The 72,089-nt window shown below is 42.9% G+C and overlaps 1 long non-coding RNA gene across 1 annotated transcript; it reads right to left on the bottom strand.

Annotated features, from left to right (window-relative positions):
* Positions 1–9,149: 9,149 nt before the first annotated feature.
* LOC119293994 lies at positions 9,150–21,204 on the bottom strand. The gene is made up of 3 exons (XR_005143286.1): positions 21,060–21,204; positions 9,797–9,870; positions 9,150–9,503 (listed from the first exon to the last, which is right to left on the bottom strand). It is a non-coding gene; the product is annotated as an uncharacterized LOC119293994 (long non-coding RNA).
* Positions 21,205–72,089: the final 50,885 nt, after the last annotated feature.

A 72,089-nucleotide genomic window follows, 5' to 3' on the forward strand; every position in this document is an offset into this window, starting at 1 on the left:
ATAGATCTTTACGTCTCGACCATTTCGAGACTCCTCGTCATGTCCCCGATCTCATCCGGGACTCCGAACTATCTTTGGTACATCAAAACACATAACTCATAATATAAATCGTCACAGAACGTTAAGCGTGCGGACCCTACGGGTTCAAGAATTATGTAGACATGACCGAGACACGTCTCCGGTCAATAACCAATAGCAGAACCTGGATGCTCATGTTGGCTCCTACATATTCTACGAAGATCTTTATCGGTCAAACCGCATAACAACATACGTTGTTCCCTTTGTCATCTGTATGTTACTTGCCCGAGATTCGATCGTCGGTATCTCAATACCTAGTTCAATCTCGTTACCGGCAAGTCTGTTTACTCATTACGTAATGCATCATCCTGCAACTAACTCATTAGTCATATTGCTTGCAAGGCTTATAGTGATGTGCATTACCGAGAGGGCCCAGAGATACCTCTCCGACAATCGGAGTGACAAATCCTAACCTCGAAATACGCCAACTCAACAAGTACCTTCGGAGACACCCGTGGAGCACCTCTATAATAACCCAATTACATTGTGACGTTTGGTAGCACACAAAGTGTTCCTTCGGTAAACGGGAGTTGCATAATCTCATAGTCATAGGAATATGTATAAGTCATGAAGAAAGCAATGACAACATACTAAATGATCAAGTGCTAAGCTAACGGAATGTGTCAAGTCAATCACATGATTCTCCTAATGATGTGATCCCGTTAATCAAATGACAACTCATGTCTATGGCTAGGAAACTTAATCATCTTTGATTCAACGAGCTAGTCAAGTAGAGGCATACTAGCGACACTCTGTTTGTCTATGTATTCACACATGTACTAAGTTTCCACTTAATACAATTCTAGCATGAATAATCACTACAAGAAATATGTCAACTTGTGACCACCACTATTGGTCACTGAAAGGTCATTGTTTTCCATTTGCGACCTTTTTGTTACCAAAACAGAAGGTCAAAAGCTGGCCGTCGTAAACTGACATTCACTGTGAGAAGGTCGTAGACGTTTACGGCCAAAATATACCTACTGTTTTGTTTTGGTCACTAGCAGCCTCCCCAGGCCACGTAGGCATCCGACGTGGCAATCTGATGTGGCACAAGAGTCAGCCTGGTCCTATTCGGTGTTTATATGGGCCGAGCCCATTAATTCAGCCCATTTATATTTTTTCCTATGAATTTTTTGTCAGCTTCATGGACCAAGCCCAACATTGCAGCCTTTTTGTTTTTGGCCCATGGCCTTTTTGTCTCAACAATTTCTTTTTTTCTTTTTTTTGTCAGGGTCACATTCTTCATTTTCCAATTTAACGTAAATAAATACACAATATTTAAATTGGCACACAGAAAACACACAAAGTACTTCAAATATTACCAGCCATATATGTTGGAGCCGGGCCCACTAGTCAGACAAGCCCCACATTTCATAATCTCATACATAGTGCTCAAAAAAATCATAATCTCATATATTGGTCCCACACATCAGATATTTCAACATCGCTCAGATTATTTTGGTAAGTGGATCCCACTAATCAGGTTTCCATTTGATAAATTTTTAAATCACTATTTCAAACAAAACAAAACAAACATAATTTATCAAATAACACTAAATCTGTTACAATGTCACAATCTCTACAGCCTATTACAGTCAAACAGAAAACCAAATCTCTGGCATCACGGCTTTGCACTTGGCTTCATAGCTTTGCACTTCAAATTTGTCCTGGCGCTCCTATAAAAGAGTGAACACAAAGACTTCCAGCATTACTGTACTGCTACTGGTCAGAACCAAACAAATGCAATGGCAACAGTAATGTAAGCAGGAAAGTACTAGAAAGGGCAAATAAAACAACAGACTTGCATAGTGAAATGTGTGGCTTCAGCAGCACCATGCATGTCCACAAACAATATGTGCCTAATAGATATCAGCTCATCTCAATTTACTTTCTTAAGTTTCTAATATTTGACGATAAAAAGAGACCAATAAATCATGTTTTTTCTTGACTAGGCCACAAATAGAACTCACAAGCAATATGTATAATTCCAGGCAATGGTGTTTCTGTAGACTTTCACTTGTCACTATATTGTTGAATGGGAATCAAAAGCATCCATTTTAGTAAACACAAGTTTAAGTTGCCGCATGATCATGGACAAGTTTAAGTAAACACAAGTTTAATTTGCTGCATAATCATGGACAAGTCACACAAATTTCAGTAAACTGTAGATGCTCAAAATTTCAGTGAACTTTGCATAATTTTGCATAAATATTACTGTTGCTGGTCAGTGATTGTTTCTTAAAAGTGAAAAATAAATAGAATTTCATGGCAAACTGCTTGTAGTTTACACTATGCAAAAAATGGCATTCAACATCGAATTCAAATTCAATCAAGTTTAAATCAATGTACAGTTTCACCATAGACCAGTTTATACAACCCCAAGGTCAGAAGTTTACCTTAAATACAACCCCAAATGAACCAGTTCCAACAGTGACCTACCAGCATAGGAGTTGACAATAAGATTTCTCATTTCGAAATATGGAAGAAGTACAAATTAAGTTCAGTTTGCAAGGAAGAAAATTCAGTTCAGTTTGCTTGCTTGCAACCAAACTGTACAATTTTGGTGTACTACTTCTTGCAAGCAAACATACTGTACATTAGAGCAAGCAAGAATTTAAGTTGCAAGGAGTAGAGCAAAGATTCTGTAAGCAACTAGAACAACAAGAAGGTAATGAGCATCGTGGGAGTCATCCAGCCCATGTAGACGCCAAGCAAACAGATTACATGAATGGCATAAAGAAAGGAACATGCCAATGCACCCAGGTTTTGCAGTAAGTTCTACTTAAAATATTCACTTTTGACAATCCATGAATATGTATTATGTTAGCAAACAAGAACAGAAGGCAACCTTGCTTATATAGAAATGTTAGCAAATGCAAACTCCCAAGTCTAACCATGAAGGAACAGACGCCGATGCATAACATTGCTCACTCCTTTGCACACACTACCGCTCCAAAATTTAGAACATCATAGATTTAGCATCAAGGTGACAATCTCATCCAGCATAATCAGCATAACTCGTACCAATTCGACAAACTCCCCTTCCGATCAAGTATAAGCGAATCGCTTGCAGTCACCAAAGACAACATTCACAAACCCTTAATTGTGACAAGATTCCAGTGAAGCAGAACAGGCGCATAAGCATAGCAACCCGCCAAATTCATATCCCCCTAACGAATCATGTGCAACTACCAACCAAGCACGGACCGATCTACACGAGAGCAACCCAAACATCCCCAAACCTAGAACTACAGGGGCAGATCACTGATCCGGGCGACGAATCGGGAGCGCAAGCAAAGGGAGAACGAAACATACCTCGTCGTAGTCCTTCTCAGCGACTTTGGCCTGCTTGAGCGGCTTGGCCTTCCCTCCTGCAAAACAGCCCCGAAACCGGAAGAGACGTCAGGACTCCGGAGGACCAAATCGGTCGGTGACAAACAACGACGGGATCGATCTCGAGTTGATCGGTGGGGAGCAAGCAGACAAATCTTGCTTCGACATGGCGTACGGGGCCGACTGTGGGGCGGGAGGGCGGAGGCAAGAAACCCCACCGTGGATCTCACCGTGGGAGTCATCCAGCCCATGTAGACGCCGAGCGCAGAGAGCCCCAGGAGCAGCGGCAGCGAGAGCAGACCTGCACATGCGTGCGCGCGCCGGTTAGAGTCGGCTGAGCAGACAGAAAGACGGCGGAAGAAGAGAAACGCTTTGCGGCTCAGAGATAGAGAGAGAGAGATGAGGGGCACCATTGCAATGGTAGTGGAGACGGGAGGAGTCGGGGAGGACGGCGACGAGCTTGCCGGGGAGGAGGGTGCCGGCGGTGGCAAGGTACGCGAGGTAGGAGGCCAGCACCACCGCTGCCCTCCAGGAGGGCGCCAGCGCGGAGAGCAGGTCGGTAGTGGTCGTCGCCGCGTCCATCCCCGTCGTCGCGACCAAAGGGGATCTCACAAGCCAATGATGGGTGGTGCGGCGGTGAGGGGAGAGGGAGGTGGGTGGCGGATCTGGATCTGGAGCGGGGAGACGGCTGCAAGGGAGAGGGTCAGGGAGAGTGCTAGCATTCGTGTGCGGGGCTGTGGGCCGGGTGAGAGGGTGAGGGTGCGGGGCTGTGGGCCAGGTGAGAGGGGGTGAGGGAGAAAGGGCTGCCGTCGGATCCGGGAGCATCCGACGGTGTTGGAGGCACGATCCGCGTGACATGCCCATGGACCAATCAGAATCCAGTACACGTTATGACCATTTAAATTGGTCGTAATCGACTAAAAATAACGTGTTGAATCATATAAACAGTTTTATGATATGAGAAATTCAAAAAAATAAAAACTTTCTCATTGTGTCAGCAAAGGTGACCTAATTTTTAGAAAAACTAACAAACTTCGAATCACAAGACAAATATCTTTAAAAAGTGTTATGAGAATGAGTTTTTAGGAAAAAAATCATTTTCCATTTTTCGAGTGACAAAATGAGTTTTTTTGTGAAGGACCTACCAAATATTTGTTGCAAAATTGTACCAAATCAATTTTCTAAAATACTAGGCCATATTTAATGCACAGTTGATCAAATGGTTGGGTGTGAAAAGCTTTTATCCACCTCTAATGAAAAAGACAAATTCCCGCCGATTCAGAAGGAAGCAGGTCAAATTTGAACTGCAGCTGCCTCATAGTTTGCTCTTTATTTTTTCCAAAAATCATTTCTAGGTACATAAGTATCTATTTAATCAAAGAAACATCAAAAGTTTTCCAAGATTCAACCACTAGCTAGGAACGGTCAAGCCCGCCGTTTTGACCGCATTTTGAAACGGGCATAAAAAATTCAAAAAAATCAAAAAAGTGGAAAAACTTCGCATTGTGTCATTACTTGTGACCAAGTTTCCAGGAAAAATAATAAACTTGTAATACGGAAATTATTTTTAAAAAGTGTTCTCAGAAATGAGCTATCATGCGTGAAGATTCATGGCTTTCAAGCCAAATGATCAATCTTATGGCCACATTCATGGCATAGTTTGTTCAAATGATCTCATATTATGCACAAGGGTGCATCTTGGAATTCCAAACAATGTTGCCTAAGGGAGTTTTCACTTTCATTGCACAAAAGAGCCATTTTCCATTTTTCGAGTGCCCCAAATGAGGTTTTTTTGTGAAGGACCTACCAAATAATTATTGCAAAATTGTACCAAATAATTTTCCTAAAATACTAGGCCATATTTAGTGCACAATTGACCAAATGGTTTGGTGTAAAAAGTTTTTATCCACCTCTGGTGAAAAAGACAAATTTCCGCCGATTCAGTTGGAAGCGGGTCAAATTTGAACTGCAGCTGCCTCATAGTTTGCTCTTTATTTTTTCCAAAAATCATTTCTAGTTACATAAGTACCTATTTAATCAGAGAAACATCAAAAGTTTTCCAAGATTCAACCACTTGCTAGGAACGGTCAAGCCCACCGTTTTGACGACATTTTGAAACGGGCATAAAAAATTCAAAAATCAAAAAATTGGAAACCTTCGCATTGTGTCATTATATGTGACCAAGTTTCCAGGAAAAATAATAAACTTATCATACGAAAATTATTTTAAAAAAGTGTTCTCAGAAATGAGCTATCATGCGTGAAAATTCATGGCTTTCAAGCCAAATGATCAATCTTATGGCCACATTCATGGCATAGTTTGTCCAAATGATCTCATATTGTGCACAAGGGTGCATCTTGGAATGGCAAACAATGTTGCCTAAGGAAGTTTTCATTTTCTTTGCACCGAAAATTCATTTTCCATTTTCTGAGTGCCCGAAATGAGTTTTTTTATGAAGGACCTACCATATATTTGTTGCAAAATTGGACCAAATCAATTTTATAAAACACTAGGCCATATTTAATGCACAATTGACAAAATGGTTGGGTGTCAAAAGTTTTGATCCACCTCTGGTGAAAAAGACAAATTCCTGTCGATTTAGTTGGAAGCGGGTCAAATTTGAACTACAGCTGCCTCATAGTTTGCTCTTTATATTTTACAAAGATCATTTCTAGGTAAATAAGTATCTATTTAATCAGAGAAAAACCAAAAAAATTCCAATATTCAACCACTAGCTAGGAACGGTCAAGCCCGCCGTTTTGACCGCATTTTGAAACAGGCATAAAAAATTCAAAAAAAAACAAAAAATTGGAAAACCTTCGCATTGTGTCATTATATGTGACCAAGTTTCCAGGAAAAATAAATACTTGTAATACGGTAATTATTTTAAAAAAAGTGTTCTCAGAAATGCGCTATCATGTGTGAAGATTCATGGCTTATGGCTTTCAAGCCAAATGACCAATCTTATGGCCACATTCATGGCATAGTTTGTTCAAATGATATCATATTGTGCACAAGGGTGCATCTTGGAATTCCAAACAATGTTGCCTAAGGGAGTTTTCATTTTCTTTTGACGGAAAATACATTTTCCATTTTCCGAGTGCCCGAAATGAGTTTTTTTGTGTGAAGGACCTACCATATATTTGTTGCAAAATTGGACCTAATCAATTTTATAAAATACTAGGCCATATTTAATGCACAATTGACAAAATGGTTGGGTGTCAAAAGTTTTGATCCACCTCTGGTGAAAAAGACAAATTCCCGTCGATTCAGTTGGAAGCGGGTCAAATTTGAACTGCAGCTGCCTCATAGTTTGCTCTTTATTTTTTCCAAAATCATTTCTAGGTAAATAAGTATCTATTTAATTAGAAATACATGGTTTGATGGTGATACATCGAGGTTTGGACGGTGGCCGAGGGCCCCAACTATAGAGCGCATAAGCACGCATGCCCGCCACATGGTCACCACGTGACCGTGGCGTTGCCATGCATTTTGGGAGGCCTAGGCATGTCTAGTGGGTTGGGCACTCCCCAGGTAGGTTCTAGGAAGAAAATTATAACATAAGATTCTCATGAGGAGACCGAACTATGCTCAAACATGAATTAGCAGCCAAGTGTTTGATTAGCGGTACGGGAAATGCACATGGCCAATGGGCGTGAGTTTTGGCTGAGGATGATCATATACTAAGAATAATGTCTTCACAAATTTTTAGGGAAATCAAGAATATATAAATAACACTTCCTTCACAAAGTGCTTCTCTGAATAGAATAGGAAAATGAATATTGTTGAGTTATTTTTGAACTAGGCAAGGAATGTTTTTGACATATTTGATGAAGGTATGATCCAAACGATTTATGAGAATTTTTTGGGAATTTTTGGAATAATAGAAATATAGGTTGCTTCACAACCTAGGGCAAAAATTGACACATGGACATGACACATAGGCAAAACTGATGAGATGGCGCCTAGTCATCACAACCCACCACAATCTACAAGGCTATGACCATCTATATTGGTCGTTAACAACTAGAAATAAGGCAGCAGACCAGCACTGTTTGCTTTATGACCATTTCGTGTAAGGAAATTATGACCTTTCTGACCAAAATGGTCGCAATGGTTTAGGGTTTGGAGCCCCCCGAATAGCTTTTGACCAATTGGTCTCAAATGGTCATAGATCTATGACCAATTCTTCCAGCGTCACTAACAGAAGGTCACTAGTTGACATATTTCATGTAGTGAATAAACATTTATCATGAAATAAGGAAATATATAATAACTTTATTATTGCCTCTAGGGCATATTTCCTTCAGTCTCCCACTTGCACTAGAGTCAATAATCTAGTTCACATCACCATGTGATGTAACACAAATATTCATATCTGTATGTGATTAACACCCATAGCTCACATCGTCATGTGACCAACACCCAAAGGCTTTACTAGAGTCAATAATCTAGTTCACATCACTTTGTGATTAACACCCAAAGAGTACTAAGGTGTGATCATGTTTTGCTCGTGAGAGAAGTTTAGTTAACGGGTCTGTCAAGATTCAGAGTCGTATGTATTTTGCACATATTCTATGTCTAACAATGCTCTGCATGGAGCTACTCTAGCTTATTGCTCCCACTTTCAATATGTATCCAGATTGAGATTTAGATTCATCTTGATCGGTGTAAAAGCTTGCATCGACGTAACTCTTTATGATGAGCTCTTTTATCACTTCCATAATCGAGAAATATTTCCTTAGTCCTCACTAAGGATAATTCTGACCGATGTCCATTGATCTACTCTTAGATCACTATTGTACCCCTTGCCAAACTTATGACAAGGTACACAATAGGACTGGTACACAACACAACATACTTTATAGAACCTATGACTGAGGCATAGGGAATTACTTTTCATTCTCTTTCTATTTTCTGCCATGGTCGGTTTTTGAGTCTTACTCAACTTCACACCTTGCAACATAGGCAAGAACTCCTTTTTGACTGTTCCATTTTGAACTACTTCAAATCTTATCAAGGTATGTACTCATTGAAAAATCTTATCAAGCGTCTTGATCTATCGCTATAGATCTTGATGCTTAATGTGTAAGCAGCTTTACCGAGGTCTTTCTTTGAAAAACTCCTTTCAAAAAACTCCTTTATGCTTTCCAGAAAATTCTACGTCATTTTAGATCAACAATATGTCATTCACATATACTTATCATAAAGGTTGTAGTGCTCCCACTCACTTTCCTGTAAATACATGCCTTTCCAAAAGTCTATATAAAACCATATGCTTTCATCAACTCATCAAAGCGTATATTCTAACTCCGGGATGCTTGCACCAGTCCATTGATGGATCGCTGGAGTTTGCACATTTTGTTAGCACCTTTAGGATTGACAAAACCTTCTGGTTACACTACTAGGAAAAACACTACCAGTAGCGTTGGTTTTTTGCATACCAGTAGCATGGGTTCCCGCGCTACTGCTACGACGCTACAGCTAACTTTTAGCAGTAGCGCGTTTTTTACCCCACGCTACAACTAAAAAAGTTAGTAGTAGCGCAGTATCACCATGCTACACTATTCCAGACCTACGCTACTACTATCTAATTGCTCGTAGCGCCCCATTTACACCTACGCTACTACTAGCCAAGTACTACTAGCACCACATTCTTCACCCATGCTACAGCTAACTAACTAGAAACTAAAAAAAAGTCAGATGCAGTATTCATGGATGGTAATCAAGACATGTCCAGTGCAAATAAACTAAGTTCACAGAACCATCTTAGCACTTGCAGCATTCATGGATACAACATTGAACATCTCAACTCGAGATCTCGAGATCCCATTTAACATCAGATGCAAACAACTAGACCACTTCTCTAGAAGTATCTACCAAGGCTCGGAGTTCAAACGTCAGTGGATCCAAGCACCCCTCCCGCCGAACGGTGGCATCGAGGTCCTCTACGTCAGCGACCTCCGGCATTGCAATGACTTGGACGATCATCTGTGTGGCGCGGTTGCCGGGCTTCACGATGAAGTTTGCCTCCGAGTGGTTGAATAGCACGACGCCCACCAGGCCGCAGTAGTCCACGTTGATCACCCCTGCGCCCATGTCAAAAAGTAAACTTGTTAGTTAGCGTCCGCATCCAAATCAAGTAGGGTATTTTCTTTCTTTTTAGCACATGCACATGAATCAATAGTAATGCATAGTAACAAGAAAAATAACCATGAATCCTATAGAAAATGATCATTCTTTTGGGCCAGGTTGATAGTTTCAAGGCACGGGAAAGGATAATATTGGTAAAAGTCTTCGTTACCAAGAACAATGGACCGAGATTTCTCAAATGACATTTGTTTCACCAACAATAATTAACGACGAGGCATGTAAGATTTACCTGAGCAGCATCAGCATACCCTCTGATCCTTGCAAGAACTTAAAGGCCAGTGTTCTTAGCTTTCTCCCCTTTGACTAGCACAAGTCCAGCAGCACCATCGATGTACATTGAATAATAAAAATGGTAATAGAGTTACACTCAAAGTAAACATTGCTTTGCATAATTTATATTAACCATGGAGATTTACTACCCAACTGTTGGAAATATACCCTAGAGGCAATAATAAAATGGTTATTATTGTATTTCCTTGTTCATGATAATTGTTTATTGTTCATGCTATAATTGTATTGACCGGAAACCGCAATACATGTGTGAATACATAGACCACAACATGTCCCTAGTGAGCCTCTAGTTGACTAGCTCGTTGATCAACATATGGTCATGGTTTCCTGACCATGGACATTGGATGTCATTGATAACGGGATCACCTCATTAGGAGAATGATGTGATGGACAAGACCCAATCCTAAGCATAGCACAAGATCGTGTAGTTCGTTTGCTAGAGCTTTTCCAATGTCAAGTATCATTTCCTTAGACCATGAGATCGTGTAACTCCCGGATACCGTAGGAGTGCTTTGGGTGTACCAAACGTCACAACGTAACTGGGTGACTATAAAGGTATACTACAGGTATCCCCAAAAGTATCTGTTGGGTTGACACGGATCGAGACTGGGATTTGTCACTCCGTATGACGGAGAGGTATCTCTGGGCCCACTCGGTAATGCATCATCATAATGAGCTCAATGTGACTAAGTAGTTAGTCACAGGATCATGCATTACGGAACAAGTAAAGTGACTTGCCGGTAACAAGATTGAACGAGGTATTGGGATACCGACGATCGAATCTCGGGCAAGTAACATACCGATTAACAAAGGGACTTGCATACGGGATTGCTTGAATCCTTGACATCGTGGTTCATCCGATGAGATCATCGTGGAACATGTGGGAGCCAACATGGGTATCCAAATCCCGCTGTTGGTTATTGACCGGAGAACGTCTCGGTCATGTCTGCATGGTTCCCGAACCCGTAGGGTCTACACACTTAAGGTTCGGTGACGCTAGAGTTGTTATGGGAAATAGTATGTGGTTACCGAAGGTTGTTCGGAGTCTCGGACGAGATCCCGGACATGACGAGGAGCTTCGGAATGGTCCGGAGGTGAAGATGGGTATATTGGACGAAGGGTATTGGAGTCCGGAATTGTTCCGGGGGTACCAGGTGATGACCAGCATGTCCGAAAGGGGTTTCGGAGGCCTCGGCAAGCGCTGGGGGGCCTTATGGGCCAAGGGGAGGGGGCACATCAGCCCACTAAGGGGCTGAGCGCCCCTCCCACCCGATCTCACGTAACCTGGAGAGGTGGGGGCGCCACCCCTAGGGCAGCCACCGCTCCCGGCTTTGGGGGCAAGTTTCCTAGGGGTGGGGGCGCCCAAACCCATCTAGGGTTTCCCCTGTGGCCGCCGCCCCTCCCCTAGGGAAACCCTAGGGTGCCTCCCCCTCTTCCCTTCCCCCTATATATAGTGAGGAGGTGGGAGGGCAGCCGTGACCTCTTCCCTGGCGCAGCCCCTCCCTCCTCCAACTCTTTCTCCTCCTCCGTAGTGCTTGGCGAAGCCCTGCAGGAATACCACGAGCTCCACCACCACCATGTCGTCGTGCTGTCAGAGTTCTCCCTGAACTTCTCCTCTCCCCTTTCTGGATCAAGAAGGAGGAGACGTCCCCGGGATGCACGTGTGTTGAACACAGAGGCACCGTTGTTCGGTGCTTAGATCGGATTCGGCCGCGATCTGAATCACTTCGTGAACGACTCCACCGACCGTGTTCTAGTAACGCTTCCGCTTAGCGATCTTCAAAGGTATGAAGATGCTCATCCTCTACCTCTCTTGTTGCTAGAATCTCCATAGATTGATCTTGGTGATGCGTAGAAAATTTCGATTTTCTGCTACGTTCCCCAACAGTGGCATCATGAGCTAGGTCTATTGCGTAGATTCTATGCACGAGTAGAACACAAGTTGTTGTGGGCGCTGATTTTGTTCAATATGCTTAACGTTACTAGTCCTATCTTGTTTCTACGGTATTGTGGGATGAAGCAGCCCGGACCGACCTTACACGTACACTTACGTGAGACAGGTTCCACCGATTGACATGCACTTGTTGCATAAGGTGGCTAGCGGGTGCCAGTCTCTCCCACTTTAGTCGGATCGGATTCGATGAAAAGGGTCCTTATGAAGGGTAAATAGCAATTGGCATATCACATTGTGGTTTTGGCGTAGGTAAGAAACGTTCTTGCTAGAAACCTATAGCAGCCACGTAAAAACTTGCAACAACAATTAGAGGACGTCTAACTTGTTTTTGCAGCATATGCCGTGTGATGTGATATGGCCAAGAATGATGTGATAAATGAAATATATATGATGTATGAGATTGATCATATTCTTGTAATAGGAATCACGACTTGCATGTCGATGAGTATGACAGCCGGCAGGAGCCATAGGGGTTGTCTTTAATTTATTGTATGACCTGCGTGTCATTGAACAACGCCATGTAATTACTTTACTTTATTGCTAACCGTTAGCCATAGTAGTAGAAGTAATAGTTGGCGAGACAACTTCATGGAGACACGATGATGAAGATCATGGTGTCATGCCCGTGACGAAGGTGATCATGCCACGCTTCAAAGATGGAGATCAAAGGCGCAAGATGATAATGGCCATATCATGTCACTTTATGATTTGCATGTGATGTTTATCGTGTTTACATCTTATTTGCTTAGAACGACGGTAGCATAAATAAGATGATCCCTCACTAAAATTTCAAGAAAGTGTTCCCCCTAACTGTGCACCGTTGCGAAAGTTCGTTGTTTCGAAGCACCACGTGATGATCGGGTGTGATAGATTCTAACGTTCACATACAACGGGTGTAAGCCAGATTTACACATGGGAAACACTTAGGTTGACTTGACGAGCCTAGCATGTACAGACATGGCCTCGGAACACAAGATACCGAAAGGTCGAACATGAGTCATATAGTAGATACGATCAACATGAAGATGTTCACCGATGATGACTAGTCCGTCTCACGTGATGATCGGACATGGCCTAGTTGACTCGGATCATGTATCACTTAGATGACTAGAGGGATGTCCATCTGACTGGGAGTTCATTCAATTAGATGAACTTAATTATCATGAACATAGTCAAAAGGTCTTTGCAAATTATGTCGTAACTTGCGCTTTAGTTCTACTGTTTTAGATATGTTCCTAGAGAAAATATAGTTGAAAGTTGATAGTAGAAATTATGCGGACTAGGTCTGTAAACTGAGGATTGTCCTCATTGCTGCGTAGAAGGCTTATGTCCTTAATGCACCGCTCGGTGTGCTGAACCTCGAACGTCGTCTGTGGATGTTGCGAACATCTGACATACACGTTTTGATGACTACATGATAGTTCAGTAATGTTAAATGGTTTAGAATTGTGGCGCTAAAGACGTTTTTAAAACGTCGCAGAACATATGAGATGTTCCAAGGGCTGAAATTGGGATTTCAGGCTAGTGCCCACGTCAAGAGGTATGAGACCTCCGATGAGTTTCTTAGCCTACAAACTAAGGGAGAAAAGCTCAATCGTTTAGCATGTGCTCAGATTGTCTGAGTACTACAATCACTTGAATCGAGTGGGAGTTAGTCTTCCGGATGAGATAGTGATGTTTCTCCAAAGTCACTGCCACCAAGCTACTAGAGCTTCATGATGAACTATAACATATCAGGGATAGATATGATGATCCTTGAGCTATTCGCAATGTTTGACACGCGAAAGTAGAAATCAAGAAGGAGCATCAATTGTTGATGGTTAGTGAAACCACTAGTTTCAAGAAGGGCAAGGGCAAGAAGGGATACTTCATGAAATGACAAATCAGTTGCTGCTCTAGTGAAGAAACCCAAGGTTGAACCCAAACCCGAGACTAAGTGCTTCTGTAATGAGGGGAACGGTCACTTAAGTAGAACTACCCTAGATACTTGGTAGATGAGAAGGCTGGCAAGGTCGACAGAAGTATATTGGATATACATTATATTAATGTGTACTTTACTAGTACTCCTAGTAGCACCATGGTAATAGATACCGGTTTTGTTGCTAAGTGTTAGTAACTCGAAATAAAAGGCTACGGAATAAACGAAGACTAGCTAAAGGCGAGGTGACGATATGTGTTAGAAGTATTTCCAAGGTTGATGTGATCAAACATCGCACGCTCCCTCTACCATCGGGATCGGTGTTAAACCTAAATAATTGTTATTTGGTGTTTGCGTTGAGCATAGACATGATTGGATTATGTCTATCGCAATATAGTTATTCATTTAAGGAGAATAATGGTTACTCTATTTATTTGAATAATACCTTCAATGGTCTTGCACCTAAAAAGAATGGTTTATTGAATCTCGATCATAGTGATACACATGTTCATGCCAAAAGATATAAGATAGTAATGATAGTACCACCTACTTGTGGCACTGCCATTTGAGTCATATTGGTATAAAACGCATGAAGAAGATCCATATTGATGGATCTTTGGACTTACTCGTTTTCTGAAAAGTTTGAGACATGCGAACCATGTCTATTGGTATGTACGCATGAAGAAACTCCATGCAGATGGATCGTTTGGACTCACTTGATTTTGAATCACTTGAGACATGCAAATCATACCACAAGGGCAAGATGACTGAAAAGCCTCGTTTTCAATAAGATGGAACAAGAAAGCAACTTGTTGGAAGTAATACATTTGATGTGTGAAGTCCAATTAATGCTGAGGCACGTAGTTGATATCGTTATGTTCTTACTTCATAGATGACTTGAAGTAGATACTGAGTATATTTACTTGATGAAACACAAGTCTGAATTATTGAAAGGTTCAAGTAATTTCAGAGTGAAGTTGAAGATCGTCGTGACAATAGGATAAAATGTCTATGATATGATCATAGAGATGAATATCCGAGTTGCGAGTTTGGTACACAATTAAGACATTGTGGAAATTGTTTCACAACAAATACCGCCTGGAACACCATAGTGTGATGGTGTGTCCGAACATCATAGCTGCACCCTATTGGATATGGTGCATACCATGATGTCTCTTATCGAATTACCACTATCGTTTATGGGTTAGGCATTAGAGACAACCGCATTCACTTCAAATAGGGCACCACGTAATTCCGGTTAGATGACAGCGTATGAACTATGGTTTAGAGAAACCTAAGCTGTCGTTTCTTGAAAGTTTGGGGCTGCGACGCTTATGTGAAAAAAGTTTCATCCTGATAAGCTCGAACACAAAGCGGATAAATACATCTTCATAGGACACCCAAAACAGTTGGGTATACCTCCTAATTCAGACCCGGAAGCAAAAGTGATTGTTTCTAGAAGTGGGTCCTTTCTCGAGGAAAAGTTTCTCTCAAAATAATTGAGTGGGAGGATGGTGGAGACTTGATGAGGTTATTGAACCATCACTTCAACCAGTGTGTAGCAGGGCACATGAAGTTGTTCCTGTGGCACCTACACCAATTGAAGTGGAAGCTGATGATAATGATCATGAAACTTCGGATCAAGTCACTACCGAACCTCGTAGGTCGACAAGGACGCGTACTGCTTCGGAGTGGTACGGTAATCCTGTCTTGGAGGTCATGTTGCTAGACAACAATGAACATACGAGCTATGGATAAGCCATGGTGGGCCCGGATTCCAACGAATGGCTCGAGGCCATAAAATCCGAGAGAGGATCCATGTATGAAGACAAAGTGTAGACTTCGGCAGAACTATTTAATGGTCATAAGGCTGTTGGGTACAAATGGATTTTAAAAGGAAGGCGGACAATGATGGTAAGTGTCACCATTAAGAAAGCTCGACTTGTCGTTAAGATGTTTTCCGACAAGTTCAGGGAGTTGACTGCGATGAGACTTTCTCACTCGTAGCGATGCTAAAGAGTATGTTGGAATTATATTAGCAGTTACTACATGATTTATGAAATCTTGCAGATAGGATGTCAAAACATTGTTTCCTCGATGATATTCTTGAGGAAAGGTTTGTATGTGATACAACCAAATGGTTTTGTCAATCCTAAAAGATGCTAACAAGTATGCAAAGCTCCAGCAATCCTTGTAAGGACTGGAGTAAGCATCTCGGAGTTGGAATATACGCTTTGATGAGATAATCAAAGATTTTGGCTTTATACAAAGTTTATGAGAAACTTGTATTTCCAAATAAGTGAGTGGGAGCACTATAGAATTTCTGATGAGTATATGTTATTAACATATTGTTGATCAGAAATGATGTAGAATTTCTGGACATCATATAGCAATATTTGAAAAGTGTTTTTCAATGGAAAACCTGGATTAAGCTACTTGAACATTGAGCATCAAGATCTATAAGGATAGATCAAAAACGCTTAATAGCACTTTCAAATAAATACATACCGTGACAAGATTTTGAAGGAGTTCAAAATAGATCGGCAAAGAAGGAGTTCTTGGCTGTGTTATAAGGTGTGAATATTGAGTAAGACTCAAGACATGACCACGACAGAAGAGAGAGAAAGGACGAAGGTCGTCCCCTATGCTTCAGACGTAGGCTCTATAATATGCTATGCTGTGTACCGCACCTGAAGTGTGCCTTGCCATGAGTCAGTCAAGGGGTACAAGAGTGATCCGGGAATATATCACAGGACAGCGGTCAAACTTATCCTTAGTAACTAGTGGACTAAGGAATTTTCTCGATTATGGAGGTGGTAAAAGAGTTCGTCGTAAAGGGTTACACCGATGCAAACTTTGACACTAATCCGGATTATTCTGAGTAGTAAACCGGATTCGTATAGTAGAACAGTTATTTGGGATAGCTCCAAATAAAGCGTGGTAGCTACATCTAGGAGATGACATAGAGATTTGCAAAGCACACATGGATCTGAAAGGTTCAGATCCGTTGATTAATAACCTCTCTCACAAGCGAGAGATGATCAAACCCCATGGGTGTTGATTCATTACAATCACATAGTGATGTGAACTAGATTATTGACTCTAGTGCAAGTGGGAGACTGTTGGAAATATGCCCTAGAGGCAATAATAAAATGGTTATTATTGTATTTCCTTGTTCATGATAATTGTCTATTGTTCATGCTATAATTGTATTGACCAAAAATCGCAATACATGTGTGAATACATAGACCACAACATGTCCCTAGTGAGCGTCTAGTTGACTAGCTCGTTGATCAACAGATGGTCATGGTTTCCTGACCATGGACATTGGATGTCATTGATAACGGGATCACATCATTAGGAGAATGATGTGATGGACAAGACCCAATCCTAAGCATATCACAAGATCGTGTAGTTCGTTTGCTAAAGCTTTTCTAATGTCAAGTATCATTTCCTTAGACCATGAGATTGTGTAACTCCCTGATACCGTAGGAGTGCTTTGGGTGTACAAACGTCACAACGTAACTGGCTGACTATAAAGGTGCACTACAGGTATCTCCGAAAGTGTTTGTTGGGTTGACACGAATCAAGACTGGGATTTGTCACTCCGTATGACGGAGAGGTATCTCTGGGCCCACTCGGTAATGCATCATCATAATGAGCTCAATGTGACTAAGTAGTTAGTCACGGGATCATGCATTAGGGAACGAGTAAAGTGACTTGACGGTAACGAGATTGAAGGAGGTATTGGGATACCGACGATCGAATCTCGGGCAAGTAACATACCGATTGGCAAAGGGAATTGCATACGTGATTGCTTGAATCCTTGGCATCGTGGTTCATCCGATGAGATCATCGTGGAACATGTGGGAACCAACATAGGTGTCCAGATCCCGCTGTTGGTTATTGACCGGAGAACGTCTCAGTCATGTCTGCATGGTTCCCGAACCCGTAGGGTCTACACACTTAAGGTTCAGTGACGCTAGAGTTGTTATGGGAAATAGTATGTGGTTACCGAAGGTTGTTCGGAGTCCCGGATGAGATCCCGAACATGACGAGGATTTCCAGAATGGTCTGGAGGTGAAGATCGATATATTGGACGAAGGGTATTGGAGTCCGGAATTGTTCCGGGGGTACCAGGTGATGACCAGCATGTCCGAAAGGGGTTTCGGAGGCCCCAGCAAGCGTTGGGGGGCCTTATGGGCCAAGGGGAGGGGGCACATCAGCCCACTAAGGATTTGTTCGGTTAATCCTCTCCCCAAGAGGATTGGAGGGGATTGGCAGGGATTGGTTCATATTTTGACTTAGAAGAGGTTTAAATCCCCCTCAAACCCCTTCAATCCACTCGGATTCACACGCAACCGAACAAGGCCTAAGGGGGTGAGCGCCCCTCCCACCCCATATCACGTAACCTGGAGAGGTGGGGGCGCCACCCCTAGGGCAGCCACCCCTCCCGGCTTGGGGAGCAAGTTTCCTAGGGGTGGGGGCGCCCAAACCCATCTAGGGTTTCCCCTGTGGCCGCCGCCCCTCCCCTAGGGAAACCCTAGGGCGCCTCCCCCTCTTCCCTTCCCCCTATATATAGTGAGGAGGTGGGAGGGCAGCCGTGACCTCTTCCCTGGCGCAGCCCGTCCCTCCTCCAACTCTTTCTCCTCCTCCATAGTGCTTGGCGAAGCCCTGCAGGAATACCACGAGCTCCACCACCACCATGCCGTCGTGCTGTCGGAGTTCTCCCTGAACTTCTCCTCTCCCCTTACTGGATAAAGAAGGAGGAGACGTCCCCGGGCTGCACGTGTGTTGAACGCGGAGGAACCGTTGTTCGGTGCTTAGATCAGATTCGGCCGTGATCTGAATCGCTTCGTGAACGACTCCACCGAGCGCGTTCTAGTAATGCTTCCGCTTAGCGATCTTCAAAGGTATGAAGATGCTCATCCTCTCCCTCTCTTGTTGCTAGAATCTCCATAGATTGATCTTGGTGATGCGTAGAAAATTTCGAATTTCTGCTATGTTCCCCAGCACCAACAACAATGATTTACTCTAAGCAAGAAACAACAAAATTGAATTCAAAAGGCCTACACTATGAATTCAGAAGTTTGCTCCAAATTCGACGCACAAAAATTCAGAGTGCCGACGATTGTAAGAAGATAATATGGTATGGAGGTTTATTCAGGTAACTCGACCGCAGTTATAGAGACAGTGACATTAGTGGCATGATTTGATTGATTATATTACAATAGCAGTAGGGAGAAGAGAACCGAACACAGGGGTGTAGGCTGGCTCCTTATTCCCTGGTGACTATACATGAAAGTTTTTCTGACAGAATTATTTGTATTTTGGTGTGCCTAGAGTTACTTGAATTATGTGCAAGCAAGCATGCCAAGCTGTGTAGACCAACCATGAACAGGCAGTAAGGCAGCGCAGAAGAACAAAGGCACCAAGTTGCTAAAGTAGAATGGAACAAAATTTCACCACTCTTGGACAAACTAATTAACCGACATATTTTTGACCTTTAAAGGGTACCAACCTAAGCCAAATATGTGGAGTTGGATGCTTTGTGACGAATGACGCACAAATTTGTTCCCTCGATATGTCAAGCACTATCATGCCTAGGTGTGACTCACCGAATGCTGCTACAGTTGGTTTACGATAGCATAAAAAAGATGATCATTTGTTCATTCACAAGATTTGGGATACCAGGGGCCGTATAGTTGATTAATGATAGTATAATAAATAATAAATAAGTAATTAGGAGGTCATGATTGACAGGGAGATTTCAGCTGGGATCGCGATCTGGAGGATGCAAGGGATGACAGGGAGATTTCAGCTAAGATCCATGAGCTTACTGACAATGTATAATGTACTTCTGCAATTTAACATCAGTTTTAAGCTGAAGAAAATTACTTCAGGTTTCACGATGGTCTGAAATATTGCGGCTAGTGTGGTCATACAGTGAACTTATATATGTAGATTAAGCCTTTGATTCATATATCTAGCTATGCATAATCTTAGATTTTGGTTCCTGAACAATCTTGTGATGTTATGTACCCGACCTTGAAATCAAACATTATTTATTTCCTTTGCCACATTCTTGCCAAGTTGTTGCTTTTTAGATCAGCTACATGCGTAGTGTTTTTGTGCTAAACTATATATAACAAGCAAAGAATAGGATGTGGTCTGAAAAATCACATATGGAAGAGACTAGTCGACCTGTAGTCCTGTACTAGCCCTATGAAAATTAATCCCATTCAAGTTTGTCCCTTCTGTACCAAGCCATTGAGCCAAGATATATTTTTCTATCAAGCTTATCAGGTTTGATCATAGGAAAAATATTCTGGTAGTATGTTATCCTCTAATTGGTATTTTCTGGTACTACATATATGAATTTTTTTGTCCTATGTCGTGCTTAACTGCAAACTCCACTACTCCCTCCGTTCCTAAATATTTGTCTTTCTAGACATTTTAAATGACGACTACATACGGATGTATGTAGACATATTTTAGAGTGTAGATTCACTCATTTTGCTCCGTATGTAGTCACTTGTTAAAATGCCTAGAAAGACAAGTATTTAGGAACGGAGGGAGTAGATATTATGCTATTTTAGTATATCATTGACTGCATAATTACCAACATCAATTCACTTGGGAATTCAGGTGTGCTACAGAAGCTGGTTGTTTCTCCGACAGAAAGAAGAATGAAAGTACTAGTGATGGGAACTGTTTGCAAATTGTAGAGGCCCTAGTGGAGAACTGGAGTCCACCAGATCAAGGAGTGGTCAAAATAAACACTGACGCTGCCTTTTTTAGCTGAGACTGGGGATAGTGCAGCAGGTGTGGTCACACGAGATTACAGAGGGCGAGTGTTGGTGTCAATATGCAAAAAGCTACCTCTGTCTCATAGCGTGGAAGAGGCTGAAGCACGAGCTTCCCTCATCGGCCTTCAGACAATGGCCAAGTACTTCACTGGAGAGGTGGCTCTTGAGATGGATAACAAAAATATCACAACAGAATTGTCCGCTCAAGCCCCAACTCGATCCCCATGCTATGGCCGAATTATGGACATTAAGAAGGCAATGACTGCTTTCGCTGTCTGCAGTGTTCGATGTGTGAAGAGGCAGAGCAATGTCTTGGCGCATGGTTTGGCTGCCCTGACCAGGATGACATGCGACCAAGAGATGATCTGAGATGTCCTCATAGCTTACGACCTCTGATGATATCTGAATGTAATGCGCTCTCTGAGTAGAAAGTTTCTACTCTGATCTAAAAAAAGAATATTTGGGCAGATGACGAGGGAGAGGGAGGGGGCAGATCTGGGGACAGTGGGAGCATGCATACCAGAACTTGAACTCCAGAAGCCTCCTGATGAAGTGCTTGAACTCACCGGATCCACGGTTGGGGAGGGCGTGCCCGTCGTCGGCAGCGGAGGGGTCGAGCTCGGGGTCGACCATAGGGGAGAGGAAGACGATGAGGAGGTAGATCCCGAGACGACGGCGGCGATGACGAGCGTGCCGGCGTGGGCCATGGCAGCGACAACGAGCGTGCCAGCATGGGCGGCGGCGAGGATATCGTGGGGGAGAGTAGCTCGACCGAGGGGTGGGGGTGAGATTGGTGAGAGAGTTTTCTTTAGGTTTCGTGAGAGAGAGTTTGATGGGGTGGGAGTGGACGGGGGTGGATGATGTGGCGGACACACTCAGTAGTAGCGTGGGTCTTTCACCTGCGCTTTATCTATTTATTAGTAGTAGCGTTTGTTTTATAACCTACGCTACTACTATGTTTTTTCTACTAGAGATAAATACTAATAGCGTGTGTTTTTTTGGCGAGCGCTACTAGTAATTAGTAGTAGCGTAGGTTAATAAAGCTCGCTACTAGTAAGCGTCTATCTATAAGCTATTTCCTAGTAGTGTTATATCATATACAACACTTCTTTAAGAAATATCCATTTAAGGAATGCAGTTTTGACATCCATTTGCCAGATTTCATAAAATGTGGCAATTGCTAACATGATTCGGACAGACTTAAGCATCGTTACGAGTGAGAAAATCTCATCGTATTCAACACCTTGAACTTGTCGAAAACCTTTCGCAACAAGTCGAGCTTTGTAGATAGTAACACTACTATCAGTGTCCGTCTTCCTCTTGAAGATCCATTTATTTCACTTGGCTTGCTGATCATCGAGCAAGTCAACCAAAGTCCATACTTTGTTCTCATACATGGATCCTATCTCAGATTTTATAGCCTCAAGCCATTTCACGGAATCTGGGCTCATCATCGCTTCCTCATAGTTTGTAGGTTCATTATGGTCTAGTAACATGACTTCTAGAACAGGATTACCGTACCACTCTGGTGTGGATCTTACTCTGGAAGACCTACGAGGTTCGGTAGCAACTTGATCTGAAGTTTCATGATCATCGTCATTAACTTCCTCACTAATTGGTGTAGGAATCACTGGAACTGATTTATGTGATGAACTACTTTCCAATAAGGGAGAAGGTACAATTTCCTCATCAAGTTCTACTTTCCTCCCACTCACTTCTTTCGAGAGAAACTTCTTCTCTAGAAAGGATCCATTCTTAGCAATGAATATCTTGCCTTCGGATCTGTGATAGAAGGTGTACCCAACATTTTCCTTTGGGTATCCTATGAAGACGCACTTCTCCGATTTGGGTTCGAGCTTATCAGGTTGAAACTTTTCACATAAGCATCGTAGCCCCAAACTATTAAGAAACGACAACTTTGGTTTCTTGCCAAACCACAGTTCATAAGGCGTCGTCTCAACGGATTTCGATGGCGCCCTATTTAATGTGAATGCAACTGTCTCTAATGCATAACCCCAAAACGATAGTGGTAAACCGATAAGAGACATCATAGATCGCACAATATCCAATAAAGTGCGGTTACGATGTTCGGACACACCATAACACTGTGGTGTTCCAGGTGGTGTGAACTATGAAACTATTCCATATTGTTTTATATGAAGGCCAAACTCGTAACTCAAATATTCTCCTCCACGATCAGATTGTAGAAACTTTATTTTCTTGTTACGATGATTCTCCACTTCACTTTGTAATTCTTTGAACTTTTCAAATGTTTTAGACTTGTGTTTCATTAAGTAGATATACTCATATATGCTCAAATCATCTTGTGAAGGTCAGAAAACAACGATACCCGCCACGAGCGTCAACACCCATTGGACCGCATACATCAGCATGTATTATTTCCAATAAGTCACTAGCTCGTTCCATTGTTCCGAAGAACGGGTTTTTAGTCATCTTGCCCAAAAGGCATGGTTCACAAACATCAAACTATTCATAATCAAGTGATTCCAAAAGTCCATCTTTATGGAGTTTCTTCATGCGCTTTATACCGATATGACCCAAACGGCAGTGCCACAAATAAGTTGCACTATCATTATCAACTTTGCATCTTTTGGCATCAATATTATGAATATGTGTATTACTACAATCAAGATTCAATAAACCATCAACATTGGGTGTATGACCATAGAAGGTTTTATTCATGTAAATAGAATAACAATTATTCTCTGTCTTTAAATGAATAACCATATTGCAATAAACATGATCTAATCATATTAATGCTCTACGCAAACACAGAACATTTATTTAGGTTCAACACTAATCTCGAAAATATAGGGAGTGTGCGATGATGATCATATCAATCTTGGAACCACTTCCGACACACATCGTCACTACACCCTCAATTAGTCTCTGTTTATTCTGTAACTCCTCTTTCGAGTTACTAATATTAGCAACCAAACAAGTATCAAATACTCAGGGGCTACTATAAACACTAGTAAGGTACACATCAATAACTTGTATATCAAATATACCATTGTTCACTTTGCCATCCTTCTTATCCACCAAATATTCAGGGCATTTCCGCTTCCAGTGACTATTTCCTTTGCAGTAGAAGCACTTAGTTTCAGGCTTTGGTCCAGCTGTGGGCTTCTTCACGGGAGTGACAACTTGATTGCCATTCTACTTGAAGTTCCCTTCCTTTTCCTTTGCCCTTTTCTTGAAACAACTGATCTTGTTTAATCTTCAATACTTGATGCTTTTTCTTGATTTTTACCATCGTTGATTTCAGCATCACGAAGAGCTCAGGAATCGTTTTCGTCATCCCTTGCATACTATAGTTCATCACGAAGTTCCAGTAACTTGGTGATGGTGACTAGAGAACTCTGTCAATCACTATCTTATCTGTAAGATTAACTCCCACTTGATTCAAGCGATTGTAGTACTCAGACAATCTAAGCACTTTCTCACTAGTTGAGCAATTCTCCTCCATCTTTTAGGCGAAGTATTTGTCAGAGGTCTCATACATCTTGACACGGGCATGAGTCTGAAATACCAATTTCATCTCTTGAAACATCTCATATGTTCCGTGACATTTCAAAAACGTTTTTGAAGTCCCAGTTCTAAGCCGTAAAGCATGGTGCACAAAACTATCAAGTAGTCATCATATTGAGCTAGCCAAACGTTCATAACGTCTGCATCTGCTCTCACCTAGTGGTGCATCAAGGACATAATTCTTCTGTGCAGCAATGAGGATACACCTCAGATCACGGACCTAGTCCGCATCTTTGCTACTAACATCTTTCAACTTAGTTTTTCTCCAGGAACACATATAAAAAACATAGGGAAGCAACAACGCGAGCTATTGATCTACAACATTATTTGCCTAATACTATCAGGACTAAGTTCATGATAAATTAAAGTTCAATTAGTCATATTACTTAAGAACTCCCACTTAGATATACATCCCTCTAATCATCTAAGTGATCACGTGATCCAAATCAACTAAACCATGTCCGATCATCATGTGAGATGCAGTAGTTTTCAATGGTGAACATCACTATGTTGATCATATCTACTATATGATTCACGCTCGACCTTTCGGTCTTAGTGTTTCGAGGCCATATCTGCATATGCTAGGCTCGTCAAGTTTAACCTGAGTATTCTGCGTGTGCAAAACTGTCTTACACTAGTTGTATTTGAACGTAGAGCTTATCACACCCAATCATCACGTGGTGTCTCAGCACGAAGAACTTTCTCAATGGTGCATACTCAGGGAGAACACTTATACCTTGAAATTTAGTGAGAGATCATCTTATAATGCTACTGTCAATCAAAACAAAATAAGATGCATAAAGGATTAGCATCACATGCAATCAATATAAGTGATATGATATGGCCATCATCATCTTGTGCTTGTGATCTCCATCTCCGAAGCACCGCCATGATCACCATCGTCACCGGCGCGACACCTTGATCTCCATCGTAGCATCGTTGTCGTCTCGCCAACAATTGCTTCTACGACTATCACTACCGCTTAGTGATAAAGTAAAGCAATTACAGGGCGATTACATTGCATACAATAAAGCGACAACCATATGGGTCCCGCCAGTTGCCGATAACTCGGTTACAAAACATGATCATCTCATACAACAATTTATATCTCATCACGTCTTGACCATATCACATCAAAACATGCCCTGCAAAAACAAGTTAGACATCCTCTACTTTGGTGTTGCAAGTTTTACGTGCCTGCTACGGGCTGAGCAAGAACCGTTCTTACCTACGCATCAAAACCACAACAATATTTCGTCAAGTTAGTGCTGTTTTAACCTTTAACAAGGACCGGGCGTAGCCACACTCAATTCAACTATAGTTGGAGAAACTGACACCCGCCAGCCACCTATGTGCGAAGCACGTCGGTAGAACCAGTCTCGCGTAAGCGTATGCATAATGTCGGTCCGGGCCGCTTCATCCAACAATACCGCCGAATCAAAGTATGACAATCTGGTAAGCAGTATGACTTGTATCGCCCACAACTCACTTGTGTTCTACTCGTGCATATAACATCCACGCATAAACCTGACTCGGATGCCACTGTTGGGGAACGTATTAATTTCAAAAAAATTCCTGCGCACACGCAAGATCATGGTGATGCATGGCAATGAGAGGGAAGAGTGTCGTCCGCATACCCTCGTAGATCGTAAGCGGAAGCGTTAGCACAACGCGGTTGATATAGTTGTATGTCTTCACGATCCGACCAATTCAAGTATCGAACGTACGTCACCTCCGAGTTCAGCACACGTTCAGCTCGATGACGTCCCGCGAACTCCGATCCAGCAGAGCTTCACGGGAGAGTTTCGTTAGCATGACGGCGTGGTGACGGTGATGATATTTCTACCGACGCAGGGCTTCGCCTAAGCATTGCTACAATATGATCAAGGTGGAATATGGTGGAGGGGGGCACCGCACACGGCCGGAATAGATCAATAGATCAACTTGTGTGTCTATGGGGTGCCCCCTGCCCCCGTATATAAAGGAGCTAGGGGGAGGCGGCCGACCAAGGAGGAGGGCGCGCCAAGGGGGGAGTCCTACTCCCACTAGGAGTAGGAGTCCTCCTTTCCTAGTAGGAGTAGGAGAGAAGGAAGGGGAAGAGAGAAGGGAAGGAAGGAGGGGGCGCAGCCCCTCCCCCTAGTCCAATTCGGACTAGGCCTTGGGGGCGTGCGGCCTGCCCTAGGCAGCCCCTCTCTCTTTCTCGTATGGCCCAATAAGGCCCAATACTTCTCCCCGGCGAATTCCCGTAACTCTCCGGTACTCCGATAAATACCCGAATCACTCGGAGCCTTTCTGATGTCCGAATATAGTCGTCCAATATATGATCTTTATGTCTCGACCATTTCGAGACTCCTCGTCATGTCCCCGATCTCATCCGGGACTCTGAACTACCTTCGGTACATCAAAACACATAACTCATAATATAAATCGCCACAGAATGTTAAGCGTGCGGACCCTATGGGTTCGAGAATTATGTAGACATGACCGAGACACGTCTCCGGTCAATAACCAATAGCGTAACCTGGATGCTCATATTGGCTCCTACATATTCTACGAAGATCTTTATCGGTCAAACCGCATAACAACATACGTTGTTCCCTTTGTCATCGGTATGTTACTTGCCCGATATTCGATCGTCGGTATCTCAATACCTAGTTCAATCTCGTTACCGGCAAGTCTCTTTACTCACTACGTAATGCATCATCCCGCAACTAACTCATTAGTCACATTGCTTGCAAGGCTTATAGTGATGTGCGTTACCGAGAGGGCCCAGAGATACCTCTCCGACAATCGGAGTGACTAATCCTAATCTCGAAATACGCCAACTCAACAAGTACCTTCGGAGACACCTGTAGAGCACCTTTATAATCACCCAGTTACATTGTGACGCTTGGTAGCACACAAAGTGTTCCTCCGGTAAACGGGAGTTGCATAATCTCATAGTCATAGGAACATGTATAAGTCATGAAGAAAGCAATATCAACATACTAAACGATCAAGTGATAAGCTAACGGAATGGGTCAAGTCAATCACATCGTTCTCCTAATGATGTGATCCCGTTAATTAGATGACAACTCATGTCCATGGCTAGGAAACTTAACCATCTTTGATTCAACGAGCTAGTCAAGTAGAGGCATACTAGTGACACTCTGTTTGTCTATGTATTCACACATGTACTAAGTTTCCAGTTAATACAATTCTAGCATGAATAATACACATTTATCATGAAATAAGGAAATATATAATAACTTTATTATTGCCTCTAGGGCATATTTCCTTCAGGCCACCCCATAGACACACAAGTTGATCTTTAGCCGTGTGCGGTGCCCCCCTCCACAGTTTTCCATCTCGATCATATCATCGTAGTGCTTAGGCGAAGCCCTGCGCCGGTAACTTCATCATCACGGTCACCACACCGTCGTGTTGACAGAACTCTCCCTCGGCCTCAGCTGGATCTAGAGTTTGAGGGACGACACGGAGCTGAACGTGTGCAGATCGCGGAGGTGCCATGCGTTCGGTACTTGACCGGTTGGATCGTGAAGACGTTCGACTACATCAACCGCATTACATAACACTTCCACTTTCGGTCTATGACGGTACGTGGACACACTCTCCCCCTTGTTGCTATGCATCTCCTAGATAGATCTTGTGTGATCATAGAATTTTTTTTTAAATTACCGCGTTCCCCAACAGTGGCATCCGAGCCAGGTCTATGCGTAGATGTGATATGCACAAGTAGAACACAAGTGAGTTGTGGGTGATAATAGTCATACTGCTTACATCATGTCATACTTTGATTCCGCGGTATTGTTGGATGAAGCTGCCCGGACCGACATTACATGACATCATTCATGAGACTGGTTCTACCGATGTGCTTATGCACATAGGTGGCTGGCGGGTGTGTGTTTCTCCAACTTTAGTTGAATCGAGTGTGGCTACGCCCGGTCCTTGTTGAAGGTTAAAACATCACATTTGAAAAAAAATCGTTGTGGTTTTGATGCGTAGGTAAGAACGGTTCTTGCTAGAAGCCCGTAGCAGCCACGTAAAATTTTCAACAACATAGTAGAGGACGTCTAACTTGTTTTTGTAGGGCTTGCTGTGGTGTGATATGGTCAAGACATGATGTGATATAAACTGTTGTTTGAGATGATCATTTTTTGTAAACAAAGTTATCAGCAACTGGCAGGAGCCATATGGTTGTCGCTTTATTGTATGCAATGCAATCGCCATGTAATTGTTTTACTTTATCACTAAGCGGTAGCGATAGTCGTAGTAACAATAGTTGGCGAGATGACAACGATGCGACTATGGAGATCAAGGTGTCGCGCCGATGATGATGGAGATCATGACAATGCTTCGGTGATGGAGATCATGAGCACAAGATGATGATGGCCATATCATGTCACATATTTTGATTGCATGTGATGTTTATCTTTTGTGCATCTTATTTTCCTTAGTACGGCGATAGCATTATAAGATGATCCCTTACTAAATTTCAAGGTATAAGTGTTCTCCCTGAGTATGCACCATTGCTACAGTTCGTCGTGCCAACACACAACGTGATGATCGGGTGTGATAAGCTCTACGTTCACATACAACGGGTGCAAGCCAGTTTTGCAGACACATAATACTTGGGTTAAACTTGATGAGCCTAGCATATGCAGATATGGACTCGGAACAATGAGATCGAAAGGTCGAGCGTGAATCATATAGTAGATATGATCAACATAGCGATGTTCACCATTGAAAATTACTCCGTCTCATGTGATAATCGGACATGGTTTAGTTGATTTAGATCACATGATCATTTATATGACTAGAGGGGTGTCTACCTAAGTGGGAGTTCTTAAGTAATATGATTAATTGAACTTTAATTTATCATGAACTTAGTCCTGATAGTTATTTTGCATGTCTATGTTATTGTAGATCAATGGCCCGTGCTACCGTTCCTTTGAATTTTAACGTGTTCCTAGAGAAATCTTAGTTCAAAGATGATCGCAACAACTACACAGACTGGTGATACGTCCATTTTGTATCATGCTTTTATATCAATATTTATTGCATTATGGGATGTTATTACACATTATATATCAATACTTATGGCTATTCTCTCTCATTTTGTAGGGTTTACCATGAAGAGGGGGAATACCGGCAGCTGGAATTCTGGCTGAAAAGGGAGTAAACGTTGGAAACCTATTCTGCACTGCTCCAAAAGACCTGAGACTCCACAAAACTTATTTTTGGCATTAATAAGAATTATTGAGTCGAAGAAATACACCAGGGGCCCCACACCGAGTCCAAGAGGGTGGGTGGCGCGCCCACCCCTACTGGGCGTGCCCCCTGTCTCCTGGGCCCCCTGGTGGCCTCCCGGTGTCCTTCTTCTGCTATATGAAGGGTTTTATCCTGGAAAAAAAAATCATGGGCAAGCTTATGCGTTGAAACTCTGCCGCCACGAGGTGGAACCTTGGCGGAACCAATCCAGGGGTCTGGCAGAGCTGTTCTACCGGGGACACTTCCCTCCGGGAGGGGGAAATCATCACCAACATCATCACCAACGATCCTTTCATCGGGAGAGTGTCAATCTCCATCAACATCTTCACCAGCACCATCTCCTCTCAAACCCTAGTTCATCTCTTGTATCCAATCTTGTATCCAAAACCACAAATTGGTACCTGTGGGTTGCTAGTAGTGTTGATTACTCCTTGTAGTTGACACTTATTGGTTTACTTGGTGGAAGATCATATGTTCAGATCCTTAATTCATATTATTACACCTCTGATTATGAACATGAATATGCTTTGTGAGTAGTTACGTTTGTTCCTGAGGACATGGGTGAAGTCTTGCTATTAGTAGTCATGTGAATTTGGTATTCGTTTGATATTTTGATAAGATGTATGTTGTCTTTCCTCTAGTGGTGTCATGTGAACGTCGAATACATGACACTTCACCATTATTAGGGCCTAGAGGAAGGCATTGGGAAGTAATAAGTAGATGATGGGTTGCTAGAGTGACAGAAGCTTAAACCCTAATTTATGCGTTGCTTCGTTAGGGGCTGATTTGGATCCATATGTTTCATGCTATGGTTAGGTTTACCTTAATACTCTTGTTGTAGTTGCGGATGCTTGTAGTAGGGGTTAATCATAAGTGGGATGCTTGTCCAAGTAAGGGCAGTACCCAAGCACCGGTCCACCCACATATCAAATTATCAAAGTAACGAACACGAACCATATGAGTGTGATGAAACTAGCTTGACGATAATTCCCATGTGTCCTCGGGAGCGCTTTTCTCTTTATAAGACATTGTCCAGGCTTGTCCTTTGTTACAAAAAGGATTGGGCCACCTTGCTGCACCTCATTTACTTTTATTGTTTGTTACTCTTTACAATTTATCTTATCACAAAACTATCTATCACCTACAATTTCAGTGTTTGTAGAGAAAACCTTACTGAAAACCGCTTATCATTTTTCTTCTGCTCCTCGTTGGGTTCGACACTTACTTATCGAAAGGACTACGATAGATCCCCTACACTTGTGGGTCATCAAGACTCTTTTCTGGCGCCGTTGCCAGGGAGTGTAGCGCTTTTGGTGAGTGGAACTTGGTAAGGAAACATTTATTTAGTGTGCTGAAATTTTCTGTTACTTGTCACTATGGAAACTAATCCTTTGAGAGGCTTGTTCGGGGTATCTTTACCCCAACCAGAAGAGCAAAGAGTTGCTCCTCAACCTACTAAACTTTATGGAAATATTTATTTTGAGATTCCTTCGGGTATGATAGAGAAACTGCTAGCTAATCCATTTACAGGATACGGAACATTGCATCCCGATTTACACCTTATCTTTGTGGATGAAGTTTGTGGATTATTTAAGCTTGCAGGTATTCCCGATGATGTTGTCAAAAGGAAGGTCTTCCTTTTATCTTTGAAGGGAGATGCATTGACATGGTATAGGCTATGTGATGATACGAGATCTTGGAATTATAAACGATTGAAGTTGGAATTTCACCAGAAGTTCTATCCTATGCATCTTGTTCATCGTGATCGGAATTACATATATAATTTCTGGCCTCGCGAAGGAGAAAGCATCGCTCAAGCTTGGGGAGGCTTAAGTCAATGTTATATTCATGCCCCAATCATGAGCTTTCCAGAGAAATGATTATTCAAAATTTTTATGCTCAGCTTTCTCTCAATAATCGCACCATGCTCGATACTTCCTGTGCTGGTTCTTATATGCTGAAGACTATTGAATTCAAATGGGACTTATTGGAAAGAATTAAATGCAACTCTGAAGATTGGGGTTCCGATGATGGTAAGGATTCAGGTATGACACCTAAGTTTGATTGTGTTAAATCTTTTATTGATACCGATGTTTTTCGTGGATTTAGTGCTAAATATGGACTTGACTCTGAGATAGTAGCTACTTTTTGTGAATCTTTCGCTACTCACGTTGATCTCCCTAAGGAGAAGTGGTTTAAATATAATCCTCCTGTTGAAGTAAAAGTAGTTGCACCTATAAATTGAAGAAAAGACTATTACTTATAGTGATCCTATTATTCCTACTACTTATATTGAGAAACCACCTTTTCCTATTAGGATAAAGGATGATGCTAAAACTTCAACTATTGTTCGTAAGAGTAATACTAGAACTTATACACCTCCTGAGCAAATTAAAGTTGAACCTAGTATTGTTATGGTTAAAGATCTCTTGGATGATAATTTAGATGGGCATGTTATTTATTTCTGCGATGAAACTGCTAATATTTCTAGACCAGATACTAAGAAACATAGACCTGTTATAGGCATGCATGTTATTTCTGTCAAAATAGGAGGTCATTGTTATCATGGCTTATGTGATATGGGTGCTAGCGCTAGTGCAATACCCTATGATTTATATAAAGAAATTATGCATGACATCGCACATGGTGAGTTAGAAGATATTGATGTTACTATCAAGCTTGCTAATAGAGACACTATTTCACCAATTGGGATTGTTAGAGATGTTGAAGTCTTGTGTGGGAAGGTTAAATACCCTGCTGATTTTCTTGTTCTTACTTCCCCTCAAGATGACTTTTGTCCCATTATATTTGGTAGACCCTTCTTGAACACTGTTAAAGCTAAGATTGATTGCGAAAAGGATGTTGTTACGATTGGCTTAGATGATATGACTCATGAGTTTAATTTTGCTAAATTTCATAGACAACCCCGTGATAAAGAATTATCTAGTAAAGATGAAATAATTGGTCTTGCTTCTATTGCCGTGCCTCCTACTGATCCGTTAGAACAATATTTGCTAGACCATGAAAATGATTTGTGTATGAAAGAAAGAAGGGAAATAGATGAGGTGTTCCTTAAACAGGAACCTATTCTGAAACATAACTTACCTGTTGAAATCTTAGGGGATCCTCCTCCACCCAAGGGTGATCCTGTGTTTGAGCTAAAACCATTACCAGATAATCTTAAATATGCTTATCTTGATGAAAAGGAGATATATCCTGTTATTATTAGTGCTGACCTTTCAGAGCAGGAAGAGGAAAGATTATTGAAAACTCTGAAGAAGCACCGGGCTGCTATTGGGTATACTCTGGATTATCTTAAGGGCATTAGTCCCACTCTATGTCAACACAAAATTAAAGTGGAAAAAGATGCTAAACCAGTTAGAGATCCTCAACGAAGATTAAATCCTAAGATGAAAGAAGTGGTAAGAAATGATATATTAAAGCTCCTTGAGGCAGGTATAATTTATCCCGTTGCTGATAGTGAATGGGTAAGCCATGTCCATTGTGTTCCTAAAAGGGAGGTATTACTGTTGTTCCTAATGATAAAGATGAATTGATTCCGCAAAGAATTATTACAGGTTATAGGATGGTAATTGATTTTCGTAAACTAAATAAAGCTACTAAGAAAGATCATTATCCTTTACCTTTTAATTGATCAAATGCTAGAAAGACTATCTAAACATACACATTTCTGCTTTCTAGATGGTTATTCTGGTTTATCTCAAATACATGTATCAGCGGAGGATCAATCAAAAACTACTCTTACTTGCCCTTTCGGTACTTTTGCTTATAGACGTATGCCTTTTGGTTTATGTAATGCACCTGCTACCTTTCAAAGATGTATGATGGCTATATTCTCTGACTTTTGTGAAAAGATTTGTGAAGTATTCATGGATGATTTTCCCGTTTATGGATCTTCTTTTGATGATTGCTTGAGCAACCTAGATTGAGTTTTGCAGAGATGCGAAGACACTAGTCTTGTCTTGAATTGGGAAAAGTGCCGCTTTATGGTTAATGAAGGCATTGTCTTGGGGCACAAGATCTCCGAGAGAGGTATTGAAGTTGATAAAGCTAAAGTTGATGCTATTGAAAAGATGCCATGTCCCAAGGACATAAAAGGTATAAGAAGTTTCCTTGGTCATGCCGGTTTTTACAGGAGGTTCATTAAGGACTTTTCTAAAATCTCTAGGCCTCTGACTAATTTATTGCAAAAAGATATTCCTTTTGTCTTTGATGACAATTGTGTAGAAGCATTTGAAATACTTAAGAAAGCTTTGATCACTGCACCTATTGTTCAGCCACCTGATTGGAATTTACCTTTTGAAATTATCTGTGATGCTAGTGATTATGCTGTAGGTGCTGTTCTAGGGCAAAGAGTTGATAGGAAATTAAATGTTATCCAGTATGCTAGTAAAACTCTTGATACTGCCCAGAGAAATTATGCTACTACTGAAAAGGAATTCTTAGCAGTTGTGTTTGCATGTGATAAGTTTAGACCTTATATTGTTGATTCCAAAGTTACTATTCACACTGATCATGCTGCTATTAAATATCTTATGGAAAACAAAGATGCTAAGCCTAGACTCATTAGATGGGTTCTCTTGCTCCAAGAATTTGACTTGCATATTATTGATAGAAAGGGAGCTGAGAACCCCGTTGTAGACAACTTGTCTAGGTTAGAGAATGTTCTTGATGACCCAATACCTATTGATGATAGCTTTCCTGATGAACAATTAGCGGTCGTTAATGCTTCTCGTACTGCTCCCTGGTATGCTGATTCTGCTAATTACATTGTTGCTAAATTTATACCACCGAGTTTCACATACCAGCAAAAGAAAAAGTTCTTTTATGATTTAAGACATTACTTTTGGGATGACCCACACATTTATAAATAAGGAGTAGATGGTGTTATTAGACGTTGTGTACCTGAGCATGAACATGAACAGATCCTACATAAGTGTCACTCTGAATCATATGGAGAACACCACACTGGAGACAGAACTGCACATAAGGTATTGCAATTTGGTTTTTATTGGCCTACTCTCTTCAAAGATGCTCGTAAGTTTGTCTTGTCTTGTGATGAATGTCAAAGAATTGGTAATATTAGTAGACGTCAAGAAATGCCTATGAATTATTCTCTTGTTATTGAACCATTTAATGTTTGGGGCTTTGATTATATGGGACCTTTTCCTGCCTCTAATGGTTATACACATATTTTAGTTGTTGTTGACTACGTTACTAAGTGGGTAGAAGCTATTCCAACTAGTAGTACTGATCATAACACTTCTATTAAAATGCTTAAAGAAGTTATTTTTCGGAGGTTTGGAGTCCCTAGATATCTTATGACTGATGGTGGTTCACATTTTATTCATGGTGCTTTCCGTAAGATGCTTGCTAAGTATGATGTCAATCATAGAATCGCATCTCCTTATCACCCACAGTCTAGTGGTCAAGTAGAGTTGAGCAATAGAGAGCTCAAGTTAATTTTGCAAAAGACTGTTAACAGATCTAGAAAGAATTGGTCCAAAAAAGTTGATAATGCATTATGGGCCTATAGAACTGCATACAAAAATCCTATGGGTATGTCTCCATATAAGATGGTTTATGGAAAAGCTTGTCATTTACCTCTAGAACTTGAACATAAAGCATATTGGGCTATTAAAGAGCTCGACTATGACTTCAAACTTGCCGGTGAGAAGAGGTTGTTTGATATTAGCTCACTGGATGAATGAAGAACCCAAGCCTACGAGAATGCCAAGTTATTTAAAGAAAAAGTCAAACATTGGCATGACAAAAAAATAAAAAAGTGTGAGTTTAACGTAGGTGATTATGTGCTATTATTCAACTCTATTTTAAATTTTTTTGCAGGAAAACATCTCTCTAAATGGGAAGGTCCTTATGTTATCGAGGAGGTCTATCGTTCCGGTGCCATAAAAATCAACAACTTTGAAGGCACAAGTCCAAGGGTGGTAAACAGTCAAAGAATTAAACATTATATTTCACATAATCCTATTAATGTTGAAACTAATATTATTGAAAACGTAACCCCGGAGGAATACATAAGGGGCACTTTCCAGAATGTCCCATACTCCGAAAAGGAATAGGTATGTAGTACGGTAAGTAAACCGAATCCAAAACAACTCCAATGGCAATTTTTATTAGTTTTGGATTATTTAAGAATTTTAGGAAGAAAGAAGTAGTCCGAAAGGGACACGAGGCCCCCACGAGAGTGGAGGGCGCGCCCACCCTTACTAGGTGTTGGGGATATAACTATTTGTGTAAGCCGCCCAGGAGGGGCCGGGTTACGCAAAGAGGACTCACCAGAGAGAAGCCCAAGACCAAAGTGTGAAGATGGCGGTTCATAGAGAGCTTAAGGCCCGCAGGCGACTTAAGGCCCGTTGTAGTAACCGCTGTAATAATATTACTTGTATCATAAGGTAGATTTAACTAGTCACCGAGCTGGACATTGTTTATAAGCCGGCCGGGACTCTGTAAGCCGCAGGGCGTCGACCCGTGTATATAAGGGGACGACCCGCTGGCGGCTTAGGGCAGGGAACAACTCATCGAGAGCCAGGCATAGCGTATCTCGCTCCCTGGTCATCGAAACATCAATACCAACCCAAGTAGACGTAGGCCTTACCTTCACCATAAGGGGCCAAACTAGTATAAAACCTCTCGTGTCCTTTGTCCCGATTAACCCCTTCAAGCTTCCTAGTTGCGATGGCTCCACTATTAAGTCCTTTCACGAGGACGTCTGACGTGTTAATTCCAGGACAGTTGGCGCCCACCGTGGGGCCAGCGCATGGTGGATTTGAGTTCTTGAAGGGAAACTTCGAAGGGCTCAAGGGATACGTACTAGGCCGGATGACCAAAAGTCATCCCGGCAAGATCTACATCGACGACGAAGGCTGGGGCCCCAACGCCGGCTCAATTGAGTATGGGTACCGGGTTCCCTTTGGAGGAATCCACGTCTTCATTGGCCAGATTGGTGAGCCGGGGCCTGAGCCGGACAACTGCACAGACCTCGTCGAGACGGCTCAGCGTGCGAAACCCGCCCGAGTTCAAACCGGCATGAAGCGTGTCTTTGTGGGTTGCATCCACGGAGAAGAACTTTCTGAAGGTCCTGAAGATGGTGGTGAGACGGCCATCCCCTCAGACGGTGATTCGACCACCGGTTCAACGGACTCTTTGTATCAAGTTCAAGACGGTGCGCTCGGGGGCTATTCCGATGGCCTTAGTATTCCGGGCCTCTATGAGTCGCCAAATTGGGCAGGAGTCTTTATGGCTGGGGCTCAACCCGGATAACACTCTACAGCCGCGGCTGCAATTACTTCCAGGTTAGGAGTAGCCGGGGCAGGAGGCTCTACGCGCCTGCCGGCTCAAGTGCTGATGGACCTCATGGACAAGCTTACGACCCTGTTAACCACCACGGTTATCCCTGCAAACAAAGATGAGCATGACACGGAGGTAGCACGGGTACGTGAGGAGATAGCTCAGGCCAAGGAGGCCTTAGCAGCTGAGGACACTAGGCTAGCTACGGAGCGGGCGGCTCTTGACGCCCGGGCACAGCGGTTGCAGTCAGAGGCTTATCAGCTCACGATGAGTTTAAACGTGTCCAATGAGGTAATGAGGAGGAGACAACAGAAGACCCAATCCCGGCTACCTCCGAATTACGACCCTAGGGTTCTTTTTGCTACACCCGGAGCCGGCCCAAGTAACCCGCCCGATGCCAATTAGTTTATGACCTCCGAAGCATTAGGACCGGCTCAGCGTCGAGAGCTGCCCCCTCCTCATATGAGCACGAAACCATCACGTTATGTGCCGATACCGCTGGGTCATTTTTCCAACCCCATGGAGAACTTAATCGCAGCATCAGTGCGTCTGGCGGCTCTTCCAGTGGATGGCGATGACCCAACAGCGGTGGAGACCCGGAGGATCAGGGAACTTGTTCAGACAGCCCTGGCTCAACAAGAGATCTATTCTTATAATCGAGATAGATTTCATTCCGCTCCTCCGCCTTGGATGGCACCACCTCGTCAGAACCGGAGTCAGAGTTACAGCAGGCACGTAGGATCTGAAGTTTTGTCACATAACGTCCAACGCCGTGACCAACATGGAGGTTATAACCTGGTGCAAGATCGAGTACGTCGGGAGAAAGAGCGAGCGGCTCAGCCGGCGGCTTAACAAACGGCACGTCAGGATATGCCAGAATATCCAACGACTTTTACTGAGATGGAAACAGCCACCAGAGCTGGTGTTTTTTCTTGTTTGGTACCGGCTTTGCGCAATGTGCGCCTGCCCAAAGATTTCAAGGGACCTCGAAAGGTGCCGAATTATACGACTGACTTGCAGCCTGAAGCATGGATCGAGAGTTATGAGATGGCCATGGAACTGTTGGAGGTTAGTAACGTGATAATGACTAAATATTTTACCATGATGTTAGATAGAACGGCCCGGTCTTGGTTTAAAGGTTTACCACCCGATTCCATTGGTTCGTGGGAAGAGCTAAAGGCCCGCTTCATCCGAAACTTCAAAGACACCTGTAAGCAATCTACGACGGTCGTGGACTTGACAAATTGTAAGCAGGGGAAGGTGAATCTACGCCCATTGGGTACGCCGGGTTAAGGAGATAATTCATTCATCTGATAAGATGGATGCCGGCTCTGCAGTACTTATATTAGAAAGGAATTGCAGCTTCAAGCCGCTAAGGCAGAAATTGGGGCGCCTAAAATGTGACTGCAAGGATATGGGTACACTAATGGCGGCTCTGGTCAAATATGCCGATTCTGATAACACCAAGGATCCCGAGTCTGACGGTGAAAAGACAGGGAGGGGAAAACGGAATGATAGTAGAAAGGGCCAATAGCACAACCCAGAGAATCAAATTAGCAATAAGCGTAAGGCGGATGATAACCCGGAGCTTGTGGCCAATGTGACACAAGGTAACAATCAGAGACATAAGGGTAAGTGGCCTCGATCCGGCGGGTTATACACCTTTCTTCATAGTTTATGGAGTCAAGGCGGCTTTGCTAAGTGATATCCGGCCATGGGATATAACCCATCTTCGGCTTTACTATACTTGAGCCACCGGCTCTTATGATATATATTTTTTTGACAATGTACATATTACATAAGGTAATAAAGCAGGACCTCTGTCCTTTTTTCACCCTCAAAAAAGTGTATATGTCTTTTTGACAGGTGGTGGAAACAACCAATAGGGACCGAATCATATCTGAATCCGGCTTTACCTTTGGTCCGGCTTATGATCATATCTGAATCTAGCCATGGTCACTTAGGGGCTTCCTGTTCAAACATAGGTCGTATCTGAACCAAAGAGAACATAGCTGTCGATACCCACTTGATCGGCATACTTGCCAAACCTACTTGGGGCCTTCTTGATCATATTTGAATCTTAGCTTAACCCCTTTAGGTCTAACGTGGATCGTATACGAATCAGCGTCATTAAACAAATCCTATGGTCACTTGGGGGCTTCCTGTTCAAACATAGGTCGTATTCGAACCAAAGAGAACATAGATGTCGATACCCACTTGATCGGCATCGCCAAGCCACTGGGGGCTATATGATCGTATCCGAATCTTAGCTTAACCCCTTTGGAACGGTTTACTGATCGTATCCGAATTAGAAGCCTGTAAAGTATTTTGATTATCCTGCAACCTTGTGGAAAGCATTATGAGATGTTTTTTGTCTTGCCGGTTTAATATTCATCGCCCCAGGATGTTAAGTGTCGGGTGAACGTCATATGAGCCGAAAAGATTATCCAAGGATCGCAGGTATGCTATTATGCTTAGGTTTAACAAAATATGGTCATAAACCAGCCTATATATCAAACGGTTGGTTTGTGTCCGGGTTATCCATACTTTCTGTGCAGAATAAGGCGAGCAGAATTTAAAACGCCAAAGGAATAAAGCCATAAATATACAGCCACGGCGGCTTATGGAAAGTATTAAGCAATAAGAACATGCACAAGGGCATGACGAGAATTGGGAAGTTCTTTCTACCCTATTACAAGACTCCCCGAGTCTGAATAGATGAAGCATTGTTTTTTGGCCAAACACCTGGTGATTCACTCCTTCGGCGGGCTTGAGGGCTCCGGGTTATCCTTCTCCGCTTCTCCGTCGGCTGTTTTGTCCTGGAAAGTTGATGAAGCCCAATCAATGCCGCTCAAAGCTTCAAACTCAGCTTCATCATCTATTAAACCAGCCGAGTCTACTTCAGGAGCAAAAGTATGCTTACGAATTGGAGGGATCAGACTGATTTGATCATATGGAGCGTTTGGGATTCTCCAGTTTTCACTGTCATAAGCCGGTGCATACTTGCTAAGATCTGTGTCGTTTCCAATAAGGGTTGCCATAGGACGTATGGCTTTGACACAGGCGTTGAAGTCATGGTCGTCAAAGGCAGTGCCGTCCTCCTTCAGACTTGGGTATCCAAGGGCAAGGTCGGCCGGGTCTAGTTCTGGGAGCCATGCTTTAGCCCGGCTCAATGCGGCTACGGCTCCGACTCTTGAGGACGCCTACCTTAAATCTTGGATCCGCTGAGGAAGAAAAGCGAGGCTCTTCAATACATCTTGCAGAAGTCGGGGATGTGGAGTTGATAAGGCTACAACGGCCAAAGCACGTTGTGACCCGGAGTACAACTGCTCCACAAGGGTGTAAACCGCCCTGAGCTTGATCAGCATGTTCTGCTTGAGGTTGGTACTCCTGGGGCCTGTATGGTCACAAGCATAACAATAAGCCGGAGATAATCATCACAATAAATCTTGGAAGATTACAATGTTTAAACGGCTTAGAATGACTTACCGAAGATGGTTGAGACCATTTGGGATATCTGCCGCTTTAAGTCAGATAGTTCGGTTGTTGCCTCTGCAAGCGATGCTTCTGCCGTCTCGGCCCGAGTCACTAATGAAGCCCTTTCATCAACCCAAGCTTTTTTCTCTGACTCAAAATTTTTCTTCAATTTCTCTTGTTCAGAGATGCTGAATTCAAACTTGGAGTTTGCTTTTTGAGTTTCAAGCTCTTGAAGCTTCAACTGGCTTTTTAGGTCAGCAATCTCCGATTCAAATTGACTTATGGTGACCTGTATTGGCATGAGGTTATGGTAAGGATCATGATAAGGTAACATTTCAGTCCCAAACACTTTACAAGTACAGTTATTTGGCACTTGGGGGCTAATGTATGCTCCAAGAATTTTTTAACTTCTTTGCCAAGTCATACATACTAAAGTCTCAAGCATTTTACAAGTAAAGATACTTGACACTTGGGGACTAATGTGTCTATTCAAAGTTTCATGCTATCACCGGGTTAAAAGTATTCACTTTAAACCGGACAAACTAACAGTCAGTAGATTTCTAAGTCTATAGCATATTCATTCATAAGCGATAGACTTGGGGGCTGGTACAGTAAGTATGGTTCAGGAAAAAGTTAAAGTTATACCTCAGATTTATGCTGTATTTGCTTCACCATGTCAATTTCCAGGTCACGGCTTTTGTGCACTTGGTTCAGATAACCCGAGACTATATCACCAATGCTTAGGTGAGCATAATCAGTGATATCTTGTTTGGCTTCCCGACGTTGAGCAAACTCCTCCGTGGCAGTGCATTAGGCAAGAACAGTAGGCTGGCCCGGCTCAACATATTGGCTTTTCAGAAACACAACGTCTGGATCAGTTGTCTTGACCGGGCTATGAATTTCCGGGTTATCAGAATTGTGGACAACGTTTTCTACAGGCGGGTCAGAGGTTGACACTGGAATATCAAGAGCCGGTTAAGGCGGTGGCTGATGAGCAGAGCCGTCAGGAACGAATGAGTCAATGGCCGGTTCAAGGAACACCGGGTCTTGGGACGTCTTATTCTTTTTTGCCCTCTTGCTGGGCTTCACTTGCAGGCTGTCAATCAAAGTGGAAGGATGAGTATTAACGTATAAGTGTGGAAAAACTTAAAGTAAGAAAGGTTGAATTACCCGGGAGCTGTTTTAAAAACTGGCATGTTTGATTGCATCGATTCGTCGGAAGACGGAGAAGCATCTTGATAATTGGAGTCAGATGAATTGAGAGGTTGGCGAATTAGACCCGCCAAAGGAAAAGCAGAATGTAAATCAGAGGTAACCTCGGTTCGATGCTTCCTGGTTACATCTGGTAAGCTGGAGGAGAGTTCGGCGTCTTGAGTGGCCCGAGTTTGCCTCCGGTTCTCAAGCTGTTGTTGCTTCAAAAGAAATTGAGGATCTTGGTAAGCTAGAGGGTGTGAAAATCTTACTTTCCGGGCCACCCTTCGGATTTTTCGTGTTGGCAAAGGCTCTGAGTCGGAGGAGATTATAGTTACCTCTTCTTCAATAGCTTGACTATTCCAAGTATCCTCCTGAAAGGATAGAATGTCAGTAAATAGCAACAGGGGAGTTAAGAAAATTAAAGAATTACCTCTTCATCATCCGAAGAAGCATCATCCAATTTGAGCAAGTCGGAAGTGCTGGGTTTCTTCTTCTTTGAGGTTCCCGTCTTGGCAGTTTTTCTTTCAGTTTTCTTGGCTGCCCTGGCTTGTTTGGCGGGTTCATGGTCATATTTGACCTTCCAGAAATTGTCATCAACCTGTGAAAAAAATAATGAATCATAAATATAAGAAGGCATAACATGTTAAAAAATATTTGGGAAGATTGATGACTTACCGCAGGGGCCGGGTTCTTCTTGCAGAAGGGAAGTAAGCCGAAGGCATTACTGGTCACAGTGCCCTCCTTCAACAGAGATTGGACTGTAGCATCTATCACATCATCTGGTAAGTCATCAGAACTTTGACGCATTGGGTCATCCTTTTCGCCTGTGTAGGTGCACATTAAGCCGGAACGGTGGCTTAATGTTAGTATACGCCAGGCGACCCAGACTCAAACCAGATCGATGCCGTTTAACCCGTTCCCTATAAGAGCTTTGATCTTCCTGATGGTGGGGTTGAGAGGCAGGCGCTCAACAATGGATAACTTATCTGCCAGCGGATGATTGGATTCGAGGCGCAGGACGCGAAAGCGGGGCAGAGGCTTCTCATCAGCCGGTGATGTATCTTGACAGTAGAACCACGTCTGGTTCCAGTCTTTCGGGTGACTTGGCAGTTCAGCGTAAGGGAAAAGACAGTCTCTCCGCCGCTGGATTGAGATGCTGCCGAGTTCAAGACTAGGCCCGTTGGCACGTTCATTTTTCCGGTTCAAATAGAAGAGTTCTCTGAACAAAAGCAGACTTGGATCCTCTCCCAGTTACACCTCGCAGAAGACTTGAAAATTGCAGAGGTTTGACACGGAATTGGGTCCAATGTCTTGAGGTCTAAGGTCAAAGAAATTCAGAACTTCCCTAAAGAATGTTGAGCCGGGAGGGGCAAATCCCCGGTTCATGTGATCCGTGAAAACTACTACCTCCCCATCTTGGGGTTGAGGTATTTCCTCAGACGGTTTAGGGACACGATAAGACATGACCTCCCTCTTCGACAGATGGCCGGACTTCACGAATTCGGCAAGTTTGCTTTTGGTCACTGTGGATGGAACCCAATTGCAAGTCACAGGGGCTTTGGCCGCCTTAGGAGCCATGACAACAGTGGCCTATGACATAATAAGAAAGCTCCGGTTTAACTTTAACCCGGGAGAAATATCTACAATTATTCAAAGTGGCGGCTTAAAGAAAGGGGCCTAATGGTATAAAGGTGATGGTGTAATAATATTTAAGCCGCTAGCAGTATCAAGAGCAATTCAAGAATTCTTAAGGTCATGAGAAGAAGGAAAGCTTCTCGGGTGATAGAAACAAGTTTCACAGACGACAGTTATTATTCGGGATCAAAGTATGGCCCTAAAGGAAAAAAATTCTAGACCTAAAAACAAGGCAAAGAAGTTCATACACTCGAAGAGGGCCCTAAAAGAGGGAAATGAGATCTATGTCTATGCAAGATCAACGCAAACAGTTACCGCAGCAGTTCTGCATAGTTTTTTCGATCTAAGCAAGGCGTTGGAGGCAAAACTGATGAAGGTTTGCATCAGGCAGTTATGAACACCGACGAACTCGACAGAGCTTCAAGGTAGATCTAAGAAAGGGGAAGAGAGGAACTCATAGATGAGGAGGAGCTGCGGAGGTTCGCCGTCAATCTCTGGTCAAGGTCAGGTCGATGTAGCGGCCTGAGTCGATGAAGACGAGGGAGTCGATGGCGACAGCGGCGGAGCTCGAGTGGCAGAGAGGTGAGGAAGAAGACGACTGGGGGCAAGACCTAGGTCACCCTATTTATAAGAGAAGACTGACCGAGAGGGCACGAAAGACGAGGAGATAACATTCATTATCCAGCGGCTCTGGCGCCTCGATTCTCGGGATGGTCAGTAAAGACAAAGATCCGTTCAAGATATGACGGAGTAAAAATTAATTGTTATTGAAGAGGACGTCATGGTGATTTAACCCGGATCCAGATGATGACGTCACGGCGGGTTAAAATTCTTCATGCAAGATGAGAGACTGCAGGACAGTTCATAAGGTATTTTAAGATTGACATGAACAGGTTCAAATCAATCTGGGGCCTAATGTTGGGGATATAACTATTTGTGTAAGCCGCCCAGGAGGGGCCGGGTTATGCAAAGAGGACTCACCAGAGAGAAGCCCAAGACCAAAGTGTGAAGATGGCGGTTCATAGAGAGCTTAAGGCCCGCAGGCGACTTAAGGCCCGTTGTAGTAACCGCTGTAATAATATTACTTGTATCATAAGGTAGATTTAACTAGTCACCGAGCCGGACATTTTTTATAAGCCAGCCGGGACTCTGTAAGCCGCAGGGCGTTGACCCGTGTATATAAGGGGACGACCCACTGGCGGCGTAGGGCAGGGAACAACTCATCGAGAGCCAGGCATAGCGTATCTCGCTCCCTAGTCATCGAAACATCAATACCAACCCAACTAGACGTAGGCCTTACCTTCACCGTAAGGGTCCGAACTAGTATAAAACCTCTCGTGTCCTTTGTCCCAGTTAACCCCTTCAAGCTTCCTAGTTGCGATAGCTCCACTATTAAGTCCTTTCACGAGGACGTCTGACGTGTTAATTCCACGACACTAGGCGCGCCCCCTGTCTCGTGGCACATCATGTGCCTCCTGGACTCTGTTTTCTTGCATGTTACGTATTTTAGTCGGTAAAAATTCATTATATATACTCCTGAAGGTTTTGACCATCGTATCACGCAAATATCCTCTGTTTTCGTTTCGAGTTGTCTCTTGTTACAGATCAAGAGCAAGATGCCTTCTCAAGAGTCAATCGGGGAGAGTCAGGTGTCTCACCCAACACCGGTACTAGGAGCAAATAGCGATGCTTATCACCTTGGACCATCAACGGATGATAAGATGGAGGCTGATTTGAAAAGGATAGATGCCATGGAGGAAGATCAAGAAGTTACCTCTCGTCTCCAAGCAGAATTCATGACGGGGGAACTACCTAGCTTGGCTATCCCGACTCCGGTCATCCCTTCCAACTTTAGATTTCTCTCTTATGAAAATATGAAAAAGAGCTTCACTTGTTCTCCAGAAGCTATGCAGCATCCATGGTTGAAGGGAGCTTTGGCCGTTACGGGCAAGCTCCGTAAAGAAATTGTGGGCCTCAAACAACAAGTCAATAAGCTCGAGGAGGAGAACCGTATCCTAAAGGGCATCATCGCCAAGAAGATCATAACACCAACAGTGAAGAAGGAGACATAATTACATGGGTATGGGCACTCCCCTTGGCAACTGCCAAGCTTGGGGGAGGTGCCCCGGTATCGTATCACCATCACACTACTCCTATCTTTACCATTTTATTTAGTGTGATCCTTTTAGTAGTATCCTTACTTGGTAGATTAAAGTTTTGATATCAAGTAGTTTTGAGTTTGCTTTGTGATCTCTTTTATGTAATCGAGTCCGTGAGCTATCTATAATAAATATTAGTGTTGAGTCAAGGGCTTTGCTACGTTGCTATGATCTTGAGAAAGTAGAAAGAATTTAAGAGTTCATATTGATCTTATGGATAGTGAAAACTTCACACATAGAAAGTATGAGGCTTAAAAGTTGCTGAGAGTTCACAAACATAGTTTTGGTCATCGTTGCAATTAATAGGAAGTAATAAGGAAAGAGAAGTTTCACATATAAATACACTATCTTGGACATCTTCTATAGTTGTGAGCACTCATTAAGTATGACATGATAAAAGAGTTGACGTTGGACAAGGAAGACAACGTAATGGTTTATGTTTTCTCACATCTCAGTTAAAGTATATTGTCATTAACCTTCCGAACATGTTGAGCTTGCCTTTCCCCCTCATGCTAGCCAAATTCCTAGCACCAAGTAGAGATACTACTTGTCCTTCCAACTATCCTTAAACCCAGTTTTGCCATGAGAGTCCACCATATCTACCTATGGATTGAGTAAGATCCTTCAAGTAAGTTGTCATCGGTGCAAGCAATACAAATTGCTCTCTAAATATGCATGAGTTATTAGTGCCGAGAAAATAAGCTTTATACGATCTTGTTATGGAAGCAATAAAAGCGACGGACTGCATAATAAAGGTCCATACACAAGTGGCAATATAAAGTGACGTTCTTTCGTACTAAGATTTTGTGTATCCAACCCTAAAGCGCATGACAACCTCTGCTTCCCTCTACGAAGGGCCTATCTTTTACTTTATGTTTCTACTTTATGCTTTTCACTTTATGCTTGAGTCAAGGTGACCTTCACCTTTCCCTTTTTCATTTTATCCTTTGGCAAGCCCCTCGTGTTTGAAAGGTCATGATGTATATATCCAATTGGGTGTTCGTTAGCATGGACTGTTATTGTTGACATCACCTAAAGGTGAATACGTTGGGAGGTAACACAATAAGCCCCTATCTTTCTCAGTGTCTGGCTGAAACTCTATAACCACAAGTATTGCGTGAGTGTTAGCAATTGTAGAAGATTATATGATAGTTGAGTATGTGGACTTGCTGAAAAGATCTTTGACTCTTTGTGATGTTATGATAAATTGCAATTGCTTCATTGACTGAGATAATAGTTTGTTAGCTCCAATGAATTTTCTGAACCATGCTTGACATTGTGAATTGATTGTTACTTGAGTATAAGAATTCATATGTCAAAATCTATATATGTTGCTGTTATAAGAATGATCATGATGCCCTCATGTCTGTATTTTATTTTTATCGACACCTCTATCTCTAAACATGTGGACATATTTTTCAATTTCGGCTTTCGCTTGAGGACAAGCGAGGTCTAAGCTTGGGGGAGTTGATACGTCCATTTTGCATCATTCTTTTATATCAATATTTATTGCATTATGGGCTGTTATAACACGTTATATATCAATACTTATGGCTATTCTCTCTTATTTTGTAAGGTTTACCATGAAGAGGTGGAATGCCAGCAGCTAGAATTCTGGCTAAAAAGGGAGTAAACATTGGAAACCTATTCTGCACTACTCCAAAAGACCTGAGACTCCACGAAACTTATTTTTGGAATTAGTAAGAATTACTGAGTGGAAGAAATACACCAGGGGGCCCACACCCTGTCCAGGAGGGTGGGGGCGTGCCCACCCCTACTGGGCGCGCCCCCTGTCTCCTGGGCCCCCTGGTGGCCTCCCGATGTCCTTCTTCTGCTATATGAAGGGTTTTATCCTGGAAAAAATCGTGGGCAAGCTTACGAGACGAAACTCCGCCGCCACGAGGTGGTACCTTGGCGAAACCAATCTAGGGCTCTGGCAGAGCTGTTCTGCCGGGGACACTTCCCTCCGGGAGGGGGAAATCATCACCAACGTCATCACCAATGATCCTCTCATCGGGAGAGGGTCAATCTCCATCAACATCTTCACCAGCACCATCTCCTCTCAAACCCTAGTTCATCTCTTGTATCCAATCGTGTATCCAAAACCACAAATTGGTACCTGTGGGTTGCTAGTAGTGTTGATTACTCCTTGTAGTTGATACTTATTGGTTTACTTGGTGGAAGATCATATGTTCAGATCCTTAATGCATATTATTACACCTCTTATTATGAACATGAATATGCTTTGTGAGTAGTTACGTTTGTTCCCGAGGACATGGGTGAAGTCTTGCCATTAGTAGTCATGTGAATTTGGTATTCGTTTGATATTTTGATAAGATGTATGTTGTCTTTCCTCTAGTGGTGTCATGTGAACGTCGACTACATGACACTTCACCATTATTAGGGCCTAGAGGAAGGCATTGGGAAGTAATAAGTAGATGATGGGTTGCTAGAGTGACAGAAGCTTAAATCCTAGTTTATGCATTGCTTCGTTAGGGGCTGATTTGGATCCATATGTTTCATGCTATGGTTAGGTTTACCTTAATACTCTTGTTGTAGTTGCAGATGCTTGCAATAGGGGTTAATCATAAGTGGGATGCTTGTCCAAGTAAGGGCAGTACCCAAGCACCGGTCCACCCACATATCAAATTATCAAAGTAACGAACGCGAATCATATGAGTGTTATGAAACTAGCTTGACGATAATTCCCATGTGTCCTCGGGAGCGCTTTTCTCATTATAAGACATTGTCCAGGATTGTCCTTTGCTACAAAAAGGATTGGGCCACCTTGCTGCACCTCATTTACTTTTATTGTTTGTTACTCTTTACAATTTATCTTATCACAAAACTATCTATCACCTACAATTTCAGTGCTTGCAGAGAAAACCTTACTGAAAACCGCTTATCATTTCCTTCTGCTCCTCGTTGGGTTCGACACTCTTACTTATCAAAAGGACTACGATAGATCCCCTATAGTTGTGGGTCATCAACTGGGTCCGTAACTTGAGGATTATCCTCATTGCTGCACAGAAGAATAACACCCTGGAAGCACCGGTGGGTGCCAGGCCTGCTGCAGATGCTACTGATGATGTTAAGAACGTCTGGCAGAGCAAAGCTGATGACTACTCGATATTTCAGTGTGCCATGCTTTACGACTTAGAATCAGGACTCTTTTGAACGTCATTGAGCATATGAGATGTTCCAAGAGTTGAAGTTAATATTTCAAGCAAATGCCCGAGTTGAGAGATATGAAGTCTCCAACAAGTTCTATAGCTGCAAAATGGAGGAGAATAGTTTTGTCAGTGAACACATACTCAGAATGTCTGGGTACCATAACCACTTGACTCAGCTGGGAGTTAATCTTCCTGATGATAGTGTCATTGATAGAGTTCTTCAATCACTGCCACCAAGCTATAAAGGCTTCATGATGAACTATAATATGCAAGGGTTGAACAAGACGATTCCCGAGCTCTTCGCGATGCTAAAGGCTGCGGAGGTAGAAATCAAAAAGGAGTATCAAGTGTTGATGGTCAACAAGACCACTAGTTTCAATAAAAAGGGCAAAGGGAAGAAGGGGAACTTCAAGAAGAACGGCAAGAAAGTTGCTGGTCAAGAGGAGAAACCCAAGTCTGGACCTAAGACTGAAACTGAGTGCTTCTACTGCAAAGGGACTCTTCACTAGAAGCGGAACTTCCCCAAGTATTTGGCGGATAAGAAGGGTGGCAAAGCGAAAGGTATATTTGATATTCATGTTATTGATATGTACCTTACTAGTGCTCGTAGTAGCACCTGGGTATTTGATACTGGTTCTGTTGCTCATATTTGCAACTCGAAACAGGGGCTACGGATCAAGCGAAGATTAGCTAAGAATGAGGTGACGATGTGTGTCGGAAATGGTTCCAAGGTTGATGTGATCACCATCGGCACGCTACCTCTACAACTACCATCGGGATTAGTTTTAGACCTGAATAATTGTTATTTGGTGCCAGCATTGAGCATGAACATTATATCTGGATTTTGTTTGATGCGAGACGGTTATTCATTTAAATCAGAGAATAATGGTTGTTCTATTTATATGAGTAATATCCTTTATGGTCATGCAACCTTGCTGAGTGGTCTATTTTTGTTGAATCTCGATGGTGGTTGTCGGTGTCAAAATCGGCGAATCTCGGGTAGGGGCTCCCGAACTGTGCGTCTAGACGGATGGTAACAGGAGACAAGGGACACGATGTTTTTACCCAGGTTCGGGCCCTCTCGATGGAGGTAAAACCCTACTCCTGCTTGATTAATATTGATGATATAGGTAGTACAAGAGTAGATCTACCACGAGATCAGAGAGGCTAAACCCTAGAAGCTAGCCTATGGTATGATTGTTGTTCGCCCTACGGACTAAAACCCTCCGGTTTATATAGACACTGGAGAGGGTTAGGGTTACACAGAGTCGGTTACAATGGGAGGAGATCTATATATTCGTATCGCCAAGCTTGCCTTCCACGCCAAGGAAAGTCTCATCCGGACACGGGACGAAGTCTTCAATCTTGTATCTTCATAGTCCAGGAGTCCGGCCAAATTATAGTCTGGCTATCCGGACACCCCCTAATCCGGGACTCCCTCAGTAGCCCCCGAACCAGGCTTCAATGACGATGAGTCCGGCGCGCAGATTTGTCTTCGGCGTTGCAAGGCGGGTTCTTCTCCAAATTCCATATACCTGTTGAATAGTGTTCGGCTTCTGGTGAATGTTGCGCTCCTTGGCTTCTGCGCCCAATAATGGCCATCTTCCACGTGTCAAACGAATGCGAAAAGCCAGGGTGTTTTTTCATTTACCCCCCTAGCTGCGCAAATGAGCCGCCTATAAAAGAGACGGAGATTTAGATCCGAATCACACCACCTTCCCTCCGCGAGCATTCATCGGAGCGCATTCGATAGAGATCCATTCCATCATGGCCAGTCGACGCAGCTCCTCCTCTCGCCCCCCAGCCCTCAGCCTGGAGATTGGGAGAGATGCTTTGTCCCGCACAGTGAGCTAGTGGCGCTCCAAGCCAAGGGGTTTCTCCCCCCAGCCTACATGGTCCCGGTTCGAGCCGGGCTTGCCACCTATAATGGTGGAGAGCAAGCGGAGAGCGTTCCCAATCCCTCCAAAGGAGAGTGGGTATGCCTTGTCCCTTATTTGATAAGAGGGCTCGGATTTCCAATTCATCCATTTCTCCGGGGGCTCCTGGAGTTCTACGGCCTCCAGTTGCACAACCTTACGCATGCCTCCATATTGCATATTGCGGGCTTCGTAGCCCTTTGCGAGCTGTTTTTGGGCATCGAGGCTCATTTCGCGTTGTGGAAGAAGTTGTTCTACCTTCTGCCCCGTTCTTAGGAGGGGTCGATATATCAAGTGGGCGGAGCCGAAATATGGCGCATCGCTGGGACCGGATACCTATCCGGAACCCCAAAGAAGGCGTCCGAAGACTGGCCTTCAGAATGGTTTTATATAGAAGATGTCCCCCAGCCAGACCCTGTTCGGATCGGCCTCCCTGAGTTCGATAATGCTCCTTTGAAGAAGCGCCTAAGCTAGCGTCCACGGAGCCCTCAGAAGGAAAATGACAAGGACGTCCTTTACCTGATGAGCCGGATAAGGTTGTTAGCTCATTCCAGACTGACCATGATCGAGGTCATGGCCACATGCATTATGCGGGGGGTGCAGCCACTTCAGTATAGAGGCCACCCCATGTGGGATTTCAACGTGGAGGACGACGCCACCCGGTGCGGCCGTAAGGGGCCAGAATCGTTTGCCGCTCTAATAAAGATCTTGTCCGCTTTGTACAAGGGAGAAGAGGAGGAATTCCTCCGCATCAACCCACGGGGCGGATTTTCTATGTACAATCGTCCAAGCTGGGTAAGCGGACACTTTCACTCACCCATCCGTTTAATATTCCCATAGATAAGTATTCAGTCTAGCAATTTCAGTGCAGGAACTACGCCAGGCTGTAAAGGAGATAAACATCCCTCCTCCACAACCCGAGGACCCGGAACGGTCCTTCGACCCGGACTCCCAAGAGGACCCGGACTTATCTGTGGAGCTGATCGATGGGGTGTTTCATCCATTGAGCAAGGACAACACCTTAGTGGCCATTACGGCCGATTATCTCGGACTACTTCCAGCCTCACAAGTAACCGAGACCGAAGTCCCACTACTTTTAAGATGATCCATCCGTGCTTATTTTTGATCACCGTATACCAATGGCGTTTTTGCAGGGGAAGTCCTTGAGGCGGAGGGCCGAGCCTGCGGTGGCTAGCCAACAAGGGGCATCAAGGCCCAGCAGGCTGAAAAGAAGTGCTGTCCGGATTGAGACGCCGGCGCAACGGTATGGCGTGCCATTTTATTCCCAGGTTTTATTCTATCTAGGCATACTAACGCTCGTTCTCTCTTCAGGAAAAAGAGCGCTCGCCAGACTATATCCGGAGAGGTTGCCAATCGCACCTCCACCAGCCAGGCTCCAAGGCCGGGTCCGGAAGCGGAGGCGAACACGAGGCGCGCACCGGACGCTTCTCTGACAGAGGATGCGGACGGGTTGTCTGCCACCAATTCCGAGGTGGAGAGTGCCATGAACCACAGGCGTCGCCGGACAGTTCTTTGTAATGCTTGTTTCTCCCAAGAGGCATTGGATGCCTTCAATACGGGAGATGCGTACCTCCATGCCGCTCAAAATGGCCTAGCCAAAGCCACAAAGCAGTATGTAAAAGACATACGGGTGAGAAAATTTGATGGTTATATATGTCAGTAGCCCCCGAGACTTGAACCAGTTAGAATAACTGATTTAAGGATCATTTGTTATGCAGGCTCTTACAAAAAAGAATACCCAACTATCCCAGGAGCTAGAAGAGTGCAAAGCCCAACTTGAGGCCGCACTAGCCATGGCAGGGGAGGCCAAGGAGACCCCCTCTGGTAATATATGCTTTGAAAGATAAGTATGTTGTGAAGTGCAGCATGTGTGCAAATCTGACGATAACATTGCAGATAGCGCCGGAGTGGATCCGGACAAGCAACAACTCTTGTGCCGGTTAAAGGCCGGCGAGAGCGTGCTTACGAGGGTGAGGCAAGAGAAGAATAATCTCCAAGATGCCAATACCCAGCTGTGCGAGGAACTAAAGGATGTTCGTGCTCAGCTGTCGGACTCCGTGAAGGAGAATCGACGGCTTCGACGCGGCATTTTTAGTAAGTGATTGAATGAACTTCGAGAAAGAGTTCGGCGAGGAAGTCGATTGACAGAGTTATGTCTGTAGGTATGCTGACGGGTCGGCCTACAGAGGAAATGCCCGGTTCTACGGGTGACCTTCTTCCCGAGCTCTCACAACTGCACGAACGAGTTCGGCAGGTAATGCAAGGCGTCGCCCAGGCCTTGTGGCCATCCATCCCCATGCCCTAAGGCCTTGGAGAGCTTGCAAAGAAGCTGAAGGGAGTGCGACGGTGCTTCCGATTATGGAAGATATCGGCCTGCCGTCAAGGTGCCAGGGAGGCCTGGGCCATGGTGAAGACGTGGTACACGAAGGCTGACCCAAACCACATGGCCGAGGTCGGACCTGTGGGGCCCGATGGGAAGGAGATCCCTGTGAGTTTAGTGTACGGGCAGGTAGAGTTGGCCGCCAAATATTCCCAAGAAGACTGTAAACTAGAAAGCCTGTTGGATGGTATTGAAGAGGAATATACCCAGTCAAATTGACTATGTAATTTAAGATGACATGTAAAATGCCTTCTAGCCGGATTGTAGATCGTTTGTCATGGCGGACCTTTTCGTTTCAACCTCGGGACCCGATAGTCCAGAGTGTCTCCGAATACCCTCTCGGTTATGTAAGAACCGGGGCATGTGTGGAGACCAGGCGTAGGGGTCATTATTGCTTGAACAGACAAGTGCCTAACTAGTTATGTTATATTACATGGTTAGTAAGAAACATCTTCCAGGGAGAATAGTTCCCTTAGGGGTTCCTTTCCCTGGGAGGCATGCCCTAAAGTGCATGTCCGGACTGTGAAAAAAGCAGAAAAGCATCTGGGGGCAGATAAATAAACGAGTGGGAAATCATCTTTAGTTCACCGACCGAATATTCCCTTAAGTACGCTAGCTTTCGGCTTCACCCAGTCTGAGGTACACATCCGGCTGACCCGGCAGTAACAATCGCAGAGGTGCTCCCTTTACCGCCTAGCCGAACAATCGGGAACGTAGGGGTAAGCACAGGAGCCAGGCAACCCAGCTTGGCCAAAACTTAAGTCATATCGATGCATATAATGGTGAATAAAAGGTACATGCGGAAGTGTGACACATGTGTTAGGCATGAGGCCCATATAAACAAGCTTCTGTTAAAGAAGCCCCCAGGTATAATGAGCGTGGATAGTGCGTCAATTGTGTGCGAACAAGGCGCAAACGAGCCCTCAAAGGCTGTAAGAGAAAAGGAGGGAGAAGGAGAGAAATATAAGACAGCTAATGTGTAAAAAATAGACAGAGGAAGGAGACGAACACACAGTCCGGCGCTAGGCGTAGAATCTTCGGAGACGGGCTGCGTTCCATGGGTTCGGCTCGAGTCGGTTATCCGATGCATCTCGCAGACGGTATGCTCCACCAGTCAGGACTTGGTCAATAATGAAGGGACCTTCCCATTTGGGCTTGAGTTTGTCATTTTTCTTGTTCGGCAGGCGTAGAACTAACTCGCCAACATTGTAAGTTTTGGCCCGTACTTCTCTGCTTTGATATCTTCGAGCCTGCTGTTGATAGAATGTGGAACGGGCTTTTGCCACATCACGCTCCTCCTCCAAGGTGTCCAAACTGTCCTGCCAATCGAGTTCGGCTTCTCTTTATTCGTACATGCGCACGCGAGGTGAGTCATGAATTATGTCGCAGGGTAGAACTGCCTCTACGCTTTATACCATAAAGAATGGTGTGAATCCGGTGGTGCGATTCGGCGTGGTCCGTAGCCCCCAGAGTACGGAGTCGAGCTCCTCTACCCAGTGTGTGTTAGATTCCTTGAGGGACCGCACTAATCTGGGTTTGATGTCGCTCATGATTAGACCATTTGCTCGCTCGACTTGACCGTTAGTTTGTGGGTGATAGACTGAAGCGTAGTCGAGCTTGATGCCCATGTTTTTGCACTAGAGTTTGACCTCGTCGGCCATAAAGTTTGTGTCGTTATCAGTGATGATGCTATGGGGGACGCCGTAACGGTGTACGACCCCTGATATGAAGTCTATCACCGGTTGGAAGTGCATGATCCAGTTGGAATATGTGCCGTACAATTTAGGGAGTTCGACTTCAGTCCATTCGGTGATGAAGTCGGCCAAAACTTGCGACTTGATAGCTCGCCGTGGCTTATAGATTATGTCGAACGGGAGGAGCTCAATGTCCCATTTGGCAATCTGGCCCGTCGCGTCGCGGTTGTTTATAATATCGTTAAGAGGTACTTCGGAGGCTACTGTTATTGAACACTCTTGAAAGTAGTGTCGCAGCTTCCGGGATGCCATGAACACCGCGTACGCTATCTTTGATAATGCGGGTACCGTGACTTGCATGGTGTGAGGACAGTGGACACGTAGTAAGCTGGTTTTTGAAGAGGGAATTTGTGTCCGTCCGTTTCTCGTTCGACGATGAGCACTGCGCTTACAACTTGATAAGTTGCCGCAATGTATAATAGCATTGGTTTGCTGATGTTAGGCACGGCCAGGACCGGGTTTGTTGCCAATATGGCTTTTATTTCTTCGAGTCCGGCCGTGGCGGCATCCGTCCACTCGAAGTGTTTGGTGCGCCGGAGGAGGCAATAAAGGGGTAATGCCTTTTCTCCCAAGCGGGAGATAAAGCGTCTTAGAGCCGCCATGCATCCAGTCAATTTTTGTATTTGTTTGAGGTCCTTTGGAATATCCAATTGTGACAGAGCTCGGATCTTGGCTGGGTTTGCTTCAATTCCTCTACCGGATACAATGAAGCCCAAGAGCTTTCCGGCTGGTACGCCGGAAATGCATTTTTCCGGGTTAAGCTTGATGTCATATGTTCGGAGGTTATGGAATGTGAGCCTCAAGTCATCTACTAGAGTTTCGACATGCTTGGTTTTGACGACCACGTCATCTATGTATGCTTCCACTATTTTGCCGATCTGGTTTGCCAGACATGTCTGAATCATGCGCTGATATGTTGCGCCGGCGTTTTTGAGCCCGAAGGGCATTGTGTTGAAGCATAATGGGCTGTATGGGGTGATGAATGCCGTTGCGGCTTGGTCTGGCTCTGCCATCTTAATTTGATGGTAGCCGGAGTATGCGTCGAGGAAACATAGTGAATCGTGACCTGCGGTAGCGTCGATAATTTGATCGATGAAGGGGGGGGAGGGATCCTTTGGGTAAGCCTTGTTGAGGTCCCTGAAATCGATGCATAGGCGCCAGGATTTGTCCTTCTTTGGTACCATCACCAGGTTTGCTAGCCAGTCCGGATGTTTTATATCTCTGATGAATCCGGCCTTCAGTAGTTTGGTTGGCTCCTCTCCCATGGCTTGTCTCTTAGGTTCGGAGAAACACCGAAGAGCCTGCTTGACAGGCTTGAATCCTTTTAGGATGTTTAGGCTGTGGTCGGCCAGCCTGCGTGGGATTCCTGGCATGTCTGAAGGGTGCCAGGCAAAAATGCCACAATTTTCGCGTAGGAATTCTCGTAGTGCGGCGTCTACATCAGGGTTTAATTGCGCCCCGATGGAGGCCGTTTTTGTAGGGTCCGTTGGATGGACTTGGAATTTGACTATTTCGTCCGCCGGTTTAAAGGAGGTGGACTTGGATCTTTTATCGAGTCTGACGTCGTCCCTGTTCACCGTGGAGCGCAGCGCAGTCAGTTCCTCGGCCTCTAGGGCTTCGGATAGTGCCTCAAGGGCCAGTGCGGCTGTCTTATTTTCGGCGCGGAGTGCTATGTCCGGGTCACTAGCAAGAGTGATGATTCCGTTGGGTCCGGGCATTTTGAGCTTCATGTACCCGTAATGGGGTATAGCTTCAAAAATTGTGAATGCCTCTCGCCCTAATAGAGCGTGGTACCCGCTGCTAAACGGGGCACTTGAAACGTGACCTCCTCGGACCTATAATTATCCGGTGTGCCGAACACCACATCCAGTGTGATTTTTCCTGTACAACACGCTTCCCGACTGGGGATTATTCCTCTAAAGGTTGTGTTGCTTCGCTCAATGCGACTCCAGTCTATTTCCATTTTTCGAAGGGTTTCCTCATAAATGAGGTTCAATCCGCTGCCACCGTCCATGAGTACCTTGGTAAGGCGAAAGCCGTCCACTATTGGACTGAGGACCAATGCGGCTGGTGCTCGGGATGTTCAGAATTTAGGTTCATCACTGGCGTTAAAGGTAATAGCCGTGTCACTCCATGGGTTTATTGTTGCTACTTGGTAGACTTCGGCAAGGCTGCGAAGTGTTCGTTTCCGCATATTATTTGATGCGGAAGTCTCGGAGACTGTAAATACCGTACTGGTATCCCTGGGCTGGTGCTCTGTGAATTCTGGAGTTAGAAGCTCCTCCCCACTTCTGGCCACCTGCCGGAGTATCCAACATGCTCTAAGGCTATGAGTTGGTGTGGCGCCCTCTGTACTATGAATTTTACAGGGTCCATTGAGCCATCCCTCCAGTACGGTTCCATGCCCTATAGAGGGTTTTTGCTTTTTGGTGTTTAACCCAAGTGCCTGGTGATAATGCACCCTTTATTTCGGACTGGGGTTCTATTCAGGGCCGGATTGTCCCAAAATTTTATTTTGGTTTTCCAGGAACTTTCCGTCGCACAGTACTTTCGTACTATGGATGCCAAGTCGGCGAAGCGTGAAATTTCACGGCGGCCTATGGCGTTGAGGATTCCGTTGTCCGTGCAATCGTTGCAGAAGAATGAAATTGCATCCTCCTTGCGGCAGTCCTCTGTCCTGTTCATAACCAGGAGGAATCTGGCCCAGTAACGGTGTACTGTTTCTGTGGGCTCTTGTCGAATTTGGGATGGATCCCTTATATCTGGGTGGGCGGGTGGAATTTAATCCGAAACCTCACCCAATCTGAGACTCAGGGGCCAAGGAGTTTCCGAATTCGGAAGCTTGGGTTCTTGGATGTTGTCCAATGAATCTAGCCCACTGCCTGACTTTAGGTTCAGGTCTTGAGTGACGTGCTCCCCTCCACGGGTATCCGGCTTGGAGGGATCTTGAATCCGGACATAACTAGTCCTTTGTAGCGACTCCCAGGGCAGCGATGCAATCCAAGAGCTCGTTTAAGGAAGAGAGCTCCATCGGATCTAACTGCTCAGCGAGTTCCGAGTTGACGTGGAGATTGCTTTCGATGACCCGAGAAGTCATCGTCGACGCGGCGGCCGAACAGGCGGTCACAAGAAAACCGCTTAGCTGGAGAGTTTGGCCGATAGCCAAATCACCTTTAGCAACAGCACCGTCTTTAAAGACGGGATGAGGCATCCTTCCTGATGGCGACGACACAGCGGAACTCTCAACGAAAGCACCAATGTCGGTGTCAAAACCGGCGGATCTTGGGTAGGGGGTCCCGAACTGTGCGTCTAGGCGGATGGTAATAGGAGACAAGGGACACGATGTTTTTACCCAGGTTCGGGCCCTCTCGATGGAGGTAAAACCCTACTCCTGCTTGATTAATATTGATGATTATGGTAGTACAAGAGTAGATCTACCACGAGATCAGAGAGGCTAAACCCTAGAAGCTAGCCTATGGTATGATTGTTGTTCGTCCTACGGACTAAAACCCTCCGGTTTATATAGACACCGGAGAGGGGTAGGGTTACACAGAGTCGGTTACAATGGGAGGAGATCTATATATCCGTATCGCCAAGCTTGCCTTCCACGCCAAGGAAAGTCCCATCCAGACACGGGACGAAGTCTTCAATCTTGTATCTTCATAGTCCATGAGTCCGGCCAAAGGTTATAGTCCGGCTATCCGGACACCCCCTAATCCGGGACTCCCTCAGTGGTGATACACATAGTCATAATATTGATGCCAAAAGATGCAAAGTTAATAATGATAGTGCAACTTATTTGTGGCACTTCCGTTTGGGTCATATCGGTGTAAAGCGCATGAAGAAACTCCATGCTGATGGACTTTTGGAATCACTTGATTATGAATCACTTGGTGCTTGCGTGCCATGCCTTATGGGCAAGATGACTAAAACTCCGTTCTCCGGAACAATGGAACGAGCTACTAACTTATTGGAAATAATACATACAGATGTATGCGGTCCAATGAGTATTGAGGTTCGTGGCGGGTATTGATACGTCTCCAACGTATCTATAATTTATGAAGCATTCATGCTACTTTATCTACTATTTTAGGCAATATTGGGCTTTATTATCCACTTTTATATTATTTTTGGGACTAACCTATTAACTGGAGGCCCAGGCCAGATTTGCTGTTTTATGCCTATTTCAGTGTTTCGAGGAAAAGGAATATCAGACGGAGTCAAAATGGAACGAAATCAACTGGAGAAGTTAATTTTCGAAGGAAACCCACCTGATAGACTTGGAGTGCACGTCAGGGGAGTCCCGGGCTGCCCACGATGGTGGGGGGCGCGCCCACCCCCCTAGGGCGCGCCCCCTGCCTCGTGAGCACCCCGGAGGTCCACCGACGTACCCCTTGCACCCATATATACCTACATGCCCTAAAACTTCCAGAACAGAAGATAGATCAGGAGTTTCGCCGCTGCAAGCCTCTGTAGCCACCAAAAACCTCTCAGGAGCCCTTCCCGGCACCGTGCCGGAGGGGGGATCCATCACCGGTGGCCATGTTCATCATCCCGGCGCTATCCATGACGAGGAGGGAGTAGTTCACCCTCGAGGCTGATGGTATGTACCAGTAGCTATGTGTTTGATCTCTCTCTCTCTCTCATGTTCTCTCTCGTGTTCCCTCTATGGCACGATCTTGATGTATCCCGAGCTTTGCTATTGTAGTTGGATCTTATGATGTTTCTCCCCCTCTATTCCCTTGTGATGAATTGAGTTTCCCCTTTGAAGTTATCTTATCGGATTGAGTCTTTTATGAGAACACTTGATGTATGTCTTGGTGATCAACTTGCGGGTTTAGTGACATTTGGGAACCTATGCATAGGGGTTGGCACACGTTCTTGACTCTCTGGTTGTAGCTTTGGGGTTGAAGTACTTTTATGGTGGTTGGATGAATCTGAGATTGTGTGATGCATATCGTATAATCATGCCCACGGATACTTGAGGTGACAATGGAGTATCTAGGTGACATTAGGGTTTTGGTTGATTTGTGTCTTAAGGTGTTATTCTAGTACGAACTCTTTTATAGATCGATCCGGAAGAATAACTTTGAGGTGGTTTCGTACCCTACCATAATCTCTATGTTTGTACTCCGCTATTAGTGGCTTTGGAGTGACTCTTTGTTGCATGTTGAGGGCTTGTTATATGATCTATCTATGTTATTATTGTTGAGAGAACTTGCACTAGTGAAAGTATGAACCCTAGGCCTTGTTTCCTATCATTGCAATACCGTTTACGGTCACTTTTATCGCTTGCTACCTTGCTGTTTTTATAATTTCATATTACAAAAACCTTTATCCACTATCTATTTTGCACTTGTATCACCATCTCTTCGCCGAACTAGTGCACCTATACAATCTACCATTGTATTGGGTGTGTTTGGGACACAAGAGACTCTTTGTTATTTGGTTGCAGGGTTGTTTGAGAGAGACCATATTCATCCTACACCACCTACGGATTGATAAACCTTAGGTCATCCACTTGAGGGAAATTTTCTACTGTCCTACAAACCTCTGCACTTGCAGGCCCAACAACGTCTACAAGAAGAAGGTTGTGTAGTAGACATCAAGCTCTTTTCTGGCGGCGTTGCCGGGGAGGTTAGCGCTTGAAGGTATATCTTTAGATCGTGCAATCGAATCTTTTTGTTTCTTGTTTTATCACTAGTTTAGTTTATAAAAGAAAACTACAAAAAAATGGAGTTAAGTTTGTCTCATACGCTTCGTCTTTTTAACATCTTTCGTGAGTTTGATGGAAAGGAAATTGTGCTCAAGTGCTAGAAGAAGAATTACATAGAATGCTTGGCATAAAATATGTGAATTATGAGCATGATTGCAATGTTGTTAGTATGAATTCCCTTAATACCCATGATGCTAATGATATGCAAAGCCACAAGCTTGGGGAAGCTATGTTTGATGGAGATGATATTTTTTGTCCCCCAAGCTTTGATGAGCAAATTTACTATGATGAAAGCATGCCTCCTATATATGATGATTATTGTGATGACACGTATGCTTTAAAGAATAATTTTTAACCATGAAACGTGTCATCTTGATCTTAATTTTCAATCACATGATAGTTATTTTGTTGAGTTTGCTCCCACTACTATTCATGAGAAGAAATTTGCTTATGTTGAGAGTAGTAAACTTTCTATGCTTGTAGAACATGAAAAGAATGCTTTAGGTGCTGGTTATATTGTTGAATTCATTCATGATGCTACTGAAAATTATTATGAGGGACGAATATATGCTTGTAGGAATTGCAATAATATCAAGTTTCCTCCCTATGTGCTTAAATTCTTGAAGCTATGCTTGTTTTACCTTCCTATGCTAGTTGATTATTGTTCCCATAAGTTGTTTGCTCACAAAATCCCTATGCATAGGAAGTGGGTTAGACTTAAATGTGCTAGTCATATTCTTCATGATGCTCCCGTTGTGTTTCAATTCTTATCCTTTATGTGAGCATCATTTCCATCATCATGCCCAGCTAGAAAGGCATTAAAGAAAAGTGCATGTTGGGAGATAACCCAATATTTACCCTTACTGTTTTTGTGTGTCCACATTATTATGCTACTGTAGTAATCATGTTTTATAGCATTTATTTCAATAAAGTGCCAAGTAGGACCTTTGGGAAGACTTGGGTGAAGTCTTTGTGATCTTGCTGTAAAAACAGAAACTTTAGCGCTCACGAGAATTGCTGCCATGTTTTACTGGAGAGTGATTTTAGGTTGATTCTTTTTGAAGATGATTAATAGACAAATTCCTCAGGTCCATCAATTTATTTCATAATTTTTGGGGTTCCAGAAGTATACATTTTATACAGATTACTACAGACTGTTCTGTTTTTGACAGATTCTGTTTTCTATGTGTTGTTTGCTTATTTTGAGGCATCTATGGCTAGTATTAAGTGGTATGAACCATAGAGAAGTTAGAATACAGTATATATTACTCCAATATGAATTTAGAATGAGTTCATTACAGTACCTAAGTGGTGGTTTTATTTTCTTATACTAACGGAGCTTACGAGTTTTGTTTTGAGTTTTGTGTGGTTGAAGTTTTCATATTTTGGGTAAAGATTCGATGGACTATAGAATAAGGAGTGGCAAGAGACTAAGCTTGGGGATGCCCAAGGCACTCCAAGGTAATATCCAAGGACAACCAAGTTCCTAAGCTTGGGGATGCCCTGGAAGGCATCCCCTCTTTCGTCTTCGTTCATCGGTAACTTTACTTGGAGCTATATTTTTATTCGCCACATGATATGTGTTTTGCTTGGAGCATCCTTTTATTTTGTTAGTTTTTGCTTGCTGTTAGTTATAATAATGTTTTGCATCTTTATTTTCAATAAAAAAGTCAAGGATAGCCTTTGCCATGCTTATTTTGCTAGTTTTCATGTTGCTGTTTGAAAATAGAAAGTTTACCGCTGTTGCAAAAATTCCCTCGAAAAGTCAGGGTATGGTATAACGTTGAATCTTTTTGAATATTAAGATCTGATACATTTATTACAGTGGGAATTTTAGTTCATAATTTTTGGAGTCAGGGAAGTATTGATACTCTTGCATTCTTTACAGACTGTACTGTTTTGACAGATTGCTGTTACGGTTGCATTGTTTGCATATGTTTGCTTGTTTAATGATTCTATTTGAGGATAGGAGTATTAAATATACAGAGGCATTTAGTATGAAATGTTGAATAATAATTTTAGTGATTTGTTACAGTAGAAAATGATAAGGTTTTGCATTGGTTTATACTAACCTATCTCACGAGTTATTGTTGAGTTTGTTGTGAATGAAGCTTTTGATAAAAAGAGAAACCATGATAAGAGAGGAATTAAGGAGACACAAAAGTTCAAGCTTTGGGATGCCCAAGGCACCCCAAGATAATATTTCAAGAAGTCTCAAGCATCTAAGCTTGGGGATGCCCCGGTAGGCATCTCACCCTTCTTCTTCAACAATCATCGGTTAGTATCGGTTGAGCCTAAGTTTTTGCTTCTTCACATGAGTTGTGCTATCCTTGCAATGTCATTTTTATTTTGTTTTTCTTGCTGCTTGAATATAATACCAAGATCTGAAATTCTTTAACAAGAGAGTGTCTTCACATAGTTGCATAATTATTTAGCTACTCGTTGATCTTCACTTATATCTTTTTGGAGTAGCTTTTCATTTACTCGTGTGCTTCACTTATATCCTATGAGTAAATTGTTGAATGAGTTAATTGTCATAAATCTGAAATTATATATGCCTCATTTGCTTATTCCATGGGGAGTAATGACTTCACATCTAAGAAGTAGAGGTTGTAAATTTATTGATGATTAGCAAGCATTGTATTAGTCATTTGAACAATTCATGAAAGAATATTTAAGGAAGAGAGATTTCACATATAAATATATTATCGTAGACATCTTTTATAATTGTGAGCACTCATTAAGTATGACATGCTAAAGAGTTGATGTTGGACAAGGAAGACAGCACAATGGGTTATGTTTTCTCGCATCTCAGTTAAAGTATATTGTCATGGATCATTCAAACATGTTGAGCTTGCCTTTCTCCCCTTGCTAGCCTAAATATCTGTACTAAGCGGGAATGCTGCTTGTGCATCCAATATCCTTAAACCCAGTTTTTGCCATGAGTGTCCACCATACCTACCTATATGCGGTATTTACCTGCCATTCCAAGTAAATTTGCAGGTGCCAAACTCTAAACCTTCAAATTATAATCTGTTTTGTATGCCCGAATTGCTCATGTAGCAACTAGGGGCTGTCAGTGTCTTCCATGCTAGGTGAGTCATTCTCAAGAGGAGTGGAATCCGCTCCTCATTCATGAGAAAGTGGCGGTAACCGGGATGCCCAGTCCCATGATCAAAAAGATCAAAATCAAATCAAAATAATTAAACAAAACTCCCCCAGGATTGTTGTTAGTTGGAGGCACTCGTTGTTTCGAGCAACCCATGGATTGATGCTTGTTGGTGGTTGGGGGAGTATAAACTTTTACCATTCTGCGTGGGAACCACCTATAATGTATGTAGTATGGAAGATATTGGGAACTCTTGGTTGTTATGTTGACAATGAGATCATACCTCTCCAAATTATTTATCTCTATTTCAAAATCAAGCTCTGGCACCTCTGCAAATCCCTGCTTCCCTCTGCGGAGGGCCTATCTTTTACTTTATGCAAGAGTCAAGGTGATCTTCACGTTTCCCTTTTTCATTTTAACCTTTGGCAAGCACTTCATGGTGGGGTGATCCTGATATATATATCCAATTAGATGTACGTTAGCATGAACTATTATTGTTGACATCACCCAAAGGTGAATACGTTTGGAGGCAACAATATAAGCCCCAATCTTTCTCTGTGTCTGATTAAAACTTCATAACCACAAGTATTGCGTGAGTGTTAGCAATTGTAGCAGACTATATGATAGTTGAGTATGTGGAGTTTGCTATTCCTGAAAAGAAGATGAATTGCAATTGTTTTGATGACTAAGAAGGAAGTTTGCTAGTTTTCAAGAATGTTTATGGTCTATGCCTTGATATGTGAATTGCTTGTCACTTTATCGTGAGAAGTTTTATGAGATGAACTACTATTATGACATATAATCATGCTAGAAAAGGTGATTGAAATTATCATTGATCAAACTTGTGCACCTTCTAGCATCCACACTTCATAAATTCTTTCTTTTATCATTTACCTACTCGAGGACGAGTATGAATTAAGCTTGGGGATGCTGATAGGTCTCCAACGTATCTATAATTTATGAAGCATTCATGCTACTTTATCTACTGTTTTAGGCAATATTGGGCTTTATTATCCATTTTTATATTATTTTTTGGACTAACCTATTAACCGGAGGCCCAGCCCAGATTTGCTGTTTCATGCCTATTTCAGTGTTTCGAGGAAAAGGAATATCAAACGGAGTCAAAACAGAATGAAATCAACTGGAGAAGTTAATTTTGGAAGGAAACCCACCTGATAGACTTGGAGTGCACGTCAGGGGAGTCCCGGGCAGCCCACGAGGGTGGGGGGCACGCCCACCCCCCTAGGGCGCGCCCCCTGCCTCGTGAGCACCCTGGAGGTCCACCGATGTACCCCTTGCACCCATATATACCTATGTACCCTAAAACTTCTAGAACAGAAGATAGATCGGGAGTTCCGCCGCCGCAAGCCTTTGTAGCCATTAAAAACCTCTCGGGAGCCCTTCCCGGCACCCTGCCAGAGGGGCGATCCATCACCGGTGGCCATCTTCATCATCCCGGCGCTATCCATGACGAGGAGGGAGTAGTTCACCCTCGGGGCTGAGGGTATGTACCAGTAGCTATGTGTTTGATCTCTCTCACTCGTGTTCTCTCTCGTGTTCCCTCTATGGCACGATCTTGATGTATCCCGAGCTTTGCTATTGTAGTTGCATCTTATGGTGTTTCTCCCCCTCTATTCTCTTGTGATGAATTGAGTTTCCCCTTTGAAGTTATCTTATCGGATTGAGTCTTTTATGAGAACACTTGATGTATGTCTTGGTGATAAACTTGCGGGTTTCGTGACATATGGGAACCTATGCATAGGGGTTGGCACACGTTCTTGACTCTCCGGTAGTAGCTTTGGGGCACTCTTTGAAGTACTTTTATGTTGGTTGGATGAATCTGAGATTGTGTGATGCATATCGTATAATCATGCCCACGGATACTTGAGGTGACAATGGAGTATCTAGGTGACATTAGGGTTTTGGTTGATTTGTGTCTTAAGGTGTTATTCTAGTACGAACTCTTTTATAGATCGATCCGAAAGAATAACTTTGAGGTGGTTTCATACCCTACCATAATCTCTACGCTTGTTCTCCGCTATTAGTGGCTTTGGAGTGACTCTTTGTTGCATGTTGAGGGCTTGTTATATGATCTATCTATGTTATTATTGTTGAGAGAACTTGCACTAGTGAAAGTACGAACCCTAGGCCTTGTTTCCTATCATTGCAATACCGTTTACGGTCACTTTTATCGCTTGCTACCTTGCTGTTTTTATAATTTCATATTACAAAAACCTTTATCCACTATCTATTTTGCACTTGTATCACCATCTCTTCGCCGAACTAGTGCACCTATACAATTTACCATTGTATCGGGTGTGTTGGGGACACAAGAGACTCTTTGTTATTTGGATGTAGGGTTGTTTGAGAGAGACCATCTTCATCCTACGCCTCCTACAGATTGATAAACCTTAGGTCATCCACTTGAGGGAAATTTGCTACTGTCCTACAAACCTGTGCACTTGCAGGACCAACAACGTCTACAAGAAGAAGGTTGTGTAGTAGACATCAGGTATCGTTATTTTCTTACTTTCACAGATGATTTGAGTAGATATGGGTATATCTACTTAATGAAGCATAAGTCTGAAACATTTGAAAAGTTCAAAGAATTTCAGAGTGAAGTGGAAAATCATCGTAACAAGAAAATAAAATTTCTACGATCTGATCGTGGAGGAGAATATTTGAGTTACGAGTTTGGTCTTCATTTGAAACAACATGGGATAGTTTCACAACTAACGCCACCTGGAACACCACAGCGAACTGGTGTGTCCAAACGTCGTAACCATACTTTATTGGATATGGTGCAATCTATTATGTCTCTTACTAATTTACCGCTATCGTTTTGGGGTTATGCTTTAGAGACGGCTGCATTCACTTTAAATAGGGCACACGATGCCTTATGTACTGTGGTTTGGCAAGAAACCAAAGTTGTCGTTTCTGAAAGTTTGGGGCTGTGATGCTTATTTGAAAAAGCTTCAACCTGATAAGCTCGAACCCAAATCAGAGAAATGCGTCTTCATAAGATACCCAAAGGAAACTGTTGGGTACACCTTCTATCACAGATCTGAAGGCAAGATATTCTTTGCTAAGAAAGGATCCTTTCTAGAGAAGGAGTTTCTCGCGAAAGAAGTGAGTGGGAGGAAAGTAGAACTTGATGAGGTAATTGTACCTTCTTCCAAATTGGAAAGTAGTTCATCATAGAAATCTGTTCTAGTGATTCTTCCACCAATTAGTGAGGAAGCTAATGATGATGATCATGAAACTTTAGATCAAGTTACTACCGAATCTCGTGGGTCTTCCAGAGTGCGATCCGCATCAGAGTGGTACGGTAATCCTATTCTGGGAGTCATGTTACTAGACCATGATGAACCTACAAACTATGAGGAAGTGATGATGAGCCCAGATTCCGCGAAATGGCTTGACGCCATGAAATCTGAGATGGGATCCATGTATGAGAACAAAGTATGGACTTTGGTGGATTTGCCCGATGATCGGCAAACCATAGAAAATAAATGGATATTCAAGAAGAAGACTGATGCTGACGGTAATGTTACTATCTACAAAGCTCGACTTGTCACGAAAAGTTTTCGACAAGTTCAAGGAGTTGACTACGATGAGACTTTCTCACCCGTAGCGATGCTTAAGTCTGTCCGAATCATGTTTGCGATTGCCGCATTTTATGATTATGAAATTTGGAAGATGGATGTCAAAACTGCATTCCTGAGTGGATTTCTGGAAGAAGAGTTGTATATGATGCATCCAGAAGGTTTTGTCGATCCAAAGGGTGCTAACAAAATGTGCAAGCTCCATCAATCCATTTATGGACTGGTGCAAGCCTCTCGGAGTTGGAATAAACGCTTTGATAGTGTGATCAAACCTTATGGTTTTATACAGACTTTTGGAGAAGCCTGTATTTACAAAAAAGTGAGTGGGAGCTCTGTAGCATTTCTAATATTATATGGGGATGAAATATTGTTGATTGGAAATGATATAGAATTATTGGATAGCATAAAGGGATAATTGAATAAGAGTTTTTCGATGAAAGACTGATACGTTTCCAACGTATCTATAATTTGTGAAGCATTCATGCTATTATATTATCTATTTTGAATGATTATGGACTTTATTATACACTTTTATATTACTTTTGGGACTAACCTATTAACCGGAGGCCCAGCCCATATTGCTGTTTTCTTGCCTATTTCAGTGTTTGAAGAAAAGGAATACCAAACGGAGTCCAAGCGGAATGAAACCTTCGGGAGCGTTATTTTTGGAACGACCATGATCCAGGGAACTTGGAGTACAAGCCAGGGAAGCTTCAAGGTGTCCACGAGGGTGGGGGGTGCGCCCCCCTACTAGGCGTGCCCCCCTGTCTCGTGGGCCCCTCGAGCGTCCCCCGATTGACTTCTTTCACCTATATATTCCCATATACCCTGAAAACATCAGGGGAGAAGATAGATCGGGAGTTCCGCCGCCGCAAGCCTCTGTAGCCACCAAAAGTCAATCGAGACCCTGTTCCGGCACCCTGCTAGAGGGGGGATCCATCACCGGTGGCCATCTTAATCATCCCGGCGCTCTCCATGATGAGGAGGGAGTAGTTCACACTCGGGGCTGAGGGTATGTACTAGTAGCTATGTGTTTGATCTCTCTCTCTCTCTCTCTCGTGTTCTCTCTCTTGTTCTCTCTATGGCACGATCTTGATGTATCCCAAGCTTTGCTATTATAGTTGGATCTTATGATGTTTCTCCCCCTCTACTCTCTTGTGATGAATTGAGTTTTCCCTTTGAATTTATCTTGTCAGATTGAGTCTTTAAGGATTTGAGAACACTTGATGTATGTCTTGCCGTGCTTAGCTGTGGTGAATATGGGATATCACGTGATCCACTTGATGTATGTTTTGGTGATCAACTTGCGGGTTCCGCCCATGAACCTATGCATAGGGGTTGGCACACGTTTTAGTCTTGACTCTCCGATAGAAACTTTGGGGCACTCTTTGAAGTACTTTGTGTTGGTTGAATAGATGAATCTGAGATTGTGTGATGCATATTGTATAATCATGCCCACGGATACTTAAGCTGACAATGGAGTATCTAGGTGACATTAGTATTTTGGTTGATTTATGTCTTAAGGTGTTATTCTAGTGTGAACTCTATGATAGATCGAACGGAAAGAATAGCTCTATGTTATTTTACTACGGACACTTGAATAGATAGATCAAAAAGGATAACTTTGAGGTGGTTTCGTACCCTACCATAATCTCTTCGTTTGTTCTCCGCTATTAGTGGCTTTGGAGTGACTATTAGTTGCATGTTGAGGGATTGTTATATGATCTATCTATGTTATTATTGTTGAGAGAACTTGCAGTAGTGAAAGTATGAACCTTAGGCATTGTTTCCTACCATTGCAATAGCGTTTACGCTCACTTTTATCATTTGTTACCTTGCTGTTTTTATAATTTCAGATTAAAAATACCTTTATCTACCATCCATATTGCACTTGTATCACCATCTCTTCGCCAAATTACTGCACCTATACAATTAACCATTGTATTGGGTGTGTTGGGGACACAAGAGACTCTTTGTTATTTGTTGCAGGGTTGTTTGAGATAGACCATCTTCATCCTACGCCTCCCATGGATTGATAAACCTTAGGTCATCCACTTGAGAGAAATTTGCTACTGTCCTACAAACCTCTGAACTTGGAGGCCCAACAACGTCTACAAGAAGAAGGTTGCGTAGTAGACATCAAGCTCTGTTCTTGCGCCGTTGCCGGGGACGTGAGTGTTTGAAGGTATATCTTTGGATCTTGTAATCGAACCTTTTTGTTTCTTGTTTTATCACTAGTTTAGTTTATAAAAGAAAACTACAAAAAAATGGAATTGAGTTTGTCTCATACGCTTCATGTTTTTAATATTTTTCATGAAAATGATGGAAAGGCAAATTGTGCCCAAGTGCTAGAAGAAGAAATCTATAAAATGTTTGCCACTAAATCTTTGAATGATGAGCATGATTGCAATGTTGTTAGTATGAACTCTTTGAATATCCATAGTACTAATGATGATTGCACTAGTTATGATGAAAATGTCTCTTATAAGCATGTCAACTTTTGTGGAGTGCATGTTTGCATGAACACACCAAATAGAGAAGATAGATATTGCAAGAGGCATAAGCATTTAGAAACTAAATTGTTGCAAGAAAAGTTAAATGTGAGTGCTGAAAATTTACATTTCCTTTGCCGTACTTGTGAACTATGCAATGAACGTGGTCATTTACATCTCCGATGCAAATTATTTCATGATCAAATCGTGTCCAAAATTTGTGATGATTTTATTTCCCTTGCACATTATAATGAACTTAGTTTGCTTTTGGGTTATGAAGAATTGAAACGTTTAACTAAGAATCTTCCAGAATTTTCCCTTGAGAAATTCCTTGATATTGATCTAGAGGAAATTTATATGTATTGAGCGGTGAATTGCATTGAAAATCCTTATATTGCCAATTACCTAAAGAAAATAAAACAAATAGAAGATGAAGAGAATACTAATGAAAGGGAAGAGACTTACCATTATCCTCCTATTATTTCTTATGATGAATCAGGTATCGAGGAGGAGCCTTTTACTCAACCAAACTCATCAATAAGGAGCTCAAAGAAGAGGGTTGAACCCATACATGATGTGAGGAAGAAAAAGAAAAGACAGAGAAGCAAAGGTAAAAAGGTATCCCTCCCAAATGATGTTTCTCCTACTACTCATTGTGATGATGATAATTGCTATACTATTGGTGCTATCCATACTATTAATGATGAGAGTGATTATGCTTATGATATGAAAAGGCCCAAGCTTGAGGAAGCTATGTTTGATGAGGATGACATATTTGAGAATATATTTGCTGCAACTAATGTTTGTCCCAAGCTTGGGGATGCTATGTTTGATGAAGATGATATTTTTAGCATCCCAAGTTTTGATATGCAAAGTTGTTATGATGATAGCATGCCTCTTACCTATGATGATTATATTGATGAAAGTGGGTTTGGAAGAGTGTCAACTTTAGGGAGTAAGGATCCCACTATTTTTGAGGATGTTGAATCTTATTGTGATGAATATGAAAGTGGATTTGGAAGTGTCAACTTTATTTAGTGATGATTCCACTATCTTGGAAGAGGTTTCAATCGATTATGTTGAGAACAAAGTTGCTACTTATGATGATTATTGTGATGAAACTTATGCTATAAAAAGTAGAATGATTATATTTATAAAACCTGTCATGATTATGATTACCCTTTTTCTGAACATTACTCTTTTAATGTGGAAACAATTTTTAGTATTCAAGTCTTTTATGATACTCCCACTATTATTCATGAGAAGAAATTTTCTTATGTGGAGAGTAGTAAATTTTCTATGCTTGTAGATCATGAATAGAATGCTTTAGGTGCTGGTTATATTGTTGAATTCATTCATGATGCTACTGAAAATTATTATGAGGGAGGAACATATGCTTGTAGGAATTGCAATAATATCAAGTTTCCTCTCTATGTGCTTAAAATTTTAAAGTTATGCTTGTTTTGCCTTCCTATGCTAGTTGATTATTGTTCCCATAAGTTGTTTGCTCACAAAATCCCTATGCATAGGAAGTGGGTTAGACTTAAATGTCCTAGTCATATTCTTCATGGTGCTCTCTTTATGTTTCAATTCTTATCTTTTATGTGAGCATCATTGCCATCATCATGCCTAGCTAGAAAGGCATTAAAGAAAAACGCTTGTTGGGAGACAAGACAATATTTACCCTTACTATTTTTGTGTGTCAGCATGATTATGCTACTGTAGTAATCATGTTTTATAGCTTTTTTTCAATAAAGTGCCAAGTAGAACCTTTGGGAAGACTTGGGTGAAGTCTTTATGATCATGCTGTAAAAAACAGAAACTTTAGCGCTCACGAGATTAGATCCCATTTTTTCTGGAGAGTGATTTTAGGTTCATTATTTTTGAAGATGATTAATAGACAAGTTCCTCAGGTCCACCAATTTATTTTAGAATTTTTGGAGTTCCATAAGTATACGTTTGATACAGATTACTACAGACTGTTCTGTTTTTGACAGATTCTGTTTTCTATGTGTTGTTTGCTTATTTTGATGAATCTATGAGTAGTATCGGAGGGTATGAACCATAGAGAAGTTGTAATACAGTAGATATTACACCAATATGAATTTAGAATGAGTTCACAACAGTATCTAAGTGGTGATTTATTTTCTTATACTAACGGAGCTTACGAGTTTTGTTTTGAGTTTTGTGTTGTAAAGTTTTCAAGTTTTGGATAAAGATTCGATGGAACATGGAATAAGGAGTGGCAAGAGTCTAATCTTGGGGATGCCCAAGGCACCCCAAGGTAGTATTCAAGGACAACCAAGAACCTAAGCTTGGGGATGCCCCGGAAGGCATCCCCTCTTTCGTCTTCGTTCATCGGTAACTTTACTTGGAGCTATATTTTTCTTCACCACATGATATATGTTTTGCTTGGAGCGTCATTTTATTTTATTAGTATTTGCTTGCTTTTATTTAAAATAATGTGTTGCATCCTTATTTTCAATAAAAATGTCAAGGATAGCCTTTACCATGCTTATTATGCTAGTATACATGTTGCTGTTTCAAAACAGAAAGGTTACCGCTGTTGCCAAAATTCCCTAGAAAAGTCAGAGAGTGATATAATGTCACATCCCTAGTTCTGGCCTGACCTATGCTTGCTTCCATGTGTGCATCATGTTTAAAGTTCATGAAATTTGAAATGGGGATGACCAAGCCCTAGCACCAAAGCAATGCAAATAGGTTCAACTTCAAAATATTTTCAAAGAACCCAAATTGGTTTGCA

This window comes from Triticum dicoccoides, chromosome 4B, assembly GCF_002162155.2.
Source record: "Triticum dicoccoides isolate Atlit2015 ecotype Zavitan chromosome 4B, WEW_v2.0, whole genome shotgun sequence".
Lineage (NCBI taxonomy): Eukaryota > Viridiplantae > Streptophyta > Magnoliopsida > Poales > Poaceae > Triticum > Triticum dicoccoides.